The sequence below is a fragment of the Rattus norvegicus genome, chromosome 1 (genome assembly GCF_036323735.1).
Source record: "Rattus norvegicus strain BN/NHsdMcwi chromosome 1, GRCr8, whole genome shotgun sequence".
Classification (NCBI taxonomy): Eukaryota; Metazoa; Chordata; class Mammalia; order Rodentia; family Muridae; genus Rattus; species Rattus norvegicus.
The window spans coordinates 234,225,155-234,297,243 of record NC_086019.1 but is presented as its reverse complement, the minus strand read 5'-3'; the positions used below and the strand labels follow the sequence as shown (position 1 = coordinate 234,297,243).

Here is a 72,089-nt window from a genome sequence, read left to right as displayed (position 1 = left end):
TAGACAGGAACGACTACATGCCTGAAAGCAGAACACTCTGTGCCCATAACTGGCTGAAAGAGAACAGGAAAACAGGTCTACAGCACTCCTGACACACAGGCCTATAGGACGGTCTAACCACTATCAGAAATAGCAGAACAAGGTAACACCAGAGACAACGTGGTGGCAAGAGGCAAGTGCAGGAACCCAAGCAACAGAAACCAAGACTACATGGCATCATCGGAGCCCAGTTCTCCCACCAAAGCAAACACTGAATATCCAAACACACCAGAAAAGCAAGATCTAGATTTAAAATCACATTTGATCATGATGCTGGAGGACTTCAAGAAAGACATGAAGAACTCCCTTAGCGAAATGCAGGAAAACATAAATAAACAAGTAGAAGCCTATAGAGAGGAATCACAAAAACCCCTGAAAGAATTCCAGGAAAACACAATCAAACAGGTGAAAGAATTAAAAATGGAAATAGAAACAATAAAGAAAGCACAAAGGGAAACAACCCTGGATATAGAAAACCAAAGGAAGAGACAAGGAACCATAGATACAAGCATCACCAACAGAATGCAAGAGATAGAAGAGAGAATCTCAGGAGCAGAAGATTCCATAGAAATCATCAACACAACTGTTGAACATAATGTAAAATGGAAAAAGATACTGGCCCAAAACATACAGAAATCCAGGACACAATTAAAAGATCAAACCTAAGGATAATAGGTATAGAAGAGAATGAAGACTCCCAACTCAAAGGACCAGTAAATATCTTCAACAAAATCATAGAAGAAAACTTCTCTACCATAACAAAAGAGATGCCCATAAACATACAAGAAGCCTACAGAACTCCAAATAGATTGGACCAGAAAAGAAACTCCTCCCATCACATAATAGTCAAAACACCAAATGCACAAAACAAAGAAAGAATATTAAAAACAGTAAGGGACAAAGGTCAAGTAACATATAAAGGCACACCTATCAGAATCACACCAAACTTTTCGCCAGAGACTATGAAAGCCAGAAGATCCTGGACAGATGTCATACAGACCCTAAGAGAACACAAATGCCAGCCCAGGTTACTCTATCCTGCAAAATGCTCAATTAACATAGATGGAGAAACCAAGATATTCCATGACAAAACCAAATTTACACAATATCTTTCTACAAATCCAGCCCTACAAAGGATAATAAATGGTAAAGCCCAACACAAGGAGGCAAACTACACCCTAGAAAAAGCAAAAAACTAATAATCTTGGCAACAAAACAAAGAGAAGAAAAGCACACAAACATAATCTCACATCCAAATACGAATATAACAGGAAACAACAATCACTATTCCTTAATATCTCTGAACATCAATGGACTCAACTCCCCAATAAAAAGACATAGATTAACAAACTGGATTAACACCCTGCATTCTGCTGCCTACCGGAAACACACCTCAGAGACAAAGACAGACACTACCTCAGAGTAAAAGGCTAAAAACCAACTTTCCAAGCAAATGGTCGGAAGAAGCAAGCTGGAGTAGCCATTCTAATATCGCATAAAATCAACTTTCAGCTAAAAGTCATTAAAAAAGATAAGGAAGGACACTTCATAGTCAACAAAGGAAAAATCCACCAAGATGAACTCTCAAACCTAAATATCTATGCTCCAAATACAAGGGCTCCTACATAAAAGAAACCTTACTGAAGCTCAAAGCACACATTGCACCTTACACAATAACAGTAGGAGATTTCAACACCCCACCCTCATCAATAGATCATGGAAACAGAAATTAAACAGAGAGATAGACAAACTAAGAGAAGTCATGAAACAAATGGGTTTAACATATTTGTAGAACATCCTATTCTAAAACAAAAGGATATACCTTTTTCTCACCACCTCATGGTACTTTCTCCAAAACTGACCATATAATCGGTCATAAAACAGGCCTCAACAGATACAGAAAGATAGAAATGATCCCATGCATCCTATCAGAACACCACGGGCTAACGCTGGTCTTCAATAACAATAAAAAGAGAATGCCCACATATACATGGAAGTTGAATAATTCTCTACTCAATGATAACCTTGTCAAGGAAGAAATAAAGAAATTAAAGACTTCTTAGAATTTAATGAAAATGAAGGTACAGCATACCCAAACTTATGGGACACAATGAAAGCTGTGCTAAGAGGAAAACTCATAGCTCTGGGTGCCTGCAGAAAGAAACAGGAGAGAGCCATGATAGGAGAGAGTTAGACTGCAGGGAGACAAATACCCCTATTGAAAAATGGGGTTCAGAGCTAAACAAAGAATTCACAGCTGAGGAATGCTGAATGGCTGAGAAACATCTAAAGAAATCTTCACCATCTTTAGTCATAAGGGAAATGCAAATGAAAACAACCCTGAGATTCTACCTCACAGCAGTCAGATTGGCTAAGATCAAAAACTTAGGGGACAGGAGATGCTGGCAAGAATGTGGAGAAAGAGGAACATTCCTCCATTTTTGGTGAGATTGCAGACAACCATTCTGGAAATCAGTCTGGAGGTTCCTCAGAAAATTGGACATTGAACTATCTGAGGACCCAGCTATACCTCTCTTGGGCATATACCCAAAAGGTGCCCTAAAATATAACAAGGACACATGCTCCTCTATGTTCATAGCAGCCTTATTTATAATAGCCAGAGGCTGGAAAGAACCCAGATGCCCTTCAACAGAGGAATGGATACATAAAATGTGGTACATCTACACAATGGAATACTACTCAGCTATCAAAAACAATGACTTTATTAAATTCATAGGCAAATGGATGGAACTGGAAAATATCGTCCTGAGTGAGGTAAACCAATCACAGAAAAACACACATGGTATGCACTCATTGATAAGTGGCTATTATCCCAAATTCTCGAATTACACCAGATGCACAGAACACATGAAACTCAAGAAGGATGACCAAAATTCGGATGCTTCACTCCTTCTTTAAAAAAGGAACAAGAATACCCTTGGGAGGGGATTGGGAGGCAAAGTTTAGAACAGAGGCAGAAGGAACACCCATTCAGAGCCTGCCCCATATGTGGCCCATACATATATAGCCACTAAAGTAGATAAGATGGATGAAGCAAAGAAGTGCAGGCTGACAGGAACTGCATGTAGATCTCTCCTGAGAGACACAGCCAGAATACAGCAAATTCATAGGCGAATGCCAGCAGCAATGTGCTGAACTGAGAATGGAACCCTCATTGAAAGAATCAGAGAAAGTACTGAAAGAGCTTGAAGGGGTTTGAGACCCCATATGAACAACAATGCCAAGCAACCAGAGCTTCCAGGGACTAAGCCACTACCCAAAGACTATACATGGATTGACCCTGGGCTACAACCGCATAGGTAGCAATGAATAGCCTAGTAAGAGCACCAGTGGAAGGGGAAGTCCTTGGTCCTGCCAAGACTGAACCCCCAGTGAAAGTGGTAACGGAGGGATGATGGGGAGGGGATGTTAGACCCGGAAACTGGGAAAGGGAATCACAATTGAAATGTAAATAAGAAATACACAAGTTAATAAAGATGGAGGAAAAAAAAACACCAAAGTCTCTTCTGAAAAAAAAAAAACCCACATTAGGGAAATTCAGGGTGGGATAGGTGATTTCTATCTTAATCTGTTGTCTCTATCTCTAGGGACACTCCAGAACCATTGCTGTGGCCCGAACCACTCACTCCCATGCTCCCCATCTGTTGCTAAGGATATCTGGAAACTGCTGTTGACCCATTGTCCTTGCCTGGACTTGCCCAATTCATGGAAACAGAGATTTAGACCTAGTTTCCTGAACTTCCAATTTGAGTCATGGAGTCAACCTAGCCTGTCTCATCCCTTCCTCAGTTTTGGGCCGTCACGAATCCCTGAGGTGTTTCTATAGTCTGGTATTGTTTCAGAATAATCAGCTGAACTGTGGCAATCACAAACCTAACTGAAGCATTGATTATGAAAGGACCATAAGTCAAAGCCATCATCAGTAGGAAAAGTGGACCAGTTAGGACGGAGACAAGGGTGGTCAAGCAAGGAGACCAGTTGAAGAGGGACTCATACCAAAGCTGAGACTGCGTTCTCTTTGTATTCTTCTGTCTCATAGTCATGAGTCTAAAGCCATAGTCTAAAGCCATGGATACTTTGACTGAAAGACCCCCGGAGCAGGGAGACCCTCACTCAAGTCTCGGGATGACCCGATGACACAACCCCCCTCCCCAAGAACTCACGAGAGACCATCCTTGCTGTAATTACACGAGGTTTATTGATAGGAATAAGTGCACTGGGGTTGAAACTCGTGTCCCATGCAGGGGTAGAGGAGTTCAACCCTGAGTAGCTGGGAGAAGGGGTATTTAAAGGAAGAAACCACAACCCAAGGGGATAGGGATGGTGTCATTGGAAAATGTCGAGAATACCAATGAAAAATCACAGGGGAAACTCCCTGTTTCTCAAGATTGTTCTCAAGATTTTAATCTAACTTTTATGGTCAGTGAACAGAGTTGCTGAACCGGCTGGTGTGATCATCAGTTCTATGGTCTGTCAAGTTCCTGGAACAGAGTCACTGAACTGGCTAACCTACATTTTTGGCTCTACTCTGTTTGATAGGGGGTCTGAATTTTTCCTGGTCCTTCATGACCACCCCTGAGTGGTCAACAGAAACAACATTCTTCACCTAAGGCTGCCCAGGATCCCCTCTCCTGGAGGAACAGCAAATCTAAGCCTCTTATAATTTATCTTGTAAATTTTATCTTCATATATTAGGGCTGAGACCACCTACACTAGCAGCTCTAACCAGCTCTATGCCAAGGAGAGAACCTAGTAACATGGCGAAAATGGTCACCCTTTTAACCCAATTGCTAAGAGGTGCTAGCTGGTTGAAGATATCCTCCCCTGAGTAATAAGTCACTCTGTGTACAAGCTGTATTAGAACATAAAAATCCTCAGTCATATTTACAACCAGGCCATAAATGCATTGGATTAGCCCCTAGGTACAAGCCCACCAAGCATTCTCTGGGGGCAACATGTATCCTGCAACAATAGGAGTTATAGTGTGGTTGCAGAGGTGGGAGTAGAGTATGGGCTCATTTTTTAAGGCATAGTCACTGTCCAGTAATCAACAGTTCTGTGTTAAGTTCTGGGTGAGAGGAGTTGAGAACTGGCAATCCAATCAGCCTTCTTCCACCCATTGTGAACTTGATGACAAGGTTGCTGCATCACCCTTGGGAGGTATCCAGATAGTAAGGGGGCTCCCTGTTTATCCATCATTGCAGCATTAATGTGGGAGTGGTTTATCCACATTCTGATCCTGTTTATCTTAACAGCTGTGGGGGTGGTTAGGATCACCATATGAGGTCCTTTCCAATGAGGTTCCAGAGTCTTGTGGTTATGTCTCTTAACCCAGACTTCTGTTACCTGGTTCAAAGCAATGAAGGTTAGGGGGAGGAGCAGACTCATAAACCTGGCAGATGGCAGGCCAGAGTTGCTTCTGGCCATATGGAGGGCTTCCAAAGGTTTTAAAATCTTATGCTGATCATATTCAGCTAAGATATCAGACTGAATGTTAGGCAGCATGGGAGGGGGCCTCCCATATAGGATCTCAAAGGAGGGTGGATCCTAAAGTATAGGGTGTGTTCCTAGCCCTATATAAGGCGTGAAGTAGGAGGAATGCCCAATCACAACCAGTTTCAAGGTTAATTTGGTCAATACTGGTTCACTGTCAGACCCAAGCAGGGTAGGCAAACCATACCAGTACATGATGACTTCCAGAAGCTTCTTTGCCACTATGTTGGCAGTCCCCTTCTTTGTAGGGTAGGCTTCTATTCATCCTGAAAAGGTAACTATAAAAGCTAGCAAATACTTATATCCATATGTTCCTGGTTTTATTTCTGTATAGTCTATTTCCCAATTAGCCCCTGGCTAATGACTCCTGATTCTGGTTCCTGGAGAGGTTCCTTAATGGGGGCCTGAGGAGTTCACAGCCTGGCAGGTGGCACAATCTGAGATTACTCAATCTAAGTATCCTAAGTCAAATATTTTGTACCTTGCCCCTTACAGCAATTCCTTCAGTTTTTGGTGATCAGGTGTGAAGCTTGATGAATCTGATGGATGAGTTGCTTAGCAAACTCCTTCGGTAGAGTGGTGCAGCCTTCAGAGGTCAGCAAACATCTGTTTCTTCTGGAATCTACTTGGCATTTCACCTGATGTTGTTTGTCTTCAGGGATGACTGGGAGCACAGAGGACAGTGAAGCTACCAGGATGTTGGCAGTGGAAGCTTGAGTAGCCTCCATTTCAGCTTTATCAGCTAGCCTGTTCCCTTGGGCTATTTCTGATGCCCCTTTCTCATGCCCCAGGCAATGAATTATGGGCACTTTGAGAGGGAGCCATAATGCCACCAATAAAGCAAGTATTCCTTCTCTGTTTTTGATGTTTTTTTTTTCAGCAGTCAATAATCCTGTCTCTTAATAGATGGGCCCATGTATATGAGCCTTAGCAAAGGCATATCTGCTGCCTTTTACCAGTTTTAAAGCCTGGTTTAGAGCCTTTAGTTCAGCTTGCTGGGCTGAAGTTCCCAGTGGCAAGGTGGTTGCCCAGATAACAGAGTCCAAGTCCATTACTGATGCCCCTACATACCTGATTCCACTCTGGATTAAGTTGCTCCTATCCATGAAGTAGATTCAGTCTTTGTCTGGACAGGGTATATCAGTCAAGTCCAGCATGATGTTCTGGATGTGCCCCAGATCTGTAGAGCAATCATGCTGAACATCTGAGGATGGGTCAGGCAGCAGGGTGGCTGGGTTAGGGCCGATGATGGGTTATATCATATGTGATGGGAATTTAAAAGTAGAGCCTGAAAGTGTACCAGTCTGGTGTTGGACAGCCACCAGCTGGGTGGATTCTTGAGGGTTCCCTCAATAGTACTGGGGGGTAGTGATAACAAGTTCCTGCCCTGTGGTTATTTTGTCAGCACCCTTGACTAGCAGGGCAGTGGCAGCTATGATCGGGAGGCAGCCTGATCATCCTTGGGTCAGTAGGTCCAGCTTCTGAAATAAGCCACAGGCCTTTTCCAAGGTTCAAAAGTTTGGGTGAGCACCCCCTCTTCTATCCCCTTTCTTTCATCCACAAACAGGTAAAATGGTTTGTGAATGTCCTGGAGGGCCAAGGCTGGTTCGACCAATAAAGCTTTTCATGGAGTCTTAAAAGCCATGTCCATCTCAGAGGTCCATTCTATTTTCTCTTCTTGGCCCTGGTAGCCTCATATAACAGTTGGTTATCTCAGTGAACCTTGGCAACCAAAGTCTACAAGACCTGGACGATCCCAGAAATTATAATACTTACCTTTGAGTTGATGGAACTGGGATATTAAGGATGGCTTGCTTCTGAACATCTAACAGCATGTGTTGCCTGGCCCCCTTGAATATGTACCGCAGATAAGTGACCTCAAGTTGACAAAGTGGGGCCTTCTTAGCAGACACTAGGTAGCCAAGTTGACGTAGTTCCTGTATGGCCTAATGTGGTTTCCTGGCATGTTTCCAGGTCAGGGGCCCTGTAATCATGATGCCATATCCATACTGGACCACAGTTATCTGGGGGATAGGCAGGTACCCACCCAAGTCCTCATGCAGTGCCTCATCACAGATGGTGGGTGAATTCTTGAATCCTTGAGTCAGACATGTCCAAGTCAGTTGTCCCTTGAAGCCTCTTTTCCAAGACTTGCCATTCAAAGGGAAATAGAGACTGGCTTTTAGGTGCCAGAAGCAGGCCGAAAAGCCATTCAGTGGTTGAAGCTTCCAACGGGATGTGAGGGGCAGCTTGATTAACAAAAGCCATGTTCATAGCTGACTTTTTGGCTTCTAGGCCAAAAGCAGTGTGGGTCCTATAGACTTCTTTCTAAATATTCCCTGGGGTTCTCGCTCATTCTTTCCCTGCATCACCTGGCTCACCTTAGATAAGTTTGTGGGTCACCTGGCAGCCTCTCTGAGTTCCCCTACCCCCTCCTGGCAGAATGGGCATGGAGACTTTCCTTACTTTCAGCAGTGGTAAAATCCCAGTCAGGTCAAGTCAAAGGAAAGGTTGCATCGATGTCAGCCTGGACTTGAGTGGGCAGCCCATTTGATCCAGGAACCAATTTCTCCGCTGCTCTCACAATCCTCTCTGTCATGAAGAGGACCTGGAACAACTGCTGACAGTCATCCCAGGTGGCCAGGTGAGTCAGCATGATTGAATCTAGAAGATCTGTGAGAGCTGATAGTCTCTCTAGAAATGGGGGAAGGGGCAGCGGTCCTGGGTTCTGAAGCTTCCAATTGTAATGATCATTACACATATGTCATGAACTATCTCCCCTGAGCATCTGGGTGTCCCATAGCCCTGTGAGGTAATGCCATTGTAGAGTCAGCCCTTTGGACAGTATGGGCCCAAGTGTGAGGTGGATTCCAAATGAAGTCAGGAGAGTCAGAGGAGTCAGGGCTGTCCCTTCTTCTGTCTGTGCTGGCTGGACACGTGCAATAGCAGTAGAAACAGAAATGGAAGGTGGGGGATAGAGATCCTCCTCGAGAGCAGAAAGGGGGAGCAAGGGTTGAGGTTGACTCTCCTTTAGAGGAAGAAAGGTAAAGAGCATCGAGGCCCATAACAACAAAGGTCTCATCCAAACAGGGAGCTTCTCAATCAGGTATTACCACATGGTGCTGTATGACACTTGGTCTGGGTGATCCTAGGCCTCATATTCTTAACCTTCACCCTGTAAATGATGGGGATATGAAAAGTTCCCTCCTCAGGCCATTCTAATTTGTAGGTAGGCCATTCATTGTTGCAAAAGATGGTTAGTTTGTGGAGAGGAACAACCAGACCAAAGTTTTCTGCAACTCAGCAATAGTCCTTAAAATTGTTCAGGACCAAGCACAGTGGGGTGCCTTGTACCTGTTCCATCCTAGGAATCAAAGAAAAGTTTGCATGAGAGAACAAAAATCACAAACAGAATACACACAGACACAGAAGGACATCCCCGGGAAAACATATACCAAAGGCTGTCTCAGACAGTCTTCCTCCCTGCACATGGGAGGCCCATAGACCCACAGCCAGTTCAGAATCTTGATGAGAACTAGCAAGTTCTCCTGCTTCTGGTAGGGGTTGGGGAGCATCCTCCATTGCCCCTGGCCAGGTGACAAAATACTTGTCTGTTTTGTCCCTTTCAGTCTCCAGATTAAAGCTGAAACAGAAACATAGATTAAACCCTAAATGAAAATACAGACATGGACAAAAGACAACTTACTGACCAGAAAAACACTCCACTATTTGGGTTAGGGGGTCTCCAGTGAATCCCAGATGAGGTTCCAAATGTAAGAGTCAATGATTTGCTGAAGAATGAAATCGCAGACCCAAATACTATGCAAAAACAAAGAGGGTTTTATTCTGCAGAAGTCCAGCATGCTGGGATCTACTATTTTCCAAGGTGGAGGTGCCCCATTGAACTTGCAGGCTCCATTTAAAGAACATTAGAGGAATTCTGGGGAGGAGTAGGTGGCCTCAATCTTAATCTGTTGGCTCTTTCTCTAGGGACATTCCAGAACCATTGCTGGGGTGTTGGGGACTGGAAAATGTTGCTGAGGAAGTCTGGAAACTGCTGTTGACCCATTGTCCTTGCCTCAAACCAGGTGGTGAGCCCTGTACTTGTCTGGACTTGCTCAGTTCTTGGAAACAGAGATTTAGGCCTAGTCTGCTGAACTGCCAATTTGAAGCCTCTCAATAATTTTAGGGTAGGGAGTCACCACACCAAAAGGAAAACTGTATTAAAGGGTTACACCATTAGGAAGGTTGAGAACCACTGGCTATAAGAGTGGCACATAAAGTTTTGGGTTCTTTTTAAATCTAAACCTATAGTAGGCTATACCTTTATATGAAGCAGTCATCTTTTCCAGCTTCAGAGATTTCAGTTATATAAGAAAGAATGTTGAGCAATTCACGGGGAACAAGCCAGTAAGCAGCATTCCTCCATGGTCTATGCTTCAGTTGTTATCTCCAGGTTCCTTCCTTGATCTTCTGCCTCTAAGTTCCTGCCCTGACTTCCTTTCATGATGGACTATAAGCTGTAAAATGAAATAAACCCTCCTTTCCCCAACTTGGTTTTGATCATGGTGTTTTATCATTACAGTAAAAACCTAATTAAAACAGTTCCTCTGAATTGCCTGCTATGAAATGGTTAAAACAACATCTTTTATGTTATGTGTGTCCTGCCATAGTTTACAAATGTATGGCATAATATCAAATCCTGTTGTTTTGATTATCTCAGGGAATGGGAGGAAATGTCCCTCAGAGACAAAAGTCTGATTTTCTTTTTTAATTCTGTCATGGCATAAGACTTTGGCAGCATACACACTTGGCACAAATCATGCCCTGCCACACACCAATTGATTGGTGAGTATCTTTAGTTGATAGATTTCTCACAGAGCCCCAGTTTTCTTGTTGGTAAATGGACCAATGAGAAATGATGGTTGTAATGTTGCTGTGTATGTGGGATGCTTAGCACAGTGCCCAACTCAGGCAGGCATGAACTAGTTTAATTCATAGGCCCTCCCACTCTCTCCCCAGTGCCTATATTCTCTCCCCATCCCTACACCATCTCATCTTTCCCAGCATCCTTTTCTACTTGCAAACATTTGGTCCTCTGATCCAAAACTGCCTCGATGATAGATAGTGTCCTCCCTGGCTGGCTCGGCGAGTAGATACCATGGAGATAACAGTCTGTGAACCAGGTGTGTGTGGAACGCTGTGCAGCTGTTTAAACTGAAGCTCAGAGTCCATTCTTTGTGCCTGTGGTATTATTGCCCATGCAGCCCACACATTCCTCCATCAAGACAGAGTTAGAGCCATTCCGTTTCTTAGCATGTCAGGTTTACCTTCCTTGTGCCAAAGCATAAAGGAGCCTCCCCCTTCTGTCTGTACCTGGCTTTCTTTTGAAAAGTTACTATTTTTAGAGCAGGCATTTTTAAAAGTCAAAAGGTTCTACAATGATATAATGAAACCCAGCATTTTCTTTCTTACTCATTCCTTTTCCTGAATCTAGCTACACAGAGACAAGTATCGTTAACTCATTGATTTTATTGCTAATATTATATCATACTCAATTTTCTAAATTATATAATTTTACTGTTCTGCCTTATTCTTTACTCAGTTAGATATCATCAATTGACTTGCTACGATTAAAAATGAGAATTTTCTCAAATTTAGTTCCAAGAGATCTGACATGTTCTTCTGGCCTCCACAGGGACCAGAACACTAATTACACACACACACACACACACACACACACACACACACACACACACACACACACTCATGTGCATTTATACGTGTATGCAAACTCACATACAAACACATACATGCAAATAGATAGATAGATAGATTTTGGAAAAACGCTTAATGTACAATGTTGATTCCTAGCTTGATCATTCTACTTTCTATGTAAGTATCTGGTTTGTCTCTTTAAGACTGTATAGTTGAAGACTCCTGTCATGGTTAGAGAATGATCTGTGTTGTTAAAGACATCTAAAAAGTTTTCAGTTTGCTGTGTGGATGAGAGTAGGTCGATAATATTCCTCTAATTCAGTATTTAGGAAAACTGGAACAAAATGGTATGCCAACACTAAAACAAAATCATTGTTCAGCCCTGCCCTAATGATAAATGGATTATTTAGACAAATCTGTTACAGAGGAAAATGTTCATAATGTAAGAGAGAGATAATCAAGAGTTCATGTGATAAATATGTGTATAATATTTTTAAGAAAACTGCAAAACAGTTATCATTATCAAATACTTTGAATTGTAAGACAAAAACTGTGTTAACAAGATAAATGGCTCTTTAAATGTAAAACTAAACAGGTATCTTTTCAAAAAGCTTTCTCATCTGATAAAGTATAAGGAGGTCACATTCCTAGTTGCATTGACTTTCTTCCTACCTCTACCTCTTGTCAGCTGTATGACTCATAGATACTTTGCCTTGACTCTTTGGCCAAAATAGGAGGTGAAATACAGTATGAGCTCGGTGGTACCAAGTGACCCACATCCACTCTCTGTGGTACAAACTAGAGAAACTCAAGGGACCTGAAACCAGGAGATGGTTAGCATGAAGAGTGAGCATAAAAGAGCCACAAGCATCCTTGGTAAATACTGTACTTTCATTTTGTTGAGGGTCTTAGAAAAAAGCCAATCACATGGCAGTAAGTTTGAAAATAACATGTTGGCCCTAAGACAGGTGTGTTCTCTCTGTCATTCTCTCTCCTTCCTGCTCTTTGCCATTTTAATGAAGTTTCCTTACAGTCTCGGATTTCAAAGGGCTTTTACTTAAAGTTGTCAGTTCACTTTTACAGAATGCCTTCTAGAATTTTTCCCTTAATTGATCCATTAGTATGCCATATTAGAGTGCTTAATATTTAATATTCCTGGTTAAGCTTGAGAATTATGATTTGGTCATGGCACATTGTATATTTTAGAAAACCTTTGAATTTGACTTGCCAGCATGTTCTTTGGGAATTCTTTTTATTTGCCACCATAAATGATGATAATCTGTAAATTCATGTAAGCATACATATGAATGCAAGCAGTCTATCCACGTTAGCATCAGGACAAGATTATTTTCACTATAAGTAAAATACAGTAGATAATTCATATTTATAATAAGAGATTTCAGTGTTTCCTTCTTAATAACTTATTAAATAAGTAGAGATGTATGCCTGAAGAATTTTTATGACTTCGATCATGGGGTGCATTGGCCTATTTTTCTTATAATATTTCATCTAGTTTCGTATCAAAATACTGTTTGCATCTTGAAATAATTTGAGAAATATTCTATAGCCTTCAATATCCCAGGAGGTTTTAAGTAAGCACAGCACTTCTGTTTTCTTAAGTATTTGGTGGGGATGGCCTTGAACTTGAGTCTCACAAGCAGACCCATGTATAAAAAGATGTCTACTTGTCTGCTTGAGAAACCAAATCTAGCACTTGTAGGTAGGGAGAGAGCCTAGACACTGAAGAGAACATATTCTAATTGCCAATGTTCCTGAAGATAAACCTGGTTAATTTTGGAAGGCTTGGGGAGATTTGTTAACATACGAGAGAAGGCAACTCTCTCTTATGAAAACTGAAAGGAATGTTTTCTTCATGGAAGGCTATACGAAGGCTGTCACCATGGACACTGAGAAGTGACACCTCCTACCTGGAGCTTCTCATGTAGCTGAACAAATCTAGTCTGGCTTTACACATGCTCTATGAAGTGCCAAGAATGAAATCAGGCCAGAACATTTTTAAGGAACGGGGGTTTTCAAAGACTATCTTGGATTTCCTCTTCTTGGTATGTTTAAACAAGCACAAAGGAAACAGAAATCCAAAGAATGTATTCCCAACACCACTCTACAAAGTTCCTGCTGGCTGCCTTCGACTCTAAAGATTTGTCATATGAACAAGTACAATCTGGACTTGGTCTTCTATTCTAGACATGGTGTCCAGGGTATTTCCTTCCACACCGTTCATGGTGTTGAAGGACACAATGCTGCACTATGTGATCGATTGCCTCGGCTGCTCTCACAGTGTTGCACTGCATTGCATCAGCTCCCAGCATAGGACAAGGCCAAATAAAAAGCTTAGTAAGGTCAACTGTAAGAATAGTGACGTGGGCTTAGTTGAAGATCAAAACTACTGTATCCTGTAAATCTGGTACAGCACTTGACAATATCTCCTAAGATACAAGTTTTCTAAGAGTATCTTTTGAGATTTCCTTCTGCCGTTTGAGTCCAACAAAACCTGTGTGTGAGTAAAGCATGCATACCTTGCTAACTGTTGCCAGGAGGAAGCCACAGTCAACATCTCTAGAGGACTTATTGGATTAGGGAATAAGGCTCACTGGCATCTGTGTGAATGACTTGGCTTTGCCAATGTGGGTGGCATTATTTTAACCACAGAACACCCTGCACTGTGATTCTTATTGTAAAGCGAAAGTCTGTGGTGTCAAACTTCAGTCCCATCTCTATCTGGGACGTGAACCTGCCAAATGTGCACATGGCAAATGTCTTTTATTCAAACAGCTCTGGGGGAAAGAGAGCTCACATTTGAATAGTGCGCATCTGTTTTCCCATCTGGTTCTCATAACAACTGTGTGCAATGACTGAGTCAGAGTTTATCATTGGCTTGTTTGAAGCTGGAGAAATGGAGAGTCAGGAATGGAAGGGAATTTACCAAGATTATAAGGCAAGTAGGAAGCAGCTAAGATCAGAACTCGCAGCTTTCAACCCAGACTCTCATGGGAGTACCCGTGTGGTAATTTCTTCAGAATGAAAACATGGATATTATAGCTAAGGGTTCAGTTTGAAAAATCAAAATATAATCCCATCCCCAACCAATAGTTAAAATCAGCATTACACTGCTGGAGTTAGATTTGTTAATTTCTCTCACCAGCCGTAGGGTTCTGGGTAGGTTTCCTATAGCAGGAATGTGCCCCCTCTTGTGGAGTGGGCCTTAAATCCAATCAGAAGGCAGCTAGTTGCCTTTCCCCCCAGGCCCTGCCTGCAAAACAGTCATACCACCAATTGTGCAAGTAGGCTCATCCTGCTGGTAGGTTAATGCTATAGCACAAAAGCTTAAAACTGAATAAAACCATGATGATTCTCCTCCAGCATCCTGTGTCGCACCTTCTGGTTCTATGGACAGTGATCAGCAGGAAGGACGCTTCCAGCCCAACTCCAGCTTGATTTCTGTGTCCTCTAACCAAAGTATGTTGTTTCGTCAGTGTAGAATTGGAGGTTTTGTGACATTTTCAATTGTTACCACTATAGAAAGGACTCCTATATATGCATCACATAAGATACTGACTCTGTGGTTGGCTCTGCCCATTTTGGTGACATCTCAGCACTTATATATTCTATCTTAGGAGTAATAACAGGAAATATGGAGGTATTGAGATGTAGGAGTCCTAACTCATATACTCATTCTAGCCTGAGCTATGCACATCTTTAGACTTCATAGGTAGACAGCAGGAGATCCCGTGTCACTGACATTAAATGTGGGAATTTATGTTTCAGTCATTGTTCAGTATCCGCCAGGTGTTTTTCCCAGGACCCCTGTGGTTGAGAGCTTCTGGTACAGCTTCTAGGAATTTGACATTTGTCACTGGACTCGGGCAAGGAAGCAGGCGCAGATAAGAGTATTTGAAACAGTGACCATTGGGCTTTGTTTACTGCTCTGCTTAATTACTACCTAGTGTAATCTCTTTGCTTCCTACTTTACTTAATGATTACCTTGTGTGACCCTTTTGCTTACTACTTTGCTTGATTACTATCTTGTATGATCTCCTTGATTACTTTGTCTTTGATCTAAGAACTGACCTCGTTTTTGGATGTATCTAGAATGATATAAAAGCAGGCAGGAAAAAAAATAAAGCTGCTTCAGCCTCAGCACTGGGTGGAGTCATGTTATAATTTCGTCTGTTTTTCTTTTTCAGTCCTCACCCCCTCCCTTGAGATGCTGTTGACTGACTGAGCTGGCTTGGTCAACTGTCAATCAAGTTTCATGGATGCCAGAGTTTCTCATATGTTTCCTTGAATGGTAGTACTTGCACACAACATGTGCCTCTCCTCCCATGTATTTTATCATGTCAAGATTACAAGTTGGGCATCCGTAACTCACAAACACCAAATAGAAACTTTTTAATCTCTAACATGATACCAAAAGAAGAAAACTTCACATCATGAACCTTGATTCATATAAACAATAATTGAACTCATTGTATGACATCACCTTCAAGCTACATGTATAAGGGCACTTGAATCATAAATGAACAAAAATTCTTGCACTGCCCAATTCTTAGGCTCTATGCTTCTCTAGAGAGTGAAGTTGTTCAGTTAATGGGTTTAAGTCCCTTGTGCTGACATGTGTGCCTCTAAGACTGCTGTCTTGTTATTTCACCAAAAGGAACACATACACACGAACACACACACACACACACACACACACACACACACACACACACACTCAAACCTGTGTATTTAACATTTCTATTGTTTGTTTACTCAAGTCACAAATTTCTACTCACTACACTTTGGTTCCACCTTACTCCTTGCTTGATTCTTTACAGGTTTTGGATCAGTGGATCAGAGGATCAGTCAATCCTCTGACTCAACTCAGGGACATTCTCTAGTAAATATTAAGATTTCCCATCCCTGCAGCAATATAGAAATCGCCTTTCCCAGGGACATTATGTTCCCAGGCCTTCTGCCAAGGCAAAAGCAGATACTGTTCCACCTCAATTTCACTGGGTTTCCAAGAGTCTGAGATTGCATGAGAACTAGTATGCCACTTCTGGTGAATTGATGCTATTAATTAGGCCCATTGAAATCTTTATCTGTTTCCTAATGGATGGGAACGTTGTGTCTGCTGCTAGAGAGAGGCTGCGAGGAGAACTGCACGGAGTCTCTATTCTCAGCCCTGTACTCTCTTCCTGGAGGTCACCAGATCTGGAGATAGTGTGGGGCAGACTTGCTTTTCTGAGTGGAGACAGGTACTGGGGCTGATGTGTGGAAAGTGGCTTTCTTTCTCATAAGCTGTTAACATTTGTATTCGAGCAGAGTGGCAGTTTGGAAACCCAGTTCGTGTACTAGCACGTTTAAATAAAATCCTTCAAATTTTAGATCCTAAGGAGACATTATTTTCTGAGACAATTATACTTACCTTCTCTCTCTCTCTCTCTCTCTCTCTCTCTCTCTCTCTCTCTCTCTCTCTCTACCTTTCTTCCTTCCTCCTTCCTTTCTCCTTCTCCTCCTCTCCCTCCTCCTTTTCTTCTTTCTTCTTCTTCTCTTTTTTTTTTTTTTTGTATCACAAGGGCATGAGCTGTCAGTGACTTTGTGGCTTATGATAAGAGGTGTTGTTACACTGTGTGTGGCTGGAAGCCAGTCTTCTGAATGGGTTCTTTGCTCTACCAGGGCTCTGTCACGTCCTCCTCTATCTGGTATCAGGCTCAGTGACTTTGGGTCCTCTGTAACTCAGAAAAGCCAGGATTCCAACATTTCCTTGGGAAAGTAGTTCAGATGGTTCTCTGAAGCTTTTAAGAACAAAGTTGTTAGCAGAGACACGAGAAGCAGCTGGGTGTACAGAAAATAGTGTCTAAAGCCACTGTATTATAAAAGAGAAAATACTGCCCTTATAAAGGTAGGTGCCCGGGGAGCTTGCCTATGGCTCTGTTCTCCAATGACCTCATCCAAATGTGTCCCTAGAAGGACTTCACCTGGAAGATATAGGAAAAGGACAGACTGATATGTTGAGGCCTCTGAGCTGCAGGCAAAGATTTCTGCTCCAGGTGCTACTAGGCTCTTCTAGATTCTAATATCCTTGGTTCAGGAGCAGCACTATTCATGGTGCCCCCAGAATTGTTAGCTTTTCCATCCGAGTGGTTTGTACCTATCGTCCCTTGCCTGTTAGGAGCAACCTGGTTGGTAACTCCAGGCAGAGGATATAACTGAGATAGGAGCCTGGATGAAGAGATGTGTCACACCCCATTATTCATTCAGTGAGGCATCCAATACACATGTCTTCCTCACGGAATAAACCTGAGGAGTAGCTTTACCAGTCCCACCCAAGCTACAGACTTGGTCCAGCTCTACTGTCACAGTTCTCTAACTCACACCCCATTTTTCTGTTTGCCTTCCGAACGAAGCATTCAGTGGAACCGTTTTAAAATTAGGTGTGTCCCTGCTATTTCATCCCATCTGGAGTTATCCTATCACTTAGACATTCCTGAGTTCTCACCATGATCCTTGAAGTTGACAACACTTGGTCCTTGCTGCCCCCTCTCCTCCCACTCTCTGCTCTTTCCTCCATGGCTACAAAGCCACCTTGCTTTGTCTGTGATAAGTCATGCATGCTTTTCACTCTGAACCTTGCCCCCCCACCCTGATGGGCTTGCCCCACAGTTCAGCTTTTTTTTTTTTTTTTTTTTTTTTTTTTTTTTTTTTTTTGGTGCTCCAGGCACCTCCTTGGAAAGTGAACTAGAAATGTTATCTAAATTAGATCATCTGTGTTCCACGGTTTATTTTATTTTCCTTCATAGCTTGTCTCCACCTGGCTCAATGTCTGTTCAGCTCCTGGCTCCCAGCTACAATGAACACCATGAAAAGTGTAGTTTTGTCTGTCTTAGTCTTATTGGCTCCCCGGCATCAAGAAGAGTGCCTGACTGTACATTGTGCATTGCACATTGCACATTGTAACTTAATTTCATGAAAAGAATTTTGCATTTTTGTCCTAATTGATGTCCCATCCAGACTCTGCCCATCTTGAAACTGTCTTAGAACCTTCGAGAGACTGTTACCACTCTCCCCCTGAGGCTTGAGGGAGAGACACTGTGCTAACTACCTTTTACTATCCTCCACTGAGATTTGTTTCTCAGAAAACCACAGCCCTATTCATTTAAAGGACTAAACCTCAGGAATGTCACATATGAATGGATGAAGACAAATATGGGGGCTAGAGTGATGATCCGGCAATTAAAAGCACAATCTGCTACTGCAGAGCCAACCTTGGTTCCCATCACCCATGTCAGGGGGCTCACAACTGCCTATCACTCCAGCTCCTGGGGAATCCAAATCCAACACCACTGGCTTTGATGGGCACTTACATGGACAGAGTTACACATAGACACACACACCCACGCATAATTGAAAACCATCTTTTAAAATAAAAAAAAACCAAATATAATGACTGAAGGCTTAAAACACATTCTGCTCCAGAAGTCAACATTCCAGCCTTAGTCGTTCGGACCTTAACTCTCCTTTTCTTACACCGTGGACCAGACTTGTCTCCTAAGCATAATCATTCTAGAGGGTGTGTTAACCCCTCCTTCCTGAGTATACTCTACCTTTCCCCACTGATTCAAAAAACCTTGCTGTATAACAGGTGAACTCTAGCCTTCCACTTGCATTCTTTAATCATCAGAAAGTCACACGTGAGGCTTTCTGCAAAACCAATAAGTACAGGACATTTAATCTCCTCCTCCTCCTCCTCCTCCTCCTCTTCCTCTTCCTCCTCCTCCTCCTCCTCCTCCTCCTCCTCCTCCTCCTTCTTCTTCTTCTTCTTCTTCTTCTTCTTCTTCTTCTTCTGAATGTAGAAAAGGTCACCAATGCTAGTGTTTCAAGGAAAGAATTAAGAAGAAACACTCATAATGGGAGATTAATTCAAAGAGGCAGATCAGAAAGCAGTCCCTAAGTGAACATGAGTGAAAGCCTTTAACTTTACTAGACAAACAAACAGCCAACCAACCAAAACAACAACAACAACGACAATGACAACAACCCAAATAGAAGGAAGAACCCGATGATGATGTCAGGGATGGTGCAAGAAAATGAAATACGCGTGGAGGTGGTCTCGATAGTTTTCAGAAGAACATAGATGGTGGGCAGTAAAACCATGACTGAAGCTAGTCAAGTAGTGGGAGGGCAGTCCAATGTGTGGTGCCTCTGCATTCATTAAGAACTCACCAGAGTGAGGGAATTCCAAAATTTCAGAGTCCTTACCTCCTCTCTTTTTTCTTTTTTTCCTTTTCCTCCCTCCCCTCTCCTTCCTTGTCCCTCTCCCTTTCTTCCTCCCTTCCTATCGTCTTTTTTTAAGTTTCCTTGTCTTCCAGTTAGCTCCTACTGAACTCAGTTTGCACCCAGTATAATTCAAACACACAAGTCCTATTTCTTAGAGAAGTTTCAGGTAGAATAATTCTTTTTTTCTTGGATAGTTATATTTCAAATGTTATCCACTTTCTTCCTCCCCCATTCCACCTCCTCCTTCTATGAAGATGTTCCCATTCCCACCCACCTACTCCCACTCATCCACTCTCACCTTAACATGTTAGTATTCCCCTACACTGGGGAATCAAGCCTTCACAGGACCATGGGTTTCTCCTTCTATTGATGCCAGCTAATGCCATCCTCTGCTACATATGAGGCTGGAGCCATGGGTCCCTCCATGTGTACCCTTTGGTTGGTGGTTTAATCCCTGGGAGCTCTGGAGGGTCTGGTTGGTTGATATTGTTGTTCTTCTTATGGGGTTGCAAACCCCTCTAGCTCCTTCAGTCCTTTCTCTAACTCCTCCATTGGGGTCCCTGTACCCAGTTCAATGGTTGGCTGAAAGAACCCTCATTTATATCAGTAAGGCTCTGGCAGAGCCTCTCAGAAGACAGCCATATCAGGCTCCTGTCAGCAAGCACTTTTTGGCATCCACAATATTGTCTGGGTTTCATGGAATTCTAAGGCCCATGAAGATTTAGCCTTATCATGGGTGTGGCTGGATTTGTGAGGAAGAGCTGGTCCAGCAGTCTTATTGTGGAAAACAGTATAGATCTTGTTTCATTCCAGAGAAGAGGAATAGGGATGGGGGATTATGAGGAGGTGACTAAGACACTGTTACTTGTGGTGAGGCCCTAATGTCCTTTTCAGGGTGGCAAGACATCTTAGCCTGATCAGTTCATGTTTGGATGATTCTTGTCGTTTTATTTAAAGGGCAACTGTGTTGTCCTTAATTATTGAGCCAAGAAAAGAAGGAAGATTTGAGTAAATGTTTTCCCAAGAAGGTCTCTAGAAAAAGTAGACTTGCAACAGTTATCTCAAAAATAAATTTTTATTTAAGATAAATGTACAGTTCATTTAGAGAAAAATAATTATCTACAGGTCAGCAGGACTGGATGTGTTTCAACATGTGCCTTTACAACAGCGACGGTACTAAGACAGTGGTCTGGTGTGTGCGTGGGCCTCCTGAGGCATCACATGCTCTTAAGCCATATTTCTCATATCAAATGTAATGTTTAAAAGAGGCAAGAGAGTTCTGGGAAAGCCAGCCATTTTGTTCAAACACATTCTTTTCTCTCCAAGTGTACACATAAATTGAGAAGGAACCTGGTGTTCTGGCAGATTCTAGAACACTCGAGATCAGTTTTGAAGCCACAGTACCATCATTCTATGAACAAGCCATGTTCCATGTCTCTTGTGATGTGTTCTCCACTTGGCTGCCTTGGAAACTGAAAATTAGTGTATGGTATCTTGCTTTCTTCTAATACGCTTTGCTAGGGAGTGACGCCATATTTCCAAATTCCTTTAGGGAATCTATCTTTTTCTTAAAGCTATTCCTATTTCTACTCGGATGGCCAAGTAAAAGGAGTCTACCAAGTCTAGCATCCTGAAGTCATGGCTACACTTGATCTTAGCCAAAAGGCCGAGAAGCAATTGAAGTCATGGCTTAACTGAGTTACACTGTGCTATTCTGATGCCACGCTACTGGCTTTATCCTTCTGTGTACCATCATCCTGGTAGGAAATCTATAATAATTGAGAAACTGCAGACATGCTCAGCAAACCTATAGGAAAAGAGACTCAGCAAATATCCACTGTGATAGCCAACTTAATATTTGCACTGGACAGCACCCTCTTCCTAGACCATGGCTGCAAGCTTATTTGGTTTGGAATCACACATGGTTCATAGTCTTAGCTTTCACATCTGCAAAACCAAGATAATATTTGCTTATTAGGGTTTCTGAGAAGCCCTAATGAAAGACGAAGAGCACTTATCTAGCACAATATTAAGCCTATAGTAAGAGTTGAAGGGCCATTAAAAACACGTCAATAGCCATTTAAACACTCTGCAGGCTCCAATACTTGTTTTCATGTCTTAGGAGGCACAAAGACAGACACACACCAGCTGTGACTCCAGGGTTTAAGGATTTTCACCTGTATTAATTGAGCTTCCTTCCTGAATTGGTGTGATGGGAAATGTGTATCAGGGCTAAGTGCCCTTGTTACTCATTGAGTGAAGCTTCCTGTCATGCTCACTGGTGAGGGTACTTACCAGTTCCTGGGCTGTGTAACAACACACACTGACAGTCATAGTCAATACGTTTGCCCAGATGCTAGCCGCTGTGCTGAGCTCTTAGATTCCACTGCTGTATCATGCCATTTCCCCAGTGAATTTCTATATCTCCATCCTATAGAGATGCTTAGTAATTGGCCCAAGCTAGCATACCAGGGACAGAGAAGTGCGTGCTATCGAAAGTAGCTCATAAACACACACCCAGCTGCCCATCTTCCTTTGTCCCCAAGCACAGCCCAAAAGAAAGCCATCCTTGAGAAATCCCAGAGTTACTACCGAGCCCATACTCCCCATGCTCTTCCTGTCTCACACTTGTTCCAGGGTTAACACATACACACAACTTAAATGGACGCTGGGTCTGTGGCCCCACTTCATTTGTGTCTTGGATGAACCAGGTTCAGAAACACTAAACAGATTGAGGTGACACTGCAAAGAGATGGGACCTCCAATCACAACTTAGGACTCTCTAGTCCTTAGGGCACAAAGGTTTACAATCAGCTTTTGAATGGTGAAGGTCAATGGGAATGAGATTCCTACAAATGTGGTTATTATCCTTTCTATGAAGCTCTTGTGAGCTGGCGACCTCCATGCTAGATGTGAGAAAACCAAGCAAACGAACAAAAACCAATGAGAAAACCCACAAAGACTGTCTCGTCTTCAAAGCCGTTTCCCTTTCTCCTGGAAAGCAAGCCACTCTCACAGACTTTTTTTTTTTCCATTTCTGGAGTTTGCCAAGTTTAAGAGTCTAGACTATGGATGAAATTGGCACAGGGTTCTCAGTATTTCCAAAGAGGGCAAAACACTGGTTTTAGAAATGAAGGGCACAGTGTCTGGTTCAGGAGTAGCATTTTGTTGTTGTTGTTCTTGGAATTAAGTAAGCAAAAGGGTGTATGATTTCTTTTTAAATTGTTTGTTTTGCCACAGGTAAAAGAAAGCAGCACGATGTTCATTCGGGTTTAAGGGAACATACTGTTCTATTAGGAAAGATTTTACTAGGGTAGAATGCTAGGAAATCAGATCTCTTTAGCTATGTGATGCACAAGAATCTTTAGCAATGTGATGCACCAGGATCTTTGAGGTTGGAGAGAAGACAGTTAAAAGCTAGGATTTGGGTGGGTCTCAGATTTCTGCAGGGTTCTTGGCTGAAAAGCGAGTCTTTTAACTGGTTAGTAATTGAGCTGGGTAAAACCTACCTGCTCACTTTTGAGAGGGGATAGTTGACTTCTAATAATGAAAATAATCAAGGCAAGTACCCAAGTTAAAGCCTTGAAGAATTAGTTTTGTACCTTATTTACCCAGAGCCAAAGGCCACATCTTCAGAGTAGCTGTTAGAGCATTCTAAGGGACCTGGTGATATGTGAGCCCTGTTTCTTGGCAACTTGGCAACAACTTCTTAACATTTTGGACTGAGACTTGGCTGAATTTCTTTACCATGGTCCACAAATCTGTGTTTTTTGTCTATACTTTTCAGATATTCCTAAAGTCCCCAGACATTCTACTCACAGTTGCCTCATGACAGGCTGTTTTAATTATAAATATCCTTTTTAGGATTTGATATTTCATATTTTGCCCTTTAATGAATTATCTACCATATTGAGCCCTAGAGCAGTGGTTCTCAACCTTCCTAATGCCATGAGCCATTTATACAGCTCTTCATGTTGTGGTGACCCTAAACCATAAGATTATTTCATTCCTATTTCATAACTATAAATTTGATATTGTTATAAATCATAATGGAAATCTTTGATAGGATATTTGTTATGTGAGCCCAATCTTCAAAGGAGTGGCAACCCACATGTTGAAAACTGATGCTCTAGCGACTCAACAGACTTATGCCAACCCATCTCATGTTCTTAAGGTCTTGTTTGGGTGATAAAGGCCAAGGTTCTCATCCCTTGTGAACTGTTATACACTGAATCAATTAGCAGTCTCACTAGTTACTCTAGCCATACTTAACAATACCCTGTCAATATTTAAGCACTTCATTTTTATAAATGACTTTGTAACTTTTAAATTACAGTAAGTTCTATCTAACGGTGAATTTTTACAGAAGAGACAAGGTTTTAAAAAAAAAACAAAGAAAAGGAAAGAAAGAAAAGAAATGACCTTGACTGTTTTAGACGCTGGCTCAGCCATTTCATCCCAAAGAACCAGTGACTTTTCACAGTGACCATTCATGGTGGAGTCAGAGTGCCTTGTCTGGGTTTTAAGTGTTGCATCTTCCTTCACTTGCAGTAATCTTGAGACTTGAGTCAGGATGTGAAGTCCAATGTGATGGAAAACTCATTAAAAAATCTTCCCTTGACACAGCACCACTTTTTCATCTCCAACTCCTTATCTGTTCTCCACACGAAGTTCCACAAATTCTCCACAGAAAGACGGTGCCTACATATTTGATGGCATCACACTGACAATTTTGAATACATTCCAGTTACACTCTCCATAAAAGCCACATTAGAATAACTTTTGTCAAACTTTACGCTATATCTGAAGTCCATGAAGAATTTGTGAGAACGGTTTCCTGGTCTGTATTACTAGGGTTTCTGATTAAGTAGGTTTGGGGTGAGGACCAAGAATCCTCATTTCTGTTAAGTTCCTAGCAGACCATGTTGCTGTTCCTGGGACAGGGTAAGAACCACAACTTAGATTGTTCAATGACATTGCCTAGTATCCTTCCTACCCATCTTCACAGTTAAAACAGGCCAGACTCTTATAACAATAAAGCCCTTTCCCATGCCATAGAAGGCACTTGACTTTGACCTACAAATAATAAAAGAACATGGACAACAAAGCAAGAAACCTCATGAAAATCTTGGCATGAGTTTCTAGATAGTTGTGGGGGAAAAAAAGCAAGAAAAAAGAAATCTGTCAGCAAAAGGAATTCTGGGAAGACAGTGTCATCTACAAAATAAAAAGTACATGGACTTGGTGTAGTGCTGCAGTCATGTAATTCTAGAAGTTGAGAGGCTGAGACAGGAGCATTGCAAGCTTGAGGCCAGCAAAGGAAGAAGGGAAGGAAGGAAAGAAGGAAGGAAGTGAAATATTTGGGGGAACAAATATTAAATGGTACTTAATTGTTTAGCTAGTTCTTGGTTGTAGAAGATACTAGCTCAATTATGGGCTTAGGTATACAACATTAAGAACTAACTATAGCTTGGATGTCTAGGACACTTGGCACTACTGTTCCCAGAAGCTCATCTTAGAGGAATAATCAAAACCGTGGTTAAGCTGCTTGGTTTAATTTTTTTTTAGCACTTGAAAAAAAATGTACAGTAGTTTGAATTCAGTCTTTGCAAACCTCTACAGAGGTCAAAGGTTTCATTCATCCGTACAAAATTAGTTACAAATTTATTTTTGGCAATTTCATCTTAGTAACCCGTTTTATCCTATTGCCATTGTCCCAACCATTGAAAAAGTTTACAATAATTTACATAGAAATATCTTCAAAGTGCTTAAGAATAGTGATTGTTCTCTGGGATATGTACAGGTGGCCTATACAGTATATGTACAGGTGGGAGTCACTATAGCACAAGGTTCATTGCTGGAATATGGCTTTCTAGGGAAAGTGCATATTTGGCCAGAGATGGCAATACTGTCTAGGGATTCAAGGGTTACAGATACTTGGTAACCACATCCAAAGCTGAAGTAGAACGTGGCCAAGAATATTTACAAAAGTAATATAAAAATGATCAAGTACACAAGCTTGATCCACGAAAAGATATCTTGATGTTCTTCCAGATGGGAGGAAGAAAAGAAACTTCAGCGCTGGCTCTGTTACCATTCCGGAGTAGGGTGTTATGGGTGTAGACCTCATAGAGCAAGACTTGTTCAGAACTCAAGCCAAATCATCATCTGTGCTTACAACTGAGATCTGTGGAGAAGGAAGAAGGTTCTGGTGAGCTTGTTGGCTAGTGTTAGCAACTCTACAAAGTGGACTTTCCTTTTGAGTTGGCCATTAAAAGACAGAAAGACTTGGAGGTCAGACATATACATTGTTGTTTGTGTCCCCAAGCTGAAATCTGAAACCCAAAAGGGGCTCCCAAGTCTGAAAATTTCTGAGTATCACCGTGACACTATGAAAGGAAAACTCCACGTCCAACCTTATGTTATTGGTTGTGGTCAAAATGAACATACATCAAAATATTCTGTAAAGTACTGGAGGTTCTATGTATGTATATAAGAATAGATGAAACAAATGGACTTTGTATTCAAACTTTTTATGACTGCAAACACTTCAAAATCCATGTCCTCCTTTAAAAAAAATCTACAAGTCTGAACACTTCTGGTACCAAGTACTTTAAAAAGGGATATTTAACCTGTACCTACTTGGTAGGAAAAAAAACCTTGACTGATTCTCTTTAAGGACTATAAATCTTAAAGACAAATGTGAAAAGATGTACAATATGAACTGAACACTATTCCACTGAACAGCATGCAAGGACCCTGTCCCTCATTTAGAAGTAGAGGACAAATAAGTACTTGGGTTTTAGTGGAAGAACGAGTGATCGTTGTTGTTGGCTTTGTAGAAAGCTGTCTCTCCAGGGTGGAATGGAGCACCTCTCCAAGGAAAGCACTTATTACTTTTGGCTAAGTGAATCTTACTCAAGCTATCGACTTCCAGTCAACTCTCCTATCCACAATTCTCATATGTCCACACTGATTTAGTTATCCAGTATGGAAGGAATTGAAGTTTAAAAATGAGCTAGTTGGTTCATACATGGTTCACATGTCACTAATAGAATCTAAAATAAGGTCAAGTAGGACTTACTTCCTCTTCCTCTGTGGGTGAGATGCTTATAAACTGATTGGTCTAGTGGGCCAGACATTTAGTATTTAACATGCAGTCAGTGGATAAAATGTCTGGGGCTTAATGATCCTTCCCAGCCCAGGTAGCCATAGCTAGTGGCTCTAGTCTCCTTTGAAGCAACTGATGTCAAATCAGTGAATACAAATGAAGCATACTTACTGCTGGGTATGTGTGTCCTACAGAAGCGCTATGTCTACCAATGTCTATTGAGAGGTCCTCTTCAGTGGTCTTCAAGTACACGGGATTGTCAAAGTTCATGCTTTTCATGTTTTTATGTTGCCAATTCCTCCACATCAAGTAGCCACCTACTGCTGCCATCACTAAGAGCACTGATTTAAAAAAAAAAAAAGAGGCGACTAAGTGAAGTCTAATGTTTATGGGCCTATGGTAATTAACACTAACAAGAGTTCCATGTTTAAGGGAACTTGGATAGCTAGAAGTTTGACTATAGGTTAGACAGTTTTGAAATAAATTCAGCTCAGTGGTTGTGTGAATCTTTGCACTGGAGGGTGGGATGAGGGAAGTGCATCCAGGAAAGTATAGAGTTCTGAGTCCCAACCCTAGGCCAACTGCAAAAAAATTACAGAAGTCTACACAGTGCTACATCAGGTGGTTCTGTGTATTAGGTCAACCAGTAAGCTAGGTCAAGGGAGACATTAAAGCAAGGTACCTTCAAATTTACATGACTGAAAGAGGCTTTAGAGATTCTTTTCCCTGAGTTCAAAAATAATTACTTTTAATTTACCCTTCGTGAATTCTACAGCTCATTGAAAAAGCATTTGTCCCTTTGCTCTCCTCCTCCTTGTGAATGACTATATACAATAAATGGGACTAGAATGAAACTCTTATTAAAGAGACTTCCTCTAAACAGGGATAAGCAAGGTTAACAAGTTCACCACACCATAAGGCCTTGTAGACAATTGATGGATATTCACTATGAAGGGAAAGGTGACACTGAAGAGTAGGTACCAGGTAGGTGAGGGAGGGAATGGAATTCAGTGTCTTATGTGTTATGACAGTCTAAGAGACCACTGGAAGGTGGCTGTACAGGAACTAAAACTGTCCATAAAATCTATATGAGAAGCAAATTTACTTACAGAGAGGAAGGATGGCCCAGGCAGCTGAAGTCCCTTTTGGGGGAACACTGACTTCTGATACTGCTGTGGTCACATTGATCCCTACAAGGACATAGAAGAAATCAGTCTATAAAGATTTGAATTAAGACTTAGACTTCCAATGATTAGGTAGAGGTCCTCATACCTTTGTGCATAATATTGATTTCTAGTATCCACTACAATTAGATATCAGAAAAACATTGGCTTAGAATTATTTGAGTTACATTAAACTGATAGGTTTAAATAAGTCATGAGAAATCCAGGATATGCAGGGTCTAAATCTTTGGATTTTAGGCACAAGTAGCCAGTTGGGGCCGAACCAGTAGTTAAAGGCTGATCGATTATTTAAGCGGCAGTTAGTTGAGATTAACAGTTTGCAATGCTGGACCCAATACCTCCAGGAACAAGTCCACTAGTTCGTAGGATGTCTGTTGTGTTGACATCTTTTGTCTCACTGTAAGTCACAGGAGTTGAAGTACCTGGATTATAAAAACCAAGAACCTGGTTAAGGCCAAGGTTCCTGAGTGGCTGACTGTGTAGTCCAGAGAGGTCATGCTGCAAGGTTATTTTTAACTCCAGGTAAAAGAAGACATCCCACTGCAGAATTACCTTGCAAAGTGGACGTGTCAGAATGGAGAGAAATAGCCAGCTTTGTGCAAAAATCCAGAAACATAGGAAACATTGGGCAGGGTGTGAAATTTGACAACTTAGAAATATTCAGACAAATGGATTCCTCTCCACAGAGCCCCAAGCTCCCGAAATGTCCATAAATGTTCTCAAATCTATTCTAGTGTGCTATGCACACCTGGGGTTCTTGTACCTATTTTCTTAGAAAACTGTGTAAGTACTTATTATGATGCTACATAATGAGGCTAATTAAGATATAACTATGTGAGTTCCTTGCTTACAATCAGCAAGTTCAGTTTGCTGCTTAATCAAAAGCTGAGAACAAACTACTAAAATTCAAGTTCAGACTATCCGTGAGTTTAAACGTGTGTCGTCTTCTGAGGCCAGTAAGTGTCCTAGAACCATAGCCTCCTTCCTCAAGTGCTTTCAGTATATTTGTTCTGCCCTCTATGGAAGACTTTAATTAGCTAAAAGTTGGCTAGCTCAGGGGGTATTAATGGGTACAAGTTAGCACTTCTGTCCCCTCTAAACTCAACTGATGCTGAGATGGGTCACAACTGAGCCCCAAAGCACTGATAGAATGAATGCCTGTCATACAACCATAATACCTAATCACCTCTTCTGAAATCAGTTTCAAACGTCAGCTACAACAGTCTCTAAAATCCAGGCAAGCTATAGGTGGTGTCCCATAATGCTCGTTCTATGTCTTGCTTGTGGTTGGAATGCTGAAAGCCTTACTTTGACACTCGCGTCCATTTTCTTCAAGATTGTACCCATTGGGACAGGAACAGGTATATTTTGGAGAGTGATCATTGATCTGTGGTGCTGGCAGGCAGAGATATTCACATCCTCCATTCTCCATATCTTCCTCACACCAGTTTTTACCTAGTTGGGAAGGAAAGTCCTTTAAAATAGGCACTGTAGTGTTAACTACCTATAGTCTCTGTGGAACTTACATTTGTCTACTCTATCTGTTCTTTAAATGAGACTAACATCAATGAAGAATGGGTATCACTGGTGTTGGACGGATATCAATCAATGTATTATGAGTACACTCTAAAGATACCTGATTCAAAGGCTTCTTTGGAAGTAGAGTAAGAGTTATGTCTTCCATGGATAATTGTGAAGGGAGTTGAGAGACCAGGCCTTTCTCACACTGTTTATTCAAAGATCAGAGCCAAGACTCAGGAGGAGGAGACAAATCACAATTTTCTGGCTTTATATACTGATTTACTCCTACAAAGTATAAGGGAACTCAGCCTCAGAGAGGTGTGAAGGTCTCATTAGATAGATAAGCTGGTGTTCTGGGCAAAATAAAACATAACTAGATATGTTAAATCCTATAAAGGATGTGTCGTGGTGGAGAAAAGGTGTTACAGATTAAGTTGTGTCCTTCCATAAAATTTTCACATTGAATTCCTAACTGACTATCTTAGAATGTGATCTTAGTTGCAGATACCGTATTGACAGAGGTATTCGAGTCAAAATGAGGTGATTAGGCTTAGATCTTAACCCCAAGTGTCTAGTGTCCTTGACAGAAGATGAACTATGGGTATAAGCATGTATCAAAAGAAGATATGTATAGATGCTATGGAGAAATGGCCATCTTCTAGTCAAGAAGAGAGGGAGAGAGCCTTCCCTCAAGTCTCCAAAAGGAACCCACTTACCAACACCTTGACTTTATACTCTTAATTTCCAGATTGTGAGATAGTAAATTTCTATTGTTTAAGGCACCCAATTTGTGCTATTTTGCTATAGCAAACCCAGAAAACTAGTCATGAGGAGTACCTGTGGCCTGAAGGTAACCATGGAAACTGGTATAACAGGCCTAGCAAGGAAGACCCATACGATGTAGAGATGAGGCCAAGCCACTAGGGCTTGGAAGGAGCTAAGAGTTGACTCTGAAGCCATTTCTTTAAGATGGCTGAAAAGAGATATTAGGCATCAAGTGTGGAATTGGACCTAGGGTTCAAGAGGACAAAAGTTATGTTTTAAAGGGAGTTGAGTTGCTAAGGAGCCAGTAAATAGTAAGTTCTGGACCATACTATTCCTTTAGCATGTTCATTAAGGAGTGGGCATCTTCATGTTACCTGAAGGCTGGACGAGTTCATGGTAGATAATGATGTCTTGGGCATCATTGAGATTGTTCACTAGAGTGGCCAGCTCTGACCCAGTGAATTTATTGGCACCATACACTGCTTCATTTTCTCCATCTATCCAGTAGACACGATCCTAAAACAGAACCTTACAATTAGCACGCAGACCCAAGGCTGACACAAATCAAGGGCTAAGATTATCATGATTTACTTGCCATTTAGTGGGGCAAGGTCTCTGAGTGATTCTCTGGAACATGGAGGACAAAAGGTAAGAGAAACAAGTTCTTTGGATTTAGTGTCTAATGTATACCAAGCCTTAAAGACTTAGTGTGTAATGTATACCAGGCTTTAGATAAAGGTTTTTCAGTTGGCTACTGCCCCTTCCTCTTCTCATAGAACTGTTCCAAAAGTGTCTACATCATGTGAGGAAGGAGTCTTACCTCAAATATGGTGAGTGCAAGAGGATGAGCTAGGAACTCCAGAGACTTGAGCACTATCCTACGATCTTGACCATTCAGGTCCACACTAGAGAGCATGTGCAACTTGGAATCCAGCCAGTAGAGGCGGCTTTTGACAAGGTCTAGGCAGGAAAACAGGATATGAGCTATAGCTGTTCCAGCTTCTATTTAAAACTCCCAATGAAGCCTTTCTATTTTATGGTTTCTTCTCTACCAGAAGTTCTTAATGAGGTCACAACAATAATTGTGAGGTCACCAAGAGAACATGTGTCTGCATTCCCTCTGTAGGTGCCAATGAGATTTCTAAGACTCTCAAAGTCATTGACTCACAAGATGCAACCTAAGACAGAGAAGGCTTGTATTTTGTATTTATTTCCAGATAATGCAGAAGGAAACAGTTATAAGTTACCACCCAGGGAAGGCAAGGGCACCATGCTTGCAGTGTTCCATATGAAAAGTCCAAAGATCTAAGGTTCCCTCACCATATTAGACCAATTAGATGACAAGCCAACTATCCTGGCACCCATAATTTGTTAAGTCTGGCATGTTTGTTTAGCTACTCTCTCCCAAAGTTTCTGCTATAGGTAGAAATAGAAGAATCATTTCAAATTTGTAATGGGCATGCATTTAAAAGCTATGAAGGCAGTTAACTAGTTTGTGAGGGGGATGGACATACATACCGAGGGTAATTCCATTAGGCCATTGGATGTCCTCTGTCACCAGTGGACGTCTATCAAATCCATTCATTCCTGCTTTTTCTATTTTAGCTGGCTCACCCCAGTCTGACCAGTAAACAAAGCTGGGAAGAGTGAAGTCAGAAAAGTGCTTTAATGGATTAGAAGGAATAAATTTGTACTTTAGAACAAAAGATTAAAGAATGAGCAGAACACTCTTAAGCTTGTGGCTCTTGAGATAAATGCTGATGCTTAAGGCTCTAATTATGTTTTGAGTAAATTAAACTTAACAGTTGGAATTCACAAGGGTTGGAAGCACAGTTCAGTGGTAGAATATTTGGCCTATCAGGTACAAGGCTCCAGGTCTACTCTTCAGGACTGTAGGAGGCAATGATATAGTTTCCAAGCCATAACCATGTTAGTCTGGGTTGATATGTAACTATCAGCCCAAAATTCCATTTCCTTTTCAAAGGCACATTTTCCCATAATCTGTACAGGACGAGTTTAGGGATTATGTTCTAATGACACTTCATAGGGACCAACTGTGATCATTGCAGCCAACTGCTTTCTAAGCAGCCTGCCTCAGTGAAACCTTTTGGCAAACGTTTGTTCTTCTCAATTGAACTTTTACATAATTTACATTTTTATATAGATGACTGGAGGGGACAGAGTTATGCAAATCCCAGTATTTCCTGGAAGTCCTAGATTTGAACACCCAGAGCTAACTAAGCCAATAAAGTGTTCTTCCCCAGAAGCTGGGTAGACAAAGTGTTCAGACACAGCTTTTGGTGTTTGTGCTACATGAAATCTAAAGCATTGCTAAAACTACCAAACAGCGGGGTCAGAAGGAATGAGATTGAGATGGCCTATGACAGCTCAGGCCTGCTCCATATTTTGTCACTCTCAGCATTTTTTCTATTAGTATACATTCACTATGTATCATGATTCGTTTCAAGAGAATATTTTCATTAAAATTTATCATGTACACAATTGAATTTTATCTAGCCATAGAGGAGGAAGAGGAGAAGAAAAAGAATGAAGTAGAAGATGAATTAGAAGAAGCAGAAACAGAGAGAAGAAGAAGAAAGGGAAGAAGAAGAAAAAGGAGGAGGAGGAGGAGGAGAAGGAGAGGAAAAAGAAGAAGAAGAAGAAGGAGGAGGAGGAGGAGGAGGAGGAGGAGGAGAAGGAGAAGAAGAAAATTTTATAACATTTTCTGGAAAATAAGGGTAACTGTAGGTGATCATATTAAATATAGAAAGATGCCAACAAGAAATATCACATCTTTTCTCCTATTTGCAGATCCTAGGTTTTATAAAGATGAATTGTGGGAGGTGGGGGTGGGGCAGGGGCAGAGACATGAGACATGAGATCAGGGAAGAATTAACTAAGGAAGAAAAGTGGGAGGGACTGGGCAATGAACACTGTCTTTGATGTCTTGAACCAGTTAATTCTGTTCTTGGGCACTCTTACAATGAGTGAGCTCTTTATGAGAAAAGCTCTTTATGAGAAAATCTCCTGACCTATGTTACTAGCACCCGAAAGGCTAAGTGGAAGAAAACATAGAATACAAACCCAGACAACGGATCCACAGCTATGGAGGCAGGCTCTCGCAAATCAGAGTTAAACAGGAACTTCCTCTTGGTTCCGTCTAGAGTAGCTACTGAAATAGTCTTAGAAGCCGCATCAGTCCAGTAGATGGTCTTGTACACCCAATCAACAGCAATGGCTGCAGGATTATAGACATTGTCGATCATTTTAAAATGTCTACCAACCTTGTCATCAATTGAGGCACTGAAACAGAATAGGTCACAAGAAATTTAAAAGTTGTCACCATTGGGCCCTGGAGAATGGACGTTTTGCTTACAAAATGTTCAAGGACTCTAGGAATCCCATCACACAGCAATGAAATTATTAAGGCGTGTTGCTTGGGGATGGGAAATTAGTAATACTGTGGCTTATCTAATTGTGGATGTGAACTCTCTATACAAGCTCAGAGCCCAGCAAAATTAGAAGAGAGATATTCAACTCAGTAGCCATCACCCCTGGTCTAAGGTTTCCACTGAGGAAAAGCTGTTGCCATCATTTCTTTTGTAGCGAGAAAAGTCAGTCCACAACTACAAAAGGGGAGGAAATAAGAGGTACTCTGATGTCATATGTAGGCATAGTCAAATTTTACATCATGATCAATCATCAAAGTAACAGCACATGGCCATTTAATAGCTGAAAAGCCAGTGTTATATCTGAAACTCCCTGCTAAGTAGATGGTAGAATGGAGCTAGAGACAAGAGAAGACCCACCCCTACTCCAATTCTTTCTACAGGCCTAATAACAGTGATCTATGCACAGAATGCAAGTGGGAGTTACCTGAAGATGGCCTTTTGGCTTAGATCAGCCCAAAATAGCTTCTGAGCTGCAATGTCAGCATCGAGAGCCACCGTGTTTCTTAGTTGTTCTACAAGTTGGATGTATTCCTTCCTCTCTAGTCCAATCTTCCTGATGTCTCTCCGATTAGTGAAGATCAGACTTGGCTCTTTGCCTATAAGACATAAGCCAGGTTGATTTAGGTTTGCTATAAGGCAACATCCTCTAAGTCACCTCCTCTTCACAGAGGACCACTGCTAAAGATAATGCTAAACATCTCAGTAGTATCCGGCCTGGAGTTTCAGCCCCCTGGGACCTTGCAAGTACTTTCACCCTGCTTAGGAAAGCAGTCTTGGGGTTGCAGCATTCAAAAGTAGGGTAGCTGATAAACATGTTACTTGTTTGAATTGTGCTCAGTTTTAGAAGCAGAAAGGAAGAAAATGTGGTGAATATTCATAGTATCCTATGCAAAAGGAAGGACCAAGGCAGATGCGTGGGAAGATGGTTTACTTCAAGCTATCCCGCTACACTAGCAGTTTACTAGCATTGCTCTGGGGTGTGACTTTATGTGTAGGTTGACTGCTGCAGTCACCGACTGTACCTTTTAGAATCAGTAACTCAAAAAGGTACCAGAGCAACACCAGCCCAAGTCCATTTACCTACTGCCTTGCACACGCCAGTGGCAAGATCCATTTGATAGCCACGACTACATTCACATTTGTAACCGCCTTTTAAGTTGATACAAATTTGACTGCAGATCCCCGGATTTTGGCATTCATCAATATCTAGGAGGGAAATTAGAATTAGTCTTGTTCTTCCTCTGCCTTACTAGATGTATGTTGCCCTTTCCCGTGTCCTCCAGGGGCCAGGCTCTTTGCTTCCACTCACCTCCACAGGTTTTCCTGTCTATCAGTTCAAACCCAGCTGCACAGTCACATTCATAACCTATAACTAGGTCTTTGCAGATATGGGAACAGCCACCGTTATTGACCAAGCATTCGTTGATATCTGGAATGAAAGGGTAGCAAAGTCATCTGATAGCTTACTTTTTGTTTTTAATATAATATTTTAGATTTATCCCTTTGAGACTTCCATATACAGACACAACGTATTTTGATCATTTCCACCACTCTGCACCCCACCCAGCTCTCAGAGGATGCGGCACAAATGTCTCCCTCCCAACTTCATGGTGCTCATTCTGTTTTCTGTTTGGTAAACCCAGAGTTGAAATTAGTATGACATTTTATTCTTAATTGATAGTCGTCTTATTCATATTCAATCTCAGGCTATTGGTGATGACTTTTCTAAGATTAGATTATTTGTTTTGTAGATATACATTTCAGGCTGGATGATAGTTATGAAGGATTTACTCAGGTTTTTCAGCTATCTTAAAGGGTTCCTAAACCCTAAGTTAGTTTGTCACCGGATAGAATTCCATTTTGTAACACTTTCTCTTCAAGCTTAACTATTAAAATGTAGCTTATTCCGAGTTCACTAGGGCACTAAGCAGGGTCCAAATAGCATTAGCTCTGATGGGCTGAATGGAAACTCCCGGCTCTGTCCGGGAGCAAGCCCCTCACTTACGGCACTCCTTCAGGGGCTCGTCGCTCCAGTCTCTGCAGTCCTGTTCCTGGTCACATACTTTGGTGATGTCTATGCATTCCCCACTTCTGCACTTAAACTTTCCAGGGCCCAGGCACTGATTGACTATAAAACCAAACACAAGAGAAAAGTTCCCCTGTTGGTCTGACCGGAGCAGCCAATGGCCTAAGTGAACACGATGGAGAGAAAGAACCTCACCGTTTTTGCAGTTGACTTCATCAGAGCCGTCAACACAGTCTCGGATGCCGTTGCATTGTCTGCTGCCATGGATACAGCTACCGTCCTCACATTCAAACTGGTCAGGTCTGCAGGTTCGAGAAGCTATGAAAGGAGGTAACAACGATGGAATTAAGCCAGCCAAATGGCTTCCGGTCGGCAAGTGGAAGAGAACAGGGAAGTTACTTACGACAGTTGACCTCGTCGCTGCCGTCCTTGCAGTCCGGGTCTCCGTCACACCGCCATTTTTTGTGAATGCACTCGCCAGAGCCACACTGGATCTCACTGGTGGGACATTTGGTGTGTATCACAGGCTGACGGCCACACTGCTCAAGAGACTCGTCTGATTGGTCGGAACAGTCTGCGTCATCGTCACACACCCAGCTGAGCGGGATGCAGGAGGAGGTGCTGCACTGGAACTCGTGGGCACCGCAGGTCGGTGGAGCACAGTCCAGCTCATCACTGCCATCGTCACAGTCATCCTGTCCATTGCACACAAAGTTCCTGGAGACACAGCGGCCACTGGAGCAAGTGAACTCATCCGCGCTACATGTAATGTTGCCTGTTAGAGGGAGGATGGATGCCCCATTGAAAGTACATCAGCACTTTTAAAAAATATGCAAGACTCTCATCACCAGATCAAACATATTCATCTTCGATGATTAACTTTAGCTTTCTAATTGAAAAGCTATAGTGCTGTTACATTGAGAACATTTCTGGAATACGACAAAACAGTTTCACACTATAAAATAAGATGCAGCCATACTATGTCGAAGAGCAGAAATAAAGGACCAAGAAAACAGTAGAAGGCTAGAAACTAATTTGAGATGAGACCCACAACTGACGCTTAAAGGGACAGTGTTCAAAGGCTTAAGCTGGTATTGGGTATTTCATTTTGGAAGGCAGGGTTATACCTAAGCCAACCTATTGCATGGCAGCCCAAATCACATGACTAGCTGAGAATATACATCAGCTACATGGGCAAGGCATAATGGATATTAAGGCACTATCAAAAAAGAAACAAACCAAAGACACTCTACATGGTTCCTTTCCTTTTCAGTCTTTTAAATAAACATTAGGAATACCATCTTAATAATTTTTAGTTTTTTTTTTAAATGTTTCTGCTAGGATCAGAATCTCAGCCTAGCAACCCTGCATGCTATTGATGATAAGGTATCCATAGTGATTTAAATTCCTGCCAAAAATACCAAGGTTATAATTTGGTGGTAATTGGACAGGAGACCACGACTCTCTTGGGAAGCAAAGTGTAGATTTGCGAGGGAAATGCTTGGCAGCTCCAGGGCTCGCCACGGCAATGCATGAAGCTCAATTCTATGACTGAACGTGAAACTCATTGGACTAGGTGCAATTACCCTCACAAAGTGACTTGTACATGCCAGACTAGTGTTTGACCTGCAAGGACCCTGAGCTCCCTGAATACTGCGGAGGTTACACTCATCAAACTCAGATTAGAGAGGCGCCTTAAAGGGGTAGTAATTTGAAAGAAGTCAGGGCAATGTTTATTTAACCTGCAGATTTTCTCCAGGGCCTCACCTTTAACACAGACACTTCATTATAGACTTTCTAAGAATATAAGCATGAAAGAATAGGAAACAGTGCTAGCATTCAGAGACAGGAATCATGATAGGACACAAAGGTCAGTTAGACTTTGTAAGCATTTGCTGGCCACATGCTAGATCATACTACAATGCTAACTTAACCAGTTGGTGGAAATGGTTGTCCCATACTCACATACCTTATTCCAAGAAGCTAGTCTAACTAAACCCAGGACTGTGTCTGTTGGTCCCATCACCTTCTAGTTTTATGGAGCCAGTGTAAGAAAGGCCCATGAGTTACTGTCATAAAAGACAAAAGCCCACATTGCTGCTACCTTACTAAGCTATGCTAAATGTACTATGCTGAACAGAAGCACCAAGATGACTTCTCTGCTTGCGTCTATCTGCCTAGAAGGCATACCAGGCAATAGCTGATTACCAGGAAAAGGCCTTTCACAGTTTTGTGGTGGTTAGGAAGGACAAGTATTGAGGAGACAGCGAAGCCACTGCAAAGTGGGTCAGTGGCACTGGGTCTTCGGCTTAAGTTAGCATCCCTTGCCCACCTTTCTTTAGGAAAAGGGTCTTTGGGGTATGCCACTGCACACTGGTCTTCTTACCACAGTTTTCTTCATCTTCTCCATTGTCACAATCATTTTCACCATCGCATCTCCAGGACTCTGGGATACACTGAGTAGAACGGGCGCCACAGCTGATTTCATTTATGCGGCATGTTCTCATATCTGTTGATGACATACAGTCTCAAAAGAGCCTCCAAACTGGTCAGTGCAAAGCTGCTGCTCCCGTGCTGCCTGGAAGTGCAACACCTGGGACTCAGTGGTCAGGCACACAGGGCACACTGAGTAGTGGAAGCCAGGCAGGTCCTTCGCCAGCTCCGTCCTTAGAAGCTACGCCAAGCAAGGCCACCTGGCAGCAGACCTGAGAACCCTGACCAGGTTACTCCTTCAAGGTTCTGCCGCACGCTTAGTTCTGCCTTTTGTTTTACTTGGCACAGTTAGGTTGGTTTGTTAGCCTGCTCCTAGTCCATTACCTATGTTTGGATATCTGTGGGCATACCAGATATTGTCACCTAATCCTGACTCCATTAAAGGTCAGATGCTACTGCCTATGAGACCTTCGATGGAACAGTTGCCTTCCTAGGCCCCCTTTCACATCTTTCATTATATACACGAAGCAGGACTATGTGTTGATTTTATCACGGCATTCACCACTGAAACATGGGGCTTAATCTGTGTAGGTCCTGTCTAGGACCCTCAAGTTTCCAACTAACTGACGAAACAGTTCACTTCTTTGCTAGAAAATGAAAGTCTAACCTTAGTTATTCCTGTAATCCTATCCTAAACCTAAACTTGGTTCATGTTGATCCTATTTCTTCTGTATGAGCAGGCCTCTACTACGATGGATCCTCAGACTAGTCCTCGTCTTAGCATCCAAATGATCCCAGTTTGATTCCACCACACCCTTCCGCCTGCCCTGCATATCAGCCTATGAGAAAAGAGATTTATTTGTACCTCTATGAAGTTTTTCTTACTCGATAACAAACTCTTATGGCCCTTGCTTTTGGTTACATGTTTGTTAAATGTCCCCAAATTACCCTATTACTAATCATCTTCCTGTTTTAATCATAGCATGTTTTTATAATATAAGAGTCTGTGCATTTCAAAGCTTATGTGTGAGTCTTAGGAAACCTTCACATCTTGATTTTACTTCCAGGATCAGGGAACCATCTACCCAGTTCCTGTCAAACATTTGAGATCTGTGCACCTAGTCAAGGAGTTCTTAATTGAATCTGCTGGCTTCAGTCTTAAGTATTCAATGAGGAAGCTACCCAAGAGAATGTCAGTCTTGTTAGACTAGGGAGAGCAGTCTTTAAAGGAGATGGAATAACTGTTAATAGCTTGAATGACCTTCAAGTCAGTTGGCCTCAAGTTTAAGGCAGGCAAAGAAAAATGAATGCCAAGCAATCGATAAAGCATCACTTAGAACGGAGACAGAACAGCACAAAAGAGGTCAAGTCCAAAGCAAGTTGAGGCACACTCACGGCACTGTTCTGGGCTTTCATCAGAACCATCTTCACAATCAGGGTCCCCATCACACTGCCATCTGTTGGGAACACACTGGCCGTTTTTGCACACGAAGTCTGACTCAGCACATGTCTTCTTCACTATAAATGTTTATTTTCAGAGTTAGAATTAAGGCCAATTACCCCAGACCTCAATTTTCTGATTAAGGTAAAAACCATATTTTGTTATATTTCCCTTTAAAAATAATGCTGAACCAACCGACTGATATTCAGATTGTTGGCATCTCTAGGCAGACTTTAGAAAGCTCATCTTTTCCTCATAGGTTTCAGAGGAGGGACTTGGAAGATGATAAAATCAAGGAAAGACAAATGTTGTCCATTGTCTTATGACCCAGGGTCATCTCAAAATGAACTCATCTGTGTACAATGTTAGCGCCATGGATTCCTTCCAACTCATTCACACGCTATGAGGTGTTTTTCTCCAAGACCATTTTCTGTCCCTCTAATAGAACATTTGGGAGTGGACAATTTATAAAGGGAAGAAACTTACTTCAGCTCAAGGTTCTGAGCTGGGAATCCTAAGAGCATGCCACTAACACTTGCTTACCTTTGAGTGAGGACCTTGTGGCTTGCTTCCTAGCCCACTCTGAGTAATTAGTCAGGTCCAGGGAGAAAGGATTTATTCCCTCTCACTGACCTAATCACTTCGTAAATACCGTACTGTCTCCCAAAACAATACTATTAAAAATCAGACTCCAACACAAGCTCCAGAGGAAACAAACCATAGAGGAGATTTTTAACAACAAAATACTCCATCCTATTGGACCACAGGATAACTGTTCGATATAGAGTATGTGTGTCTTCATGTGCTTCATACCTTAAAATCCCTACAGTTCTGTTCTAGGAGGGAGGACCTGAGAGAGGTGAGGCTGGAACCTTCTCAGATGGGATTGGTGCCCTTATTAGAAACATGAGTGCTTGCTTACCACCCTCCCATCTCTCCTTCTCCTTTCTCCCCTACCATGGGAGGACATGGGGAAAAAACAGCTTTCTGCATTCCAGAAAAGAGGTCTTTTATCAGACACCCTCTCTGCCACTTCTTTGTTTTGGGACGTCCTAACACCCAGAATCCTAAAATCAAATTTCTATTATTTAAGCCTCCCTCCCTATAGGATTTGTGTTACAGCAGTGTAAAGCAAGGCTGTTTCAGGGACATTTGTTACACTGCATGCAACGCAGTATGTAGAGTATCTAGAACTGGATAGTGCCACTCTTGCTGGTCTACTGGGGTAGAGGGACTCACCCCCTAGACAAGCTTAAAGTCAATTATAACACTTAGAACAAGTGGTAGGACTTGGAATTCAAGGAGATTTTAGGCTTTCAGCCAAAGTTTGGTTTAACATCAACCAACTGAAAGTCACTGGGGCTGCTAGGACTAAGTCCCATAATTCACAGCTCCCATCAAATAGCCTAAGGCAAAATATCAATTCCACTACTAATTCTTCCTAGGGCAAGACTCAGAGTTGCACTACAACTTGCCACCCATTGGCTAATTAGACCGGGAAAGCAAAATATAAACAAAGCAGGCAGCTTGATCACTGTACCCACAAAGGAGTCCCAGAATCTGGAAGAGTCTTGCCAAAGTAGCTAGACGAGATATCAACACACCGTGATTGTCGTTATAGATTAGATTTCTCAATCCCTATATGTCTATACTTTCTACCCAAACATCCATTAAAAAAACCCTCTAATCAATTTTCTGTGTTTGAGAATCAGCCAAAGCCTGCAATGCTTTGCAAACTTAAAAGAGATCACTGGGCATGAGGGGTTTAAGTTGGGTAGAGGCCTTGAAGGCTAAGCATATTCTTATGCCTTTCTTGTTAAGCCTATAAACTTGGATGATAGTCACTCTGTAACATTCAGCATGGGCTGATAAATTATGATGATCCCTAAGGGCTTATTCATGTCCTTGAACGCAACTAAGAAACCTACAAAGCCATGCCAACTCATAAATTCACCCGTTTTTAAATCACCGTAATACAACGTTAACCTGGCAAATACTAAACAAGGCCTGTGTTCTCTTGGGCCCATGTGGAAACAGAAGCCAGGCTATAGGGTCTGGATGCTATAATTCAACCTGTGATCAGCTCTGTAAGTTGCAAAAGAGAGACCAGAGTGATGGCTATAAAGGAAGCAGATGATTTCTGCAAGTAGAAAATGTCATGATATGAAAGGTCAACTGTGCAACAAAGAGGTAGAACAAAGATGATACAGATGCATCTCCATAGACTTCATCCTTCTCAGTTCTGAGCGTACACGGTAAAGGCAAGGAAAAGCTATTCGAATCAACATTGATGTGCAGACAGAAAGCATTCCGCCGGGGAGGAAAGCCATCAGATACATATTCTAGGAACCCAAAAACCAAATGGCATAGGAAATCCACACTCAAATTGATCATAGTAGTTGTCAAGTGGAAAAATGAGTCCTGCTGAAAACTGCAAGGACGTATGGGTCAAAGGTTAGATGGGGAAGTTAGAAAGCGGCTTCAGAAGTTTCAAGTACATTTGTAGTTTTTCCATTTCAGACACACGTTTAAGGCTGCTTTTGGTGATGCGCCTTCCCTGTTTACCTCCTGGGAACCAGCAACAAATCTGCAGATGGATGTGTATTAATTTATCCCACTTCAAGAGATCTTGATTCACTATACTGTTCATCCACCACTTTCCACCACCCAAATCCTTCTACCAGGTGTCTGGTAGAGAGTATTTATGCAGAAAGGACTTAAGAAAATCCCGTCACCGCTCCTATGATGACCCAGGTGTTTCTGGCGAGCTAGATGATAAAACCTCCTAGAATGGGAAGTATAAAAATTGGTATAAGATGTCCTTTGCCTGATACATAATTTTTTTGGTAGCTTTGTACCTTATAACGATAAAACAGCTGAAAGTCCTCTTAGTTCCATATCAGTTGAGAGAACTATAGTCTTTAGACAACCTAGCAGTGGCAGGGAACTCAGCACTCTGTGGAGCAGACTGAAATTCTTACTTTAAAAAGCACACAAAGGAAAGAATAACACAGGAGAACTGTGCTTGGTCTTGGGACTGGGGCTAAGTTATTGCAGAATGGACCCTCAGAGCTGACACTGGCACAGAAACACCTGGAGTGACATTTCAAGGTCTCTCGAGGTGGGATAAATTAAACACATAAATCTGCAGATTTGTTCCTGGCTCCCAGGAGGCAAACAGGGAAGGTGTAAGCATTATCAAAAGCAGCCTTAAATGTGTGTCTGAAATGGAAAAACTACATATTTACTTAAAACTTCTGAAGTCTTCTTCTAACCTTTGACCCATGTATGGTTGTAATTTCCTGGAGGGCTCATTTTTGCACTTGACAATGACTGTGATCAATTTGAGTATGGATCATGTCCCAGACAATTTTAATGTTGATAAACAAAGAGGCGCCAAAGGCATAACAAGACAAATTAACAAGGCAGTTATAAAACCCAACATGGCCTTTATTTTTCTTCTGTTCCCCAAGTGCTGGGGCACACATGTGCCTCCACACCCAGCATTGTCTGTACCATCTTTCAAAAGGCAAACGACAATGGTGACACTCATCTTCCCTCTCAACATTGCCCTGAGATTTTTACAATACAGAACAGAGTGAAAAAGTAAACTTCAGCAAAAATTTCAGGTCCATGTGATGTTGACATACAGTTCTTAGCTATTCTGTGTGGCATGAGGTGGTGGGGCCAACATAGGCAGCCATTTCTCACAATGACCTTTTGATAGGCTCTGATCAATGGTATGCTGTTATATTCACATTCATTTGTGAAGGGAATGCTTTCTACCTTGCCTAACGGTTCTGTAGAAGTAACTATTGTAAACAGAAAAATAGAGTCCTTTTCTGATTTTTGATGCCTGTTGTTGTCTTGTCATTTTTATAGCAGTTAGTTAACCTCTAAAATGTTAGGGGATTTTGTAGTGTCTATAGCTTTCTATCTTCTTGGATCAAAAGCCATTTGTGACTTTAAAGATACATTTACTTTATTTATGTACAATGTGCATTTCTGTATAATTGTATGATGCTTGTGTGTGTTCAGGCGCATACACAGGGGATGCCCATGGACATTAAATATGGGTGTCGAGTTATAGGAGGTTACGAGTTGTTCAATCAATTTGGGTAGTAGGAATTGATCTCAAGTCCTCTGAAAAAGTTCTACACAATCGTAACCACCAAGACATCCCTGTACCAATTCCCCCATTTATATATTTATTAAAGTTTGGTTATGAACAAGACCTCCAAGGTCTTTACTTACCACAGTTCTTCTCGTCACTGCCATCAGTACAGTCTTCGTCTCCATCACATTTCCACAGCAGAGTAATGCAGCGACCATTTGTGCACTGGAATTGGGAGCTGTCACATTTGGCTTTCTTCCCTAGGAGAAGGAAGGCACATTGATCAATGCAGGCCCAGAAGGTAAGTTAGAGATACAAGTTCCCCAAGGTTGATGGATAGGGACAGCTACAGACTCAGCAATCTGTAACATTCCAGGGGTCAGCCTCGGATGGGTTTGGGAGCAGTGGACAACACTAGCAGACTCCTTCACTAGGCAACAAACTAAAACTGAACATTAGAGCTCCAGCCTTTCTCCCAGAGATCCACAGCTGTATCCCTGGTTCTGTCTTGTGTAGTACAAACAGAGAGGAATTATGTAGCTTCTAAGAAATCAAGCACATGCCGGCCAGTGATATTTTAGCTACTATGTCAACATGTGCCTCATCTCCAATGGTGACTGTAACATTTCAATGGAGCAACAGAATTCTAGCGTCTAGAGAACATTCAGATGAAGAACTAGCAAAAGAAAACTTCAGAAGAAAAGACACCACCTCTAAGAAAATTGAAGGACAAGGAAAGATTATGGACTTCAAGTAGGTTGGGAATGTAACAACAAACATGGACACTCAACACCTAAATGTGCTCACTGACAGGGTGGTATGCTCACAAAATTGTCTGGTTGAAAAGAAAGTACAAAGCACCATGGGCTAAGAGAGTGCCCTTTAACTCCTTCAGGAGAAAGTCCAGAAAGCCTTACTGTTCGTAAAGGGTAACTTCCTGCACATAGGATGAGACACTAACAGGCCTGACCCTCAGTGGGCCGAGGAGATGATGTACGACCATGTGTTAGTTCTCAGGAAAAGTTTGAAACACAAAAAGATAAATACAGAGAAGCTTTATATAGGATGAGCATATAAAGAAAATATTTTTGCATAGCTGTGCACCACGTGTTTTAAGCTGTTATTAGAGTTTAATTTTTTTTAAGGTGGGCCAGTGAGGTAGACGGCTCAGTGAGTAAAGGCACTTGCTTTCTAAGTCTGATCACCTGGGGTCAAGCTCTGGAACCTAGGGTGGAATGAAATGACTCCTGAAGTTTGTCTACCAACCTTCACACTGGTGCTGTGCGCCCTGAATAAACATTTGTTTTTTAATGTTTAAGAAAGATAAAAAGAATAGTCATTGTTGAAAGCAAACAGTTTTGTAAACTTATTCAAAATCAAAGGCCCATCAAGTATAGTGTTTCTGAAGTGACAGTGATGTCCTAGGCTCTGGATTTCACTTTTTATTGATTTACAGGCTCACCCAGAGCAATCTCCAATGCTGCCAAGCCCATCCATGCTAAGCATCCTGTACAGAAGCACATTTTAACCTTGTACAGATAGATATACTTGTATGTACCTTTTCAGGGTTTAGATATGTTTGGATACACGCATACCTGCCATTGTGTTATGGCTGCCTACAAAATTTAGTGCAAGTACCATGGTGTATACCTGCAGCCTAGAATCAATAGGTTGGACCCTATAGCCCAGCTGCGAAGTCAAACCATTGTGTTTTGAATGAGAATGGTCTCCATAGGCTCATACATTTTACTCACGGGTGGAACTGTGGGAATGATTAGAAAGTTTCAAAAGTCCTCACTAAGCCCTCTCTGCCTGTCTGTCTGTCTGTCTGTCTGTCTGAGCTGCTAGCTTTTGTTCCAGTGTCATACCTGCCTGCCTGTTGGTTGCTATGCTCTCCACCATGATGGTCATAGACTAACCCCTGAAACTGTAAGCAAGCCCCCAGTGAAGTACTTTCTCTTCCACATTGCTTTGTTCCTGGTGTCTCATCACAGCAATAGGACAGAACTAAGACAACCAATGTGGTGTGTTTAAGTAAAGGGACAATGGATTGTAGAGCTTACGACTTATCTCTTTCTTTATGTGATGCATGATTATCTCTCTACAAGAACAGGGTATTAACTTTTCTTTCCTTTGGTTTTTGCCTCCAGGATCCAGAGGTGAGATGGCTCAGCAGGAAATGGCACTTGCTACCAAGATTGAGTCCTACAGGGTTGGGGAGAACTGATTCCTGTAAGTTGCCCTCTGACCTCCCATCTATGCTATGGCACAAGTGTACACATATATACACATAAATGCATACATGAGTAAATAAATGCAATTAAAGTCCTTTTTATGTCTAAAAAAACTCAACCTGGTGGCTGGAATGGTGATCTTGGGCCAATGGAATCACAGCAAGATTAATGAACATTTGTAGGTGAGAGACACAAGGGGCCATCGCACCGCCTCCAGTTTGCATAAGCTGTGTAAGTGTGTGTGCCCAACAGCATGCAGACCACTCTAATCCTTTAATAGCATTTCCTGGCTATGGCCACAGCTTTACTCAAGAGTGACTTTGCTATCACAAGCAAACAATGTGTGAGGGTGGCAAGCAGAAAGAAGGGACTGATAAGGGTTGTGTGTCTTAAAAACCAAGGCCTCCTTTGGAAAACACATGTTTACAAATCAGCTCCAAAACCAAGTCAAAGGCATCAAGAAAGCATGGCTAGGAGACAATGGGGTGCCATGTCTAACTCAGTGAGGAGAGAAGGAGAGCAAGCTAGAGCCACAGATTCTGATGCCAGAGCTCATGGCATTGGCTCATTAGGGACATGTCTTTTAGAGAGGTGTGAACTAAGATTTTCATGGCCCTATTCCATGGCCAGGACAGTGAGTGTTCAGGTGCTTTAATCGTTAACACGTCTATCCTTCTGCAAGACCAGACTACATTGCCATAAAAAGGTGCAGCTCTTGTCCCTTAAAGGCCTCTCATTACATCCACTGCAGAGACTTACAAAACCCAGCATGCGTCCCAGGGTGCATGCAGATTTGCTGGGGGAGGGTGGTTCCAAGCAGAAAGCCTTCAGATTTCCTGCCCCCTCTCAGCATTTGCAGCTGGGGCATGCTGGCATAGAAACAGAGAGGGCAGAGGCAAGCACAGACTGGAACACTTGTGTGAAAAGCACAATGCTCTAGTTGGTCTCCCTGGTGTTGACTCCGCCCTGCTGTCAGGGAGAATTCTCCACATTGTGGCTAATTCCCAAAGAGATTAAAATTCAGCCCAAGACTAGATTAACACTGGGGTGTGGCTACCTTCGAGTACTATGGTACATTGCTTTTTTAAAACTCTATAGACCTTTCTGCTCTTAAACCTTTCGCAAGCCAGACCTCAGCTACTGAGAAATAGAACTTGATATTTCCTACCACCACTCAGGTTTGTTCATCCTACAAATATTTTATCAAATAAAATAAAAATACTAGGGAATTACAAAGGGAACAAGAGGTGAGCATCGGTTGTTTGTTTTAAAACCAAGAAGCCAAGTGTGAGGTACCTGGCTGCCTCCTTTCTCTCCCCCGCCCTCCCTGCCTCCTTCCTCCTGCCACTGTGTTCTTGGAATGCTCTTGGTATTCTCAGAGGTGGAGGTCATTTGCTATGGCTCTAAAACCTTTCAGCTTTGAGGACTATAGGAATGGCAGGAATTCACTCGGAGGACTTTATTTAAAAAAAAAAAAGGATTTATGCTCAGAGAATATAGAGTGAAACGAGCTTAGAAAGTACAGCTCCCTGCAGTTAGGATACAGTAAAGGTGAAGAGAGACATTCAAGGTTCTCATTCTGAAGAGCCAAATTTATTCTATTCAAAACGAGCCAAAAGCATTAGCATTGAAATCTACATAGTGAGCATGATAAGCATGCCATCAGACTTCAAGAGATACTTGGGGGAAAAATTTATTTTAGCCCCAGGACTAGGCTTCTGGGAGAGAACTTCCTCAAAAATGAGGCTTGCGTGATGGATTTTGTAGACCTTCAAGCTGTCATGAAGCTTATAACATATAGGGCAGCATATAACATGATAAAGCTAATATACAGTTCCTGGTCGTTCTGGACTCTGGATTTAGTTGTAATACACAAGCTCTCAACAGTATTAGGTTATGTTAAAATCCCGGGAAGTTTGGCTCAAAACAGGGTTAAAACAGACATAAGCATTTTCATCTGTTCATCCCAACTTCCTAAAGCAGAAAGAGGTCTTACTAGCTTTTCTTTTCTTATATGTGTCCATGTCACCAAGGCTTCTGCTTGCTTATCAGAAAGTTACCATGACACAGGTGACACCCCATTAGCAAAGAGGAAGAATGTACACAAGGAAGGCAGGGGTTACCGAAACATCCCCGCTTGTCTAAAAGATGATGGAGAAGTGGATGATGGGAAGCCAGCTGGCTTGATAAAAAGTCCTATAGAGAGAATCAAAGACGCTGAACTTTATGGTCCTGTCTCTCAGATTTCCAGGTCCCTGGGCACTTTTAGAGGCTGCTCATAGGTAGAAAGTGCTCGCTGCTTCTGTTTAGTTCTCTGTTCCATGCACAGCAGGGAGAGCTTAGCCACTAAATTGAACACAGAGACCCCAGCCACCATCCTGGGACACTACCGATTTTCTCCACAGGTTCCAAAAAGATTCTACCTTTCTATTTGGATGTTCAGCTGCGACCACTGCTGCTCCGAGGTCCAGAACTGAAAGCACCACGTGAATTAAGAAGCTTTTGGTTCTCAAAGCTTCGGGGATTATAGGATTGTAGACCTGTAGTCTATTTCCATCCGGGAACATTAAACCTCAAATTCACTATTACAGTACATAGAGGGAACAGACTGGCATGAAATCATCCACCGCCAGGTTTCTTTTAATTGTTAAGCTGAGCTAAAGCCACGGTACACCATAAATAACCTTGGGAGTGCAAATGCTAGGGATTCTATACCCCTGCACCTGTCTGGTCTGAAAGGTGGTAGTAGGTACCTTAAAGCTGCAGTGTTCTCAGGAAATTGCTTGGGGCTAAAGGAATGGGGGTGGGGGTGGGCTAGAGTGGAGAGGAAAGGAGCCTTGAGCTCTATCTCCATTGAAAAAACTCGTCTTGGTATTAGTTTAGGAATAGGAAAAGGCGCCTCTTCCATGAAGAGATCAGACTTTCTAAGTTTCCTTATAGCTCTAACATTGAGCAGGAATCCCTTTGTCCTTCTGAGCCTGGAGATTCGGGTTCGCTCGTGTCTACCCACTCGTGTGGCTATTAGGGTTAGTAATAGACCCATTCCCCCCAAATGATTCTGTTGTCACTTGTATAGGTGGCACCAGGCTTCAGAAGGTACCCATGTCCCAGGAGGTTTGCTCACTTAAACACTTCACACTCACTCATTGCGGCCCTGCAATAAGCCGTTCACAGACCTTAGGAGGTGCGGGGCTTTGAGTGCACAGAGAAGTCAGGTTGCCACTGTCTAATTGGTTCTGCAAGGGTTAACCTGGAAAATCAGCATGTGAGCTCCAGTAAAGCACCTCATGGGCCTTACAGTGAGTAGCCTAGCTGGCTTTCAAGATGGGCCACAGATTTCCCCCGTAGGCTTTGAGTAACATTGGCAGGAGTCCTCTTGGTTGAACGTCTGGACTACTGAGTATTCCAGATATCAGAGTATCAGGCTCAGCAAGAACTTGAATCTGTAGGGGTAGAGAGGGTTGCCACACTCTGCCAGACCCAGCATGCACTTCACCGGCTGACAGTTAAGGGTGCTATCATCTACAGGTTTTTCTTCAGTCCATTTCCTTTGGCACTTCTAGGGCCACCAAGGGCATTTATTTTTAGTCTACTTCATCTCTACTGCTTGCTAATTTAATGCCAATCCTTCTATTCATAGTCTAAAACTCCTTTTAGGACAAGCAAACTTCTGAGTCAGCAAAAAAAAAATTCTTTTCCTACCAGAATGAGAGGCTATCAGCAGCAAATTCTACAGCAAGGTGCCCAGGAAAAGGGCCTGAGATGCAGACTAATGAATTTTACAGTTCAGTTGTCACAAGTTGTCCCATTTACACCTGATGGGGATTATCTTAGAATCCTAGATACAACCAAATGCTTTTTATTGTTGGCCAATTGCTGCTCTAAGACTTCTCTTGTCTTTACCAGTTAGTTCCAAGTGAGCCTTCCCCTTTCCCTCTTCACAGTCTTGGAAAAGAAAAATGTGGTGGCTTGCCCAAGATTACTCTGGGCTGACCTAAGATCTGAACTCAGGTACTCTGGCTCTAAATCCCATGCTCCATACCAAGCCCGCAATCGGCAGTAGCCAACTCAGGGCTGCATAATTCTAGAACGTTTCATTTGCTTAGAATTTGCCTAGTTCAGTCTGCTTAAAGAATGGAGTAGTTTTTCTTCTCAAGAACGACACTCTACAGCATAGATTTATTGTTGAGGTAGGTCCTGTTTCTCTATTCCCATCATAGCCTTTTTAAGTATGCTGCTAGAATTCCCTTAGTAGCTTTTCTTAGAAGGACTAAGTCTCTTGATTTTCTTGATTAGTGACCAAGTCATTGTCCGAACCTTATCTGCCTGAGCATAGAGAACAGCCCAAGGGACATCAGCCTGAAGACTAAGAAGTTACAGAGGCAACATATCATGGAAGAGACTTTGTTTTCAAGGTTGTACTTGAAATTCAATACTGAATATACTGTTAATCCCCCATAAACCCTCATGTCTGTCACTGGGTGGAGATAGGAGATAAATAAAAGTGTTTTATAACAGACATGTTGATGACCACCCAAGTACAGGTTTTGAGCACATGATATAGGTAACATCCAATGGGACGGCTTCCAGACACAAAATGCAGAGCACTTTGATCCAAAACCCACCCTTTCTCTTCTGCATCCTATCTTCAGTTGGCTTGCTCTAAATTACTCTAACGCAAGAGCCCAGAGGGAGCCGGGATCCTTCTCCCCTGTCATTGGGCCATCAAATCTTGGCCATGGCTAACCCCTCATTTCTCACTTGATCTAAATTTAAGTCACCCTTCCCTTTGCCTCCAGGCTGTCGCATTCTCTATCCAAATTAAGAGAGTGATTTAAGCCACTTAGAATATCCAGAAGGGCCACAGATAGGATCATTTCCTGGCTTCCCACTGACTCCAGAATTGAGTCTCAGTTCCCTACCAGCTTCCCCTGACTTCTTCCTCTCAGTCATCACCCACCATCTGCTCTGGCTGCAACAGCTGAGCTAACAGCTCTAAGGGGCTTCCCTTATTTCCTCTCCTTCAACCACTCTGGCTGATACTTTGGTTGCATTTGTTTATATGATTCCATCCTGTTCCCCACCAGGGACAGTTTCAGATAGCACTTCTTCATGGAGGTCCTCTGTGCCCCTCTGGGTCTTTAAAGTCTTTCCCCAGAACCCAGGGAGATCTGGCTTATTTCCCAAAAGTTCCCTCCCCAATGCCAGTGCATCGAGGATTTATCTCCCAGCACCCAGAGATTTGCTAAGTCCTAGTCAGTAGCCATGAAGGTATTAGTTGGGTTAATGAATTAACCTGTAAATGTTCTGCATTATAGACTTTTGTCAAAATATTTTCTCAGCTTTTCTAAACTTGAAATGAAGTGTGACCTGCTAAATGAAGTGTTTGCCTGGTAGAATCCTTTGAAAGATAAAGCTATAGCGGTACCTGATTTCTATGCCCATGAGAGTACTTTCATTTCATTCGTGTGGCAGGTTATTAAAAAACAAAAAAAAAAAAGACACGTTGCACACCTGTCTGCCACAATTAGTGAGTTAGCCACATTTTCACGTGAGAAGGATTCTAAAACACATGGGAGATCTGGGCAAGTTAGGAGGTTGGTGTGTCAGACCCAAGTCTTACTTTTGCTCTACTACTGCTCTTTGGGGACAGTGGCCATAACCACTACCGTCTGAATCCTCCCCTTCATGGGACCATTTGGTAGAGATGAAATCCCTTCTGGCTTTGTCATATTAAAGTCTAAGATGCTGGGGACTTTAGGCAAGCATCATGAGCTACGATCAAAGCAGCATGTGGGAGCTCACAGAACCTCGTCAGCTGATGTCTGCGACTTTTTTCTGTGGCTCTGCTCACTCCACGCGCGGCTTCTATCCTCATCTTTCTGGATCTTGAATTTCCCCGTTTGATTTCCTATAAAAAAAAGGTGGAACCTGGCTTCCGCGCTGACCTGATATCAAGTGGTCTTGAGAAAATGCATAAAGGAGATTGGCTTCAATTTATAACCTGCCCGGTAACCTTCTTGCCAGTTAATAACTTAGATCTTGAGAAAGCATTCTTAGGAAAATTCAAGATCAGAGGCAGGAATGGAGACTAGGACAGTATACACTAGCATTCTTTGCAGAGAATATGGTTACAACGTATGAAAGCTCAAATGTCAATCATCATTTCCTGGCAAATCCTCCCCACTGCACATCCTCCCCACCCCCTCACCTCCATGGCAATACTGTTTTGGGGGCACCCAAAGACTACTGGCCAATTGCCAACTGAGATGCCCCAACTTGGTGGCAGAATTGGCCATTCTAGTGAGTGCCTGACCCTTCCACATTGTAGTTTCTTGCCTTAAATGTACTTGTTAGTGCTGGCTGAGGCATTCCCTCAACCCTCCCCACAATGCACCTCTACCATACAAAGCTGGGTACCTCTACCACAGAAATCTGGTGAAAGGCCCCTGCACAAACATGGAGACATTTCTGGAAGATCTCTATGCTTATTTTCCCTCTACCTAGTGGTTTTTATCTTACATTTCTAATTTAGAGCATAAAAGTGGCTCACAGGCCCCAATCATCCAGCGCTCTTTCTCTACCTAAAGGCAAAGTAAGCATAGTTTAAGGTGCTTTCTCGTGTAGCTATACCGAAGTTAGCATGTCTAACTAGTTGGAATTAACCATGTTTACAGCACATGTTACATGTGATTGCAAGCCAACCCTGGAGCTTAGCAGAGAGATACAGATTCGTAAGAAAACAAATCAAATAAAATTGAGCCCGTTTTCGCTTACAAAATCAGGTTCTCCAAGAAGTGGGTTATAGTATGCCTTGGAGACCTCAGAAAAAGCTATCAGTCCTCAGATTATCCCCTCCTCAGCTAGGAGGGGAAACAGTCTTAGATTCCCCCTTTATAATAAATACATTTTACTCAAAACCTCCAAAGAAGGGCTTCTATTTTTCTTGAAAACTGTCTGCTGGCTGTGGTCTGGGAAATCATCCTGGGTGATCATCTCTGAGATTATCTCGTTAGACGACTCTATCACCTGCCATGTGAAAGGCAGATGACTTAGTCGGCTGTGAGACTCTCCTTTGTAAGCTAGTTCTATATGTGACAAGCACCATTTCAGGCCTGTTTTGGCTCTGTGATGTAATGTCTCATAGGCTAATACCTGCCCTCGACTTTCCAAAGCAAGGTCAAGTTAAGCCAATCAGGACCAGGAGGCAGAGGCTGAAATGGAAACAACCCCATCTCCATCGTATCTTCACTGAGAATCGCTTACCGTGCTGTGAGAGACTAGAAAAATAGTTACTAGACATTTTCTTTCTGCGCTATTTGGTAAATGTCAGGGATTGGGAATCTAAGCCTCAAGCCGTATGCCTGGGACCCTATCTGTGCTCTTGACCTTAAGGCACATTGTTTTATTGGTCTGACGTTGTTTAGGGGACAGAAAGGGGTCACAACTCTTTGGCTCTTCCAGAACCTTTACAGAAAGTACTTCAAAGAAGTCTTGTCTATGGTTACTCATATTTTAAAGAGCAGAAACATGATGACCAGGTTTGCAACCGTTTAGAAGATGGAGACTGCCCCCTCTACAAGTATTGCATCGTGTTTGCGAATGCAGTTAGCTGGTCTGAAGTCTGAACATATGTCAGCTCTACTGAACTTGGACTTCATGTGCACAGTGTAGATCTCTGGAGACTCAAGCATTAAAAGTGAAGAACTGCGTTGACATGACACAGCCCTACAGCTACTGGTAAAAGGACAAACCTGGGCAAACAGCTATTTCAGGTGTTAGGAAATGCGCTGCCCACGAAGCTTGGATTGTGACTCTTTTTTAAAGAAGAAATCCCTCCTCTACATGGAATGCTATGATTGCTACCCTCTCTTGGTGCTCCATCAGGGATTATTTCTCCTGGTCATCCAGATTCCTACCTGCAGGCACGCTGGTATTGCTGGTAAGTTGCTCACTCCCATTGTAAGAGGCATAATACTCACTGGTCAGATAGGAAGAGCTCTTGCAGAACTCCGGCTCTGAAGGCTGTGCAACATGCCCCATCTGAATCTATAGGTAGGCTGGAGGGGGAAAGTCCTAGAGTCCCCATGTATTCTGCCATCAGCCCTTGTGATGTCTCGTTTGTTAACATCCCTTGTTAGCTTCACTTCAGTTTCTTGAAGAAACTCTGCAAACACATACCTACCCTGTGTCGGGTAGTTTAGAGTAACCCCTTGTATGTGCATATGCATGCCCGTGTGCGTATGTGCGTGTGTGTCGGTATGTGTGTTGGGGGGACAGAAGGAAGCATTGGAGAGAAAGAGAAAGCATAGAAGGTTGGGGGCAGGAAAACCAGTCCACATGTTTCGGGACTTTGAACTTAAGACACGGCTCTCTGAGTTTACTTATGGTCAGTATCTGCTTCAACCAACTCCAAGTTTGCTGCAGCTCAGAAAGAACTGCCCCTCCCCCTCTGACTCTTTAGGATCGTGCCTGCCTGTTTTCCTCTTCCACTTTGGCAGCACCACCATATTCCACTTGCAGTAAAGGGGGAACAAAGGTTACCCCCGCTTTCCTGATCCCAGCCGAACAACTTCTGATGTTTGACTAGCTCTTTGCAGCAGCCTGGGTATTTCCTACCACTCCATAGAAAACAGCACCTGAGAGAAAGTTAGCGCTTTAAAATTTCCCAAGAACAGAAAAGGTTCTGCAGCTAAAGTGACTCCTTTCTCCCACCTCCCTGAATCACAGTCAATAATGGATTTTATACTTTCGTGTTTTGAAATATTACAGAATACATAACGCGAGTCGAGTCACTCTTCTGAGGGATGGTTTAATAAGTTAACATTACTCATCCATTAATGATTAATGTCAGCGTCTGAAATGTTCGGTTAAGCAGGGCTTCTCTGGGCGCATAGGCTTGCCACACGTAGGATTCTGGCGTCACTGTACATGGGCCCTTTTCAGAGTGCAGCTGGAGAAAGCTCCAGAGGGAAAGGCCCCTCTGAGCCTGGCAGATCTTAAAGGTATCCCAGCTGGGGCAGCTCAATTAACTCCGCGAAGACACGTGACCAAGCTAAACGCAATCCAGCTACCAGCCAATCGCATGGGTTAGAAAAGCCCTGCCCAGCTTCTCACGCTCCGGACAGCGGAACCAAAGGCCCAGGGGCGCTGGGGGACTTAAACACCCCAGTATAGCTCGACAGACCGCTTGACCACACACTTGAAAGTTCGCTCTCACTCCAGGACACACGTGACCGCACGCGGGCGGGCCTTCTAAGCTACTCGGGCGACAAGAGATGGGGATCGTAGACTATTTAGAGCGGGGACGGCGTTCTGTCTAGAGCCGGTTGACAAGCAAGCACTCTGGTGTCACCTCTTAAGACCTCTAAGACCTCTTCAGTGGCCTGCCAAGGATCAGACCGGACCTTGTTAGGAAGGCGTCTTATCACCTGCTCTGGAAAGTTGTATGACCCAAGATGAGACTCTGAAAGTACACAGGGCTCCGAAGTCAGTGTGCTGACCCCCGGGGACTCGATTGTAGTCACCCCCGCCCTCCGCAAGCTACAGTCACACTTCAGCTCCAGCACCACACCTTCCGGCCTTATTGTGTAGAATAAAGGCTAATTACAGTCACTACACTGGGACTCAGTTTCTCTGGGGGAAAGTGTTGCCCAGAATGAGGCTCAGCAAAGTAACCTGATTAAGTCTGGATCCCACTCCCCTCCCCCGTTCAGTTATCTCAGAGACCCCAGAGGTTTTTAAAGGCTGCAGTAGCTGCGGAATCCCCGGGGGAGGGAGAAAGAAAGGCACTCAGAGGACAGTCCAGTTGAAAGCCACACTTGGAGCCTGAGAGATGGCCCGGCGCCTGGGGAGTCGCAGTCCCGGGCGCAGGCTGCGTACTTGACATGGCTCGGCCTCCAGGCTGCCGCCCACCGAACGTGCGCCTGCTCACGGCGGCGCGAGGACTACAGGCTCGGCCGGCACCTGGTGCCCGGTGTCCTCGGAGACGCCCACCTTCACCCACCGTGCGCTCTCAACCCTGCTTAAGTCTGAGGGACGCACCCGGGCTTCCAGGCCCCATGCTCTGCCAGGGTCCTAACAGCCCGCCTGGCAGAGGAGGCAGAACCATTGTTCAGTGGCTCTACAGCCCACATCCCCTAGCCCTTGTCAATGGGAGGTGAAAACCATGTAAAACAGAGGTTCTGGAAAGAAGGGGGACACAGAAGGATGACAACAAGTTCAAGGGACGCTTCAGGACACCCTAAACCCCACAGTCCCCCGGGCCCGGCTCCCAGTAGCCTCGGCTCTGACAGCTCAGAGGCGCCACCCGGGTGGGGAGGGGAGCAGGAGAGGAGCGTGGAGAGACGTCTGCTAGGAGGGGATGGGCAAGAGGAGCCCCGGGGTCTCCCAAAACGCAGCGATCGCGGACGCCCGGCTTGTTTCGGGCCGAGTGTGGAGGGGCGCGTCCCCACTCACCGCTTGCAGTGGCGCCGCTGTCCCGGGGCGCCCAGCACAGCGCGAGCAGCAGCCACAGCGCCCAACGCGCGGACGTGCCCATGCTGCCCGCCCGGATGGTGCCTCCGTCGCGCCGTCGTTGTCGCCGTTCGCTCCGCACAACAAGTTACCAGCCCTTCGGAGAGGAGGAAGGAGGTGGGGGCGGGGAGGGAGGAGGCGAGGAGGAGGGGGAAGGAGTGAGGAGCCGGGAGCACGGAGAGCACGCAAGGAGCGGGCACCCCTTCTCTGCAACTTGCACGCTCTACTCCTCGCCAGCCACCCAGCCAGCCAGCCACCCGGTCACCTCCCCCGCCGCGGCCGCGGTGTGCGCGCAGACCCTGCGGGCGGAAAATAATGCAGGCGTTGCAGAGAAGGGGAGGGAGAGGGGAGGGAACGGCGCGGGAGGAGGGGGCGGGGAGCCCGTTCGCCGCCGGGGACAGCTCGAGTGAACGGTCTTGGGGCACCCACCGGGGCGGCGGCAGGAGCGCGGCCGAGCGGCGCGGCGACCCCAGCGGGGGAGCTCAGCCCAGCAGCTCCAGCACGCACCGCTCTCCCGCGCGCTGTGAGGAGGGTGCGGGGGCAAGTGGCAGCGTGCGTGCGTGAGTGGCTGGGGCTGGGGCTAGGGCTGGGGCTGGGGCTGTCGCCGCCGCCATCCGGACGGCTCCAGGGGCTCGGCTTCTCCGCGCGTCGGCCTGGGGCTCACGGGGGACCCGGGGCGGCCTCTGGTTGGCTCGCGCACCGTTCTCACCTCCAATCCCGGGTGCCTGTCCTAATTTCCTGATCCAGGGAACCTGCGGCCGCAGCAGCTGTGCGCTCCCTAGCTCCCTACAGTCGCTACTGTACCCTCCTGGCGCCGTGGCAAGGAGCGCTGATGCAACTATTGCTGCTGTTGCCACCGCCTCCGGGCTTGATGGGGTTGGCAGTTGAGGGGTCTGGGGGCAGCAAGGAACCCTCTTCCCCCCTCTCCAGAGCCCCTAGGAAGGGCTGATGTTGTGAGGTCGGTAGGTAGCATCTTCTGAGGGGACTCTTCTCGCCAACCTGAAAGTGATGAAGAGGAGGGATGCGAACGCTCCGCTGTTCTGTGTGGGGTTCGGTGTCCCATCACAGTGGCAAGCTGACATGCCATTTTGTTAAAAATTAAATGTGGCTTTAAGCAAGAGTGTGTGAAAGAGAGAGAGAAAAAGAACAAGAGCGCTCCCGCGGTTGTGGCTTGTCCTCTGTAATAGAAGAAGACTAAAATAACCGAGTCTGGGATGGGGAGGAGGGAAATTGCCAGCGCAGCCCTGCATTCTCTCATCAACGATTATAGTTAATTGCTAATTGCACAAAATGATAGTTTGAGGGCCTGTAATTAAAAGCTTAACCTTTTTCTGGTTGGAGGAAGGGGACCCCGGTAGATTTATTCTCGGTATACTTTGTAACGTTCAATTACGAGCATTGTGGAGGGAAAAAAGGAAGTAAAGTCAACCTTCTCGAAAGGATAGATCGGGGGAGGTGGGTGCCGGGCAGGACCTAAGTCTAGGATTTGTTCTTATTGAACTTCAGTTTTCTTGAACACATCGCCCTGGTTGAGAGGCCTTCTGTGCTCTGGTCTAAGCAGAGTAGAGGGATACATTGAATTATTTCACCTGCTAATGTGATGTGTATACACTTCGGTTTTATAAGTTGCTGTACCTCGAATGAATCCAAGTTGACAGATTTCAGATTCCATGTCCGAGCTTTCTTCAGGCGTTGTAAGGTCCCTGCCTTGGTTCTCCTGAGCAGTTCTCAGTGGCAGACTACTGGGAGAGAGGTTTATTTGGGAACTTCCTGTACCCAGGAGGCCCTGGGGGTAGTTCTCAGCCAGGACACATTTTTTGGTCCGTGTAATTTAGCCTCATTGTGATTGATAAGCTCACACGGAGATGGGATCCTTCAAAGCTGCTCAGCATGGATGCTGCTGTGTATAATCGGAGGGTAGAGGACGTCTGAAAACTGCATGGGAAACACCATCCATGCCATTTTACAACGCAGGTGCTCACAGCTAGTACCCAAACACAGACCAAGTTTGCGGGGGTTGGTCTAACTTTCATATCTCTGGGGCTTGAGAAGCTCATAACCACTTTACAGCTGGTGGAGAGGGAAGGGGACATAGGTGAAGTCAATATGAACAGACTCAGTACTTAACTGAGACGTCACATGCTTGTTTTTAATTTACTTTAGAGAGAAATGTACACTACAAGGGAAACGTTGATATGGTACAATAAGACTTATCTTTGACAAACATGTATTATGCTTTCTAGCATAAATAAACTGTTGGTAAGCCAAGTTATGGTTCTATACTCAATTTGGTGGCTTTTTTGGTCCATCACTTGACTCTCTCTCTCTCCGCAACTTCAAACGACAAAAACAAACCACTCCCTTTGCTGTGTCTGCCTTCTGACCTGTAAACTGAAGACGGAAACAACCCACACGGTACTCAAAATCTTTCGTGGCCTCAAGATCCGGCTGTGTTTCAGACCAAACCGTTATTGGCTGAAAGAAGTTACAAAGAAGGCATGCAAGTGATTAAGGTAGAGAGTAATAGATAACTAAAAGAATAGATTGATCACAAGTAGATAGCGTGGGCAAACTAACAGAGGCCTTCAGGTAACTGTGTGAACAGTACCATTTACTCCCACAATCCACCGAGTGAGTTAGGATGTCTAAACAGCACACACCGAGCCGTGCTGGGTGCTATGCTATGCAAGGCAATTGCCATGGATAAACACTTAGCTGAGGAGACTATGGGAGCTGGTCAGAGTAAGAGAGACATATTGAGAATTGCAGCAGTGTTTTACATATGGCATTGTGACCCAAAGTTGTTTGAGATGCTGTAAAATACAGAGATGGGGCTGTGGCTGTATCTGTCACTCAGTGGTGGATTGCTTGCCTAGCATGCATAAGGTCGTGCATCCCATCTGAAGCATCACAAGGATGAGTGAACAAAAGAATGAATGAATGAATGAATGAATGAATGAATGAATGAATGAATGAATGAATAGGATTACAGGGAAATGCCGCTGACTTGGTTACAGGATGAAGAGGTAAGAAAAGGCTTCCTCGGGTGCTTGACTTGAGCTGATACAGTCAAGATTTTTCACACAGTAAAGTCACAGCCTGCCTCTTTATCATTGGCTGGTTTTAAGAGATTAACTTTCATTAATTAAGGGAAAGAAGTTATAAGGGCATCACTTCCAGACCTGGACATTTAATTGCTGGTGTGAGACTCTTTTTGTCTCCCTGGCAACAGGAGGCATTCAAGAAGTGGCTGTGCCATTAGGCCAGGTTTCTGATTGATTGCATGAGTGGTCATACACACAACTCTGACAATGTCTATGAATAAGAAGGCTTTTAAATACAGTTTGAAGGTTTGGATACATATACTTACATATCAGAGACCATGTTGCTCACAAAGCATAAAGTAGTGAAAGACTTGGCAACCCGTGACACAGAGTGAAAAAACCAATCTATGTTTCCTTCATCTACTGAGAGTTTGCATACAATGAAACCTGGTATTTCATGAAACCTGGCAGTTGCTACACTGGGAAGATTGTTGAGGAATCCAAAACACAAGAGGCCTGTCTTAGGGGTCTACTGCTGTAAACGGACACCGTGACCAAGGCAGCCCCTATAAGAACAACATTTAACTGGGGCTGGCTTACAGGTTTAGAGGTTCAGTCCATTATCATCAAGGCAGGACCATGGCAGCATCCAGGCAGGCCTGGTGCAGGAGCTGAGAGATCTACATCTTTGTCTGAAGGCTTCTAGGAGAAGACTGGCTTCCAGGCAGCTAGGGTGAGGATCTTAAAGCCCACGCCCACAGTGACACACCTACACCAATAGGGCCACATCTACTCCAACAAGCCACATCTCCTAATAGTGCCACTCCCTGTGTCAAGCATATACAAACCATCACAAGCCCCATGTGTCCAAGGCAGTGTGATGAGTTCAGAATGAGCTCAAGAGTGGAGCTGTGGGAAGCAGGGCTGGATTAGTGTGGCTTGGGGACTCACCGTAAGGCTTTGGCATTTGCTCTGAAGCACAGGGAGGCTTGGAGATAGAATTTGATCAGAGGTTTGTCATCCAATTCTTTTCCAGTGATGACTCTCTAGTGGTGCAAGGTAGTTTAGAATGGCATCAGAGAAGGAAACCCTAGAGATACTGGTGGTTATGGAGTATATTAAAGACCAGAAAGAAAAACTGTTGCTCTCAGCACAGAATCTCAGGACTCTACCTCAGAAATCCTGCTATAGGGCCTTAAACAAACTGTATACCCCAATTCAAGTGAACTGGGAGGCAGATATTACCATATTTCAATGTATAAACCTATAAAATTCACAAAAAGCAATATATATGTATATATATATATACTGCTACACTGGGAATTATATATATATATATATATATATATATATATATATATATATATATATATACTATTTTTTAGAGAACAACTCCAATGTGTTTTGTTTAAGAAGTGGGATTTTTCCCCCGTGAAAACTATATAAAATTATTTATCCAATTTTTCTGAAATCAGGGCAGGGGCCTACAGAAAACTTGAAATTTTATGCTCTTCTGTCATTTCCCTCTCTTCAAAGTCCTAATTGAATACATACAGGACTCTGAAGTCATCTTTAGACCAAATGGCTAATTGTCCTGGCGATCACCAAAGCCTCAGCAAGTCAGAGTGAAGAGAACTGACCCTTCCTGGTGTATTCTGATGCTTACACCTAGGCCTCCCCTGCAATCCCTTTTCAATTGTGTGAGAGGCCAGCGAAACCCACAGGTTTCACCTTCTCTCTAGGCTGTGTGGTCATGGCCTGATGGTTTATACTAATGTGTTACACATTTCAACTTCTATCAGAGTTACTTGAAAAGCCAGTCTCAAGAGTGTGCCAGGCTCCACCCTGAGAGTTTGTGCTGAGTTTTTAACATATTCCCCAGGAATACTGATGCTGTTGGTCAGGGAATGTGCTTTGAGAATCACTCTTGAACCTACCACAGAACTTCTTCCCTCAGCTACATGGCTGGTTCAGGGCCTTAACCAGTTAGTCCAAGGCATTCTCCAGGTACGTCCTTCCAGGCACATCCCTAAGCACATTCCCCAAGTTGCTTGAGCTGTGCAGAGGCTCAAGAACTTAGTTTCCAGCTTTCTCTTGGCTAGACAGACGTTTGCTTCTAACTAATATGATAAGTAGGCTAAGGCCAGAACCGCTTTTGTCACTGTGCCAACTTGCATGCAGTTTTATCACAATAATTCCGTTTTGTGAACTTTTACAAGATTTGCACACGGGCAGCAATAATATACCTTATGTTTCCTTACTTGGTTACGTGTGTGGTTTGCGTAAAATCACAGCTAGTGCTCTGGGAAGAACAGACTGCCTCCTCCCAAGCACTTAGGGAGGGTGTTATCCAAACATCTCTATTGTTTTAAAAATGTATTTACTGGAGTTCAAATACTGGACACAAGTGACTTATCTAGGGACTAAAGGAGAGGTCAGATCTGGAAACCGTTTTGATTTAGGAATAACAGGTAGATTGGAATTGTAGAAAAATAGGTTAATTTAATTAAGAGGAGACACCAGAGAAACGGATGAATACAATTGAGGAAGACAGTATTGGTACCTTCTCTATTTATTCAGAGTGTCTAGGACACCATTGAAGGTTGTTGATGAGAACTGATACGCATAGTTATAAATATGAGCAGGAAGGTGATTTTCCTTGCACAGATTCTAGAGGCCACCCACTAGGTACCTAGAAGTCACTGGAACTGAATGAATATGGAGAGGCAGTGTAAGTCAGTTGTTAAAGGAATGGGAGGGTGGAAGCAGGCTTTTGGGGATTCCAAGCCTGATTCCGATGCTAACTAGTTATGAAAACTTCAACCACTATTCAAACTCTCTTTTATATCAGATTTTCCCTGAACCTGAAAGTGGGCTAGCAAGCCTACCCACTTCTTACAAGGATTAATCAGATCTAAGCAATTACTCATAACAGCCTCCAGCATATAACAGGTGATCAATAAAGATGTTCTGATTGGCAAGAAGAGCGGTGTTTGTTGTTCTGACGATGTGAAAGGGTTAACAGTTTTTGCAAGAATGTAAAGCAATATTTTTTGATCCTTGCAGTACACCAGCCCTTTCAGTTGGTTTATGGGACTGTCTACACCGATGCCCTTCTTTAAGAATAGCAATAATTACAAACAGAGTCTGCCCGTCAGCAGCTTCAGGCTTCCCAGCTAAGTCTGATGTACGTTCTAATTATGAATCCCTCCTGTCCAGTCTGAAGCTCCGGCCTGGATTGTTACAGAGGACATCTTGGGATAAAGTTTGAAAGTGAGATCATCCATAGAGAGGATGAGGGTCTTGCAGAAGTAAATCACCCACCAGAGCGCCAGAACAGCCTTCTAGTCCTTGCTCTGGGCATCCTGCTCTCGGCCTGGCATCTCGCACTCAGCTAAATTTGTCAGCTGTAAGAGAGCCAAAGACCACAGGAGGTCAAAAACGGGCCCAGCCAGCCTGCGAGAAACCCAGCCGGCTCCCACCTATCAGGTGATGGATTACATATCACCAGTCCCATGCCTTTCTGAATTGATCTTACAACAAGGACTTGTTGAGCTCCTTCTGTGTTTCCAGCAGCGTGCCAGGTGACTGGAGGCAGCAACCAGATAGCCATGTGGCTGCTGTTGGGGAGCAAGTTGCTATTATTCTGCTTGCTCTTTCTACGGGAGCCAACTCAGGCTTGTTAAGTGGTAACTGACAGTCCTTTCTTCTAAGGAAGTTTCTCTTGGATTTGCTGCCAATAGGAAGTGTATTATTTCGCAGAAGCACTGTAGCATTCATTTATCGAGTGCCCACTCAATTATGAGGCATGACAGAGTTTGCCATATGAGAAAGGAAAGACCACTTAAGGATTCTTAGAGTCAGAAGTCTGGAATAAATAGACAGACAGATCAAAGAGTTAGGGGTTGGATTTCATTACAGCTGGGGAAGCCCTTTTACCAAGAGCTGGGGCTCCCATTGTAGTTTTAAAGATCTTTCAAGTTAGTTTTATAGAGAATAAACTACGACCTGGAGAATAAAGGAACAATGAATTTAGTTGACATTATAACAATATGGTTATTTTGCGAAATCACAAAGAGAACCTAGGCGTGGTGGCTCAACCTTATAATACCAGCCCTCGGGAGGCAGAAGCAGGATCATGAGTTCTAGGCAAGCCTGGGCTACATAGCAATCTCAAGGTTTGCCTGTTGCTTCGGGCACTTGCTTTTCATTCTTTCCACAGTATTGTCCTAATATCATCAAAGCTACCCTTGCAATAAAAACTTCCTTTGCTATCTGTGTAAGAAATATGAATGCTGATGGCAGAGCTTATGGTTTAAATACTTGTTGGTGGAATAGCAAACTAAACTGCTTGGAGGTATCATTCAGTCATGTTCTTTCAGTAAATTCCAGAACAGTCCCTTTCAATGAGTAAGTATCCATGAGGAAGGTGGACTATGGCTTCGTTTTCTTTGTATTTATTTCTTCTCTTTTTCCCCTTTGCCAAGACAAAAAAAGAAAAAAAAACCAACACAAAACAAACAAACAAAATACAAAACAAAAAAACAGAAATAAAGAGAGGGTTGAAGGGAGGGAATAAAGGGGAGAGAAGGGAGGAGGAGGAAGAGGAGGCGAGAATATGTAAAGCACTCAGTCTAAGAGAGTTATAAGGAAGGATCTATGTTCCTTTGTGTAATGACTCTATAGAGCTGGCTGAGCAAGAGGGACAGCTTTCTACATGCAGAACAGAAATATGATAGTTATGTCTTGCATAGTCTGAGAAGAATGTCTTCAGCTTGTGCGTTGCCTTTCTTCTGTGTGGGTTCAAAGAACTCTGCAAACATGACATCATTACCCCCTCGAAGGAGACCGTGGATCTCCCTTTGGGAGCTTACAGAGCTCAAGCACAGATTGGAGTCCATGTTGAGTTTATGCAAAGTGTCTCCTGGGGATTTAACTTCTAGCCCTCACTTATGAAAGATCGGTCACTATTACTCATGAACAGCCCTCACTTATAGGACAATGGTCACTATTACTCATGGATGGCTAGATGAAGTCTAAGTGAAGCCTCTTAGTAAACTCATATTGAGTTTTATCACTTTTTGCTTGTTTCACCATAATGATCAGTCTTAGGACATAGAGATATTTATCAAACATCTTTGTTTTGAGTGAGAGCGAGAGAAGGAGGGAGGAAGGGAGAGAGAGAGAGAGAGAGAGAGAGAGAGAGAGAGAGAGAGAGAGAGAGAGAGAAATATTAGCATCACATTGAACTGGATCCCCTTGGATAGAGTTTGAGGTCTCAGTATCCCCAGAAGAAGAGAGAGTAAAAGTACCCCACTCTGGTACCTGATGTCATCTTGTAGCAAAGCACAGTTGCTAAAACCTAAACAAGTTGAAATGTACAATGTAAGCAGGACTTACAGTTTTATATGCAAACACATAAACATGCATACGTATCTTCTTTTTTCTGTGTTGTAAGAAAATGTCAGTCACATTTAATCAAGCTGTTTATATTTCCTATTTCTTGATTCCTGTCTGTCCCCCAACCCTATTCTCTTTTCTGCTTGCCTGTCTGAAAATATCTTAGGTGCTCTGTCTGTGGAAGAAAGTTCATGAAACAATATGAAGAAAAATGGAGCTGTCCCTGATGGATCTAATAACATTTCCTCAAGTCTAGTTGATTTCAGGAGACATTCATTGGAGAAATTATCGGAACTGTTGCAGCAAGGGTTTTTCGAAATTGAAGGTGAAAACAGGAACTATTTATCAGGTCAAATTCTATTCTGGTTTCCTTTGTTCCTGACCTGAACTGCCTGGAGTTTATTTTTACAAATGGGTCTTCTAGTCCGTCAGACAGAGTTATTATCCCATTAGTGTCTTATTTTTTCCTTTTTTCTTTTGTTATTTTTTAAATAAAATTTAATCTTAAATTATTTTAATGCTGTGTTTGATAAGCAGTTTGTGGTTGCCCATCTATGAAATATAATGTGTTGAATCGATGTAAATGTTGCATGATCAAATCAAGCTAACTGACCTATCACTTCATTTACCTGTTAGTGTTTATGGTAGGGCATTTGAAATGTCCTCTTCTAGTTGTGAAATATAAAATATATTATTTTGGTTTATGTTCAATTGGGTGTGCAATGGATGGCAAAGTGTTCACCTTCCATATGCACCACCAACTTCCGCTCCCTGCTTCCCACTTCTCCGGGGCTCTTGGTAACCACCACTCTCATTGTTTCTTCATTATCAAGGAAGCAGTACCACCCAGGTAAATCTCTTTCAGCCACAAACAATTGTCCTGTATTTATTGTATATTTTTTATTTACTTTCAAATGTTATTCCCTTTCCTGTTTTCCCGGACAAAAGCACCTTATTCCCTCCCCCTTCTTCTATTAAGGTGTTCCCATCCCCATCTACTCCCCACCTGACATTCCCCTGCACTGGGGATCCAACCTTGGCAGGACCAAGGGCTTCTTCTTCCACTGGTGCCCAACAAGGCCATCCTCTGCTACATAAGCAGTTGGAGTCATGGGTCAGTCCATGTTTGGGTAGTGGTTTAGTCCCTGGGAGCTCTGGTTGATTGGCATTGTTGTTCTTATGGGGTTGCAAGCCCCTTCAGCTCCTTCAATCCTTTCTCTAACTCCCCAACAGGGTCCCATTCTCAGTTCAGTGGTTTGCTGCTAGTATTGTCTCTGTATTTAATTGCCCTGTATGAAGACTTGGCCCCGTGTGTCCTGGATTTTTCACCAAGCAGATTTTGAGAGGACTCTGTCTTTTTCACCCCAAATACTAACAAAAAAGAAAAAAAAAAAAGAACAAAGCAAGTCCAGTGGGACTATGGTAGGGGTTTTAGATTTATCAGGACTGACTATGAAAAGCAGAGGGACAGCTCATGTATTTAGAATTGCACTGTTCAATTTATCTTCTTACCTGTTCTTGCTGTACACATCATTCTTGCTGAGAAAAGGTCACACATATCTCTCCTTCCAAAGGCTTAGTAAACCCTTTCATTATGGCCCTTGGGACCTCCTCCCCACCATCATGATGAGTTCCTATCCCCTCTTCCCACAGAGTCTCATAATACAATCCTGTTTTCTCATACTTACCCTTTGCTCTTGGTCACTGGTATCATGTGGGAAGGGATTGGGACACTTGTCATTTCAGACATGTCTTCCAATTTGGTAAGGTCGGGATCACAAAGCACTTCTCTACTTATTTTTAATCTATTCTCTGTGTTGATATTCCCATAGTATTTGGGGCCCACCTTAGGAGGCACTTAAAAGCCCTTTAATGACAAATAAGGGTAATTTGTACCCGAGTTATATTTACTGTCTTTTTTAGCTACCTAAATCCCTCCAAGGACCGAGACTCATACCCAGTATGTTGAAAGGATCTGTGGTACCGATTTCCCTGCATCATAGCAGCACAGTCCTGGACTCCAAGCCATGTCTATCTCCAACAAATGTTGTTTCTTGGAAAGAAATTAACACTAGCATTTCATCATCTATTATAACCATTGAAAGGGATTCTCTGTGTATTCATTGATGGAGATATGGGTCAGGCACTGGTCTTAACTGTATACTCTGATGGCTGAGATCCAAGGTTCCTCTTCTGTCCTATGCCTTCTGCCTAGAGACACCCCACTGGAGGTGGCAAGCACTGATTTTCTATGGACAACAAGCCATTGCCATTTTCCTTGAGATCTGCATGTGGTCCTCAGAGAAGTTCAATCTGGATCAGCCTTGAGAAATGCTTGGAGAGCCATCCTAACAGAGTCTGACATGTTCTCCATGGGCTGTGAGATGGTCCAAGACTGAATACTCCCAGGCTCAGTGTCATCTTAGGGAGAAAGAAGTGTAGCCTGTCAGAACAATATAAATTTCTTAAGCACATGTGTGTATGTAGATATCTGCACATGAGTGCACACATGTATGTGGAGGCTGGAACTTGATGCTGGGTGGCTTCCTCTATAACTCCTCACCTTTTTACTTTCTTAGGGGAGAAATTGTTTATTTTGCCTTCATGTTCCAGGGAACACAGTCCGTCTTACTGTAGAAGGCATAACAGTAGGGCATGAGGCCATCCAGCAGTCAGGAAGCACAGAGCTCCATGTTATTTACTTATTTAAATCTTAGACTTTTCTCTATGTTTTTTTTTTCTTTTTACAAGTAGGATTTTTTTCTTTCTATAGCTTATTATTTTTTAATTTATATCACCTCCCAATTCCAGCCTCCCTCCTCTCCTTCCAGTCCTTACAAATCTGTCTCCCATACCCCCTCCTATTCCCACCTTGGGAACCACACCACTCTGATACAGCTAGTCCCAGTAGGACTAAGCACCTCCTCTCCCACTGACACTCAACCCGGCAGTCCATGTGGGGAAATGGGATCCAATGGCAGGCAACAGAGTTGGAGACATTCCCTGCTCCAATTGTTAGGGGACCCACATGAAGGCCAAGCTGCACATCTATTACAAACGTGCATGGGGGCCTAGGTGAAGCCCCTGTGTGCTCTTTGGTTGGTGATTCAGTCTCTTGGAGCCCATATGGGCCCAGGTTAGTTGACACTCTAGGTCTTGTGGTGTCCTTGACCACTTTGTCTGATCACTTCTATCCCCCACAAGACTCCCCTTGCTCTGCCTGATGTTTGGCTGTGGGACTCTGCATCTGTTTCCATCCACTACTGGATGAAGTCTCTCAGGAGACATTCATGCCAGGTTTCTGTCTGCAAGGATAGCAGAGTATCATTAATAGTGTCAAGAGTTGGCTCTCTCCCATGCTTGCCTGTCCCCTCTGTCTCTATTCATCTTTTCTATGTTTTTAATTATTTTGAGAATTTTATATATGAGATCTGCATTTATGTTATTGCTAGCCTTTCGCCCTTATTCCAACTCCTCCCATGTCTCCTTATTATTGCTATCTATCTATCTATCTATCTATCTATCTATCTATCTATCTATCTATCTATGTACATCTCAGGCTAGCCTCAGTCCAGCTCCCCTAACCTCAGTTGGATTACAGACACACCACCACTCCTGGCATTAAGTGGATTCACTCTTAATGCTTTATTCTGAGTTCCAGTAGAACCCAAGAGTCATGCCAGCACACAGTAACCCTTATACCAGTGGTTCTCAACCTTCCTATTATTGTGATCCTTTAATACATGTCCTTGTGTTATGGTGACCCCCCAATGATAAAATTAGTTTTGTTGCTACTTCATAACCATAGTTTTGTTATGAATGATAATGTAAAGAAATCTGTGTTTCCTGATGATCTTAGGGAGCTCCTGTGAAAGGGTTTTCCACCTCTTCAAGGGGTCAAGACCCACGGGTTGAGACCTCTTGCTTTACACCATGGAGGCTGTCCACAAGGCCTTCACGGAGCTACAGGTTTGCTATTCGGGGCTTAGGTCCCCTGGAATCCACTGTTGTGCTAAGGAAGGCCCTTGCAAAAGGAATTCTTGTGACTTGCCCTGTGATATTCTTTTCCTAAAACTAATGTATGACTATTAATGCGTGCTCATGGTGATGAAAAGCAAGTGGCCTGGCACCCTCCTACGCATATATGTTCCTGGGACAAAGCACCGAGAAAATGTCTTTGAGTGTGTTCTATGAAAGCATTTGCCAGCTCAGAATTTAGCAGAGGCTGAGATTGCAATGGAAAGCAGCCCGGGATTCTTGGAGAAAACACTGCAGGTAGGACAGGCATTCTGTCCTCTTATCAGTTTTGTTCTGCCGAAGAAGAGGCAGGCTAGGCCCTTCCTGAAGAATGAAGGGTTACATGAATGAAGTTCTGGTCACGTGGGGCTATCATTCCATGCCATTTTCTATTTTTCTTCTCTTTCTAGCAGTAATCATTTCTCTCCTAACGGCTGCCCTAGTTTCATTCTATGTGATAAAGCACTGACCAAAAGCAACTCAGAGAGGAAGGGCTTTAGCTTCCACTTTGTGTTGTGATCCATCCCTGAGGTTTCCAGGCCAGCAACTCAAGACTGGAACCTGGAGATGAGAGCCATGAAAGCGTGTTGCTTACTGGATTGCTCTCCATTGCTTTCTTATATAGCCTAGGCTCACCTTCCTAGGAATAGCACTTCCCACAGTGGACTGGAGCCTGCCACATCAATCCTTAATCCAGACAATGCCTCACTGTCATGGCCACAGACCAGTCTGGTTAATAAAAATTTTCACTTGAAGTTCTTTCTTCTCTGGTGACTCTGGATTATATACAGTTGACAATAAAAACCAGCGAGGATGCTCACCTTGTCCCTCAAAGAACCTTGTTCCCTAAAGACTTTAAGGTGATTTTTAAAAGGATGTGTTGGTACACATCTATAATGCCAGGGCTTGGGAGACTGAAAAGGGAAGATCAAGAGTTCAATGCCATTCTGGGCTAAAATAATGAGTTCAAGGCTAATTTAGGTTATATAACTCTCCCCCTCTCCCTTAAAGAAGCTTAACTGTGGACAAAAAAAGTAAAAGCAATAAGGTGAAGTTAGCTATAAAGAATGCATTTTCATGCAATCAAAGTTTGTTTGTGACTGTTCTCGTGACCATGACTAAAAAGAAATGAATCTCAAGTGGTTACTTGCTTGAAAAGAAAAATGAAGTTTCTCAGGCACAGCTCCTTTCTCCCTCATACACAGAACAGAAGTGAATTTTCTCATAGCTACTCATAAAAAGGGCCATGTGCAACTCTGATGATTCAGTTTCCCTATAGTGACTGCCACCAAATTGTACAGCGCCACTCTGTATAATGGTCTTTGTTGGTATGTCGCCAAAGTGCAGCTCCATAAAGGGAGAGAAATAAGTTCCAGGCGGTCATGCGTTCTCGCTGTTTATTGTCACTGAATGCATGTGAAGCATCGAGCCCACAGAGCCAGAGGTTACCTCTGAGGGAACACGAGGGCCTGCTTAACAGGTGCCCAAGAGCAAAGCCAAGGACTCCAGCCTAGTCCCCTTAGCTGGGCAAAGGCAGCATTTCCTTAGCCACAGAAAAAGGAGGCCAAAAGCATGAAGCAGAAGAATGCTGCCTGTGCCTCTACATGGAGAGACGAGGATCTCAAAGGAGAGGCAGAAAGTCTGAGGGAGGGGAAGGAAAAAAATTAATGGTGATTTTACTACTTTAACTGCTTGTCACACTTTTGCATATTCCAATCTTAAAAAAAAAATCTTCTCATGGGTAACTTTAGCACCATGAGGGTGTGCATACAAATTCTTTCCATTTTTCACTTAACTAAGCAGCATAAAATAGGTTATTACATTTTATATTACCAGAGCGTGCGGGGTTCTGTGATATAATCGTCACCGTGCACCAGACCTTCCATAAAGTATGTCATATGCCACATGCTACAAGTAAGTAATGCCTTAGGAAATTAGGCAAAGAGGCTGCTTAAAGAGATTAGAATCAGCACACGGGCGGGGGAGTGGCAGTGGGTGAGACATGGGTTTGGGGGAGATTCCAGCAAATCAGAATCAGAAGGGAAGGTGTCTGTAGGAATTTATACCAGTGGAAAGTTGAAGAGCCTTGGGGTGCAAGGACTCAGTTACATGGGTCTCAAGACAGAGCAGATGTGTCTCATGGGACAATTTTTAAATGTTCAAGTGTGTGTAAGATCTGTCCTTACAGCCAAGGTAAAAACAGAGCAGACACTGGTGGTAACAGATGATGACATGAGTTTGTAATGTTTCCCCTCTTGTCAAAGCAGGTTTTGTAGAAGCCACTTTTGTCATCTTCAAGAGCTTGGTGTCTTATTTCTTTCTTTGGAAAGGACAGTTCAAAACAGAATCTTAATTATAGAAGGAGACGCAGCCTATGCTTTTAGACTAGTTCTCCCATGTAGAAGCCTAATTATCTGCTCCCACTCTGTTCCATTTTTTATTCAGCCTTTCCAGAAATCAAGAATTTCTGATTATTTAATATAACAACAAATTCATCGAAAGCATGTCTCGAAAACCCTTCATTTCATTTAAGTGTGTTTTGAGTGCCTGCATGCGTGTATGTACACCACGCATGTGCCTGATACCCGTGGATGGCAGAAGACGACATTGGATCCCCTGGAACTGAAGTTATAGACAGCTGTGACCCAGTTGACATGGAAGTCAAGTGATCGTTCCAGCTCTTGTGTGTGTGTGTGTGTGTGTGTGTGTGTGTGTGTGTGTGTGTGTGTGAGAGAGAGAGAGAGAGAGAGAGAGAGAGAGAGAGAGAGATTGACATTGAACCCAGAATCTTTTGCATGCAAGGCACGCAAGCACTCTGCCATGAAAGCATGTCTTGGATGACCTCTACCTAGGATCTGATACCCCTGCTATGATCTTGCACAGATGGCTTTATTGCATTGCTTTGAAGCAAGTAGACTCCCCTTCCCTTGCTTCTCTGTGTTACCTCTGTTCCAGAAAGAGACGGGAAGAGTATCTTATTAACTCCTGGTAGTTCTTTGCTGGCCAGGAGATGAGGCTTACAGAAATCAGGATCTTAATCCATGATCCTTTTCTTCTCTGATAACCTTAAAAAGCAGGGTAAGGGAAAGAACCTGTCAGTAACTGTTCCCTGATAATCCCTTCTCTGAGGAGGCCATATCATCAGAATTTCAACCAATGTGAGTTTTTTTTTTCATCTTTATTAACTTGGGTATTTCTTATTTACATTTTGATTGTTATTCCCTTTCCCGGTCCCAATGAATGACTGTAGGTATCTGAAAAGACACAGTGAAATTAGG

At 43.2% G+C, this 72,089-nt stretch overlaps 1 protein-coding gene and 1 long non-coding RNA gene across 10 annotated transcripts; one reads left to right on the top strand and one right to left on the bottom strand.

The window, feature by feature from the left end:
* Positions 1-25,093: 25,093 nt before the first annotated feature.
* Vldlr (very low density lipoprotein receptor) lies at positions 25,094-57,475 on the bottom strand. 9 transcript variants are annotated; one of them, XM_006231197.4, is made up of 20 exons: positions 57,060-57,475; positions 56,294-56,447; positions 43,742-43,861; positions 39,442-39,564; positions 38,000-38,122; positions 36,017-36,388; positions 35,809-35,931; positions 35,593-35,715; positions 34,897-35,016; positions 34,668-34,793; positions 34,012-34,183; positions 33,220-33,438; positions 31,654-31,772; positions 30,956-31,095; positions 30,510-30,651; positions 29,158-29,304; positions 28,188-28,271; positions 27,775-27,855; positions 26,837-27,006; positions 25,094-25,741 (listed from the first exon to the last, which is right to left on the bottom strand). In XM_006231197.4, exons 2-20 carry the CDS (start codon positions 56,373-56,375, stop codon positions 25,706-25,708), a joined length of 2,622 nt encoding a protein of 873 aa, XP_006231259.1. In that variant the 5' UTR covers positions 56,376-56,447; positions 57,060-57,475; the 3' UTR covers positions 25,094-25,705. The 9 variants fall into 9 exon arrangements, with proteins under 9 accessions (XP_006231259.1, XP_038958031.1, XP_063138192.1 ...); XM_039102103.2 differs by having other exon boundaries at positions 56,294-56,649; positions 57,060-57,077; XM_063282122.1 differs by lacking the exon at positions 57,060-57,475 and adding an exon at positions 56,780-57,017 and having other exon boundaries at positions 56,294-56,649.
* LOC134485215 (uncharacterized) lies at positions 30,645-32,920 on the top strand. The gene is made up of 2 exons (XR_010063223.1): positions 30,645-30,783; positions 32,653-32,920. It is a non-coding gene; the product is annotated as an uncharacterized LOC134485215 (long non-coding RNA).
* Positions 57,476-72,089: the final 14,614 nt, after the last annotated feature.

What these genes read in the sequence shown, in the direction of transcription:
- Vldlr (XM_006231197.4), bottom strand. Translation starts at nt 56,375, where the DNA reads ATGGGCACGTCCGCGCGTTGGGCGCTGTGGCTGCTGCTCGCGCTGTGC. An exon ending in TGAAAGCCCAGAACAGTGCC is followed by an intron (nt 38,123 to 39,441) that starts GTGAGTGTGCCT and finishes TGTCATCAACAG; the next exon opens with ATATGAGAACATGCCGCATA. An exon ending in TTGCACTCACCATATTTGAG is followed by an intron (nt 30,652 to 30,955) that starts GTAAGACTCCTT and finishes GTTCTGTTTTAG; the next exon opens with GATCGTGTCTACTGGATAGA.